Source organism: Spinacia oleracea, chromosome 4, assembly GCF_020520425.1.
Source record: "Spinacia oleracea cultivar Varoflay chromosome 4, BTI_SOV_V1, whole genome shotgun sequence".
NCBI classification, from domain to species: domain Eukaryota; kingdom Viridiplantae; phylum Streptophyta; class Magnoliopsida; order Caryophyllales; family Amaranthaceae; genus Spinacia; species Spinacia oleracea.
The window spans coordinates 136027817-136099905 of record NC_079490.1 but is presented as its reverse complement, the minus strand read 5'-3'; the positions used below and the strand labels follow the sequence as shown (position 1 = coordinate 136099905).

The following is a 72089-nucleotide window of genomic DNA, read 5'->3' as shown; positions in this document are numbered from 1 at the left end:
TTCTGGTTGTCCTTGATAATAGATAGCAAATTAATGAGTGCTTCTGGACGGCAGCTAGATTTGAAATCCCTACAAAAGAACAAAAGAAGTTAAAACAAAGAATAAATGAAACAGATGATATATGACTAGTTAATATGAAAACTTCACTAATTAGTTTCAGACTATAACTAAATACACTGAATGTTTAACTAAATACTTTAAAAGTGTAACTAATTGATGTCAAATCTTAACTAATTGGGTTGACAACTAAAAAATATTCAAATGAATGTTTTATTGGTTTAACTAAATATACTGAATGGTTAACTAAATACTTTAAAAGTGTAACTAATTGATGTCAAATTTTGCCTAATTGGGTTTACATCTTAAATAAGATTTAACTAGTGTAAAAGTAGTTTCAGTGCATGACTAATTGAACTAAAAGTATAACTAATTGAACTCAATGCTAAACTAATGTATTAAACTTTTGAACTAATTAGTTTCACTAATTTTATCACACATTAAAAACAAAAAAAACACAAAGAGAATAAGAATTATACCTATCCACCTCGACTGTTTTACCATCATCCTCCAAATACTCCAACTTCACTGTTGGTGTTTTCTTCGATAATTTTTTGGACGGAGCAACAGGTTGAGGCATCTCTTTCCCACCACGTTTTGTTGATGGTTTAGGAATCTCAGGATCAGGCTCCTGAGGTCTCTTGGCAGCCGCTGTTGCACGTGAATTCTGAACATGAGGATCATCCTCCGATGTCTTTGCTGCATTTTTTGTTCTCGCCATTATGATAACTGAAGAAAAAAAATACACGAGGTAAGTTAAAAGAAATTTCATTGTTAAGAAATATGTCAAGTTAAACAATGAGAGGGATTACAGAACAAAATAACTGTAAATAACTAGAATAACAAATCAAAATTCAAAAAACAAATCACTGAAATACTAGAAAGTTTATAACTATTTAGTGTGTATAGTTAACTAATGTATGTAAATGTGTAACTAATATGGTAAAATATGTAACTATTTCGTCTGTATAGATCACAAATTTGTAAATTTGTAACTAATTTGTGAAAACACATAACTATTTGAGTTGCATAGTTAACTAATTGGTTAAAATATGTAACTAACATGTTAAAATACATAACTGAAACATGAATGTTGTTAAGATATTCTTTGTTGAGGTTATTAAAAAAACAACTAAAACTACTGATATCATAACTAAATAACCAAAATTCTAAACTAAAACAACAAAAAATAAAAAACATAGCAAAGAATAAATGGAAAAAGGCATTTTGAAGCATTTCCAAACGAAAAACACAAAAAAATTATGAAATAAAATGATCTGACAACCTGAAATTCAAAGAAAAAGTACGAAAATGAAGTCCTAACAATAATAACACAAAAAAGAGAACAATCGCGCAGCTGTAGAAGAAGAATCGCAAAACGTAAGCACAAATCTCAGAAAAACACAACGAATAGAGGAAAATCTATAAAAATCGACGAAAACCCTAACATAAACGGAAAATGAAGAAGAATCATACAATCGATGAAAATAGCAAAAATGAAGAGCAAAACATGCATAAAAATGCGGCGACATTAAAGTAAAACCTAAAAATCGCAATAAACCCTAACATGAACACAAACCCTAACAATCTACTTGCATACCAAAATGTAGATTAAAAGCAAAATAAAACGAGTATACAGACTAAATTAAACTAGAAAAAAAGGAAAATCCAAAAATAACAAAAATTGAAAGTTAAATTGAAAGAAACACTTACAAAATCGAAGAGACGAAGAAGAATAACGGAGCTTGAGCCGATTTTAGAAGAACGAATAGCAGAATTGAAGCAAAAAACGACCAGAAGCGGAGCGTAATTTGGAAGAAGAAGGATTGGCGCAAAAAGTTGAGAAACCGTCACTTTCTCTCTCTTGAATGTGAAAGAGTGTGATTTGAAAATGAAAATGAGGAGAAAGAATAGAGAAACATTATTTTTTATAAGATCCGGATATTACGACCCGCGAGCAATAGGACACTATTTGACCCGCGAACAGAACCCAGTATAAGGTGGTCTCACAGAAAAGACCGCCTTATACAAAAGTTGGGACATTCTTAAATATCACCGTACATAGTTATAATATTACTCCATACACTATATAAGATTTAAGCTAGTATGCATATCTCCTTGTTTTGAAATTAATATTTCTTAAAAAGTATAAATGTTTTCTTGAAAAACTAAAATATATGCATTCACCATTATTAATTTTACTTATTAACCATTATTAAATTTACTTATTAACCTTGCTATATCTATTTAATATAAAAAGAAGAAAAATCGGACTCGAAGCTCAGACGGAACGAACCAAGAAAAAAGGGGCAAGTAATTCGCAAAATTGAGGTAACAGCTATTTTAGTACCCGCAGATCTCTTTTAAATGAGATTATGAAATTACAAAAGCTACAGTTGAATTTTAGTCATGTTTATCGTGTTTTATGCTTTGCGGGAAAGAAGTATGCTTTGAGTAAACTATTTCATATTTATATTTATGAGAACCATGAAAACAATTATGTTTTATTGATCACCTGATCTCAAGAGTTATTTTACTGAAGTAAAGAGGTTGAGAATTGTAAAATCAATTAAAAACATGATAAATAAAAGTGAAAGACCTAGTTCTGTTGGCAGTATCAGTTCACAGGTTACAGCTTCAGTCATGCATGTATCCAGGGGCACTGGCCCACAGTTGAGCACAGGCTCTTATGGGCACTGGTCCATCGTGGAAGACGTTCCACCAGTTCATACTTGCCAACGACTAGCATGTTAAGGAAAAGGTTCTTAATGAATTAATATGATGTTCTATTAAATGTTTTATGATATTCTATTCTCCTTGTTTTAGTAAATAAAACTAGTTTGTGGCCCGGGCGTTGCTCCGGGTTTTACTTTTATGAGTTTTACTTTTAAAAAAAATATGTGCGTAGGTGATGCCATTATCAGATTTCCATGCAAGATCAGAGACCTTTCAACAAACTTCCTTCCCATATCCGAAAATCAAAACAAAGTCGAGTTCTCTTCTTCGTGATTAGTTGATTATTATACCCTTGTCAATGTTTCCCTTTCTGCACTCGTATTTGCACTCATATTTTCACTCCATTACCCTAAGTTTTTATTTTTATTTTTTTAAGCTTAAGTTGAGGAGAGAAGAATAGTACATTTATAAGTTTAAGTAATTAATTCCCTTTTGTTTTTGTTTTTCTGTTATTTTCGTGAATTCATTATTATTCATTTTAAAAACGTTATATTTTATTATTTATAGAAAGATGTAACATCATTGTGGCTAGCTAAGATGGTAAGAATTGTAACTTTTAATTCAAGAAGTCTAGTGTTCAATCCTCACTATATGCTTTTTGGTTGTCAATGACATGCCATGATACTTAGTAGTGGTGATATGGCATAATAAGGAGAGCTCTACGCGACACATACACGTTCTTATAAACGCCTTTTAATATTTAGTATAGATGAGTTGAAATGATTTTACGTTGCTAGAATAGTACGTTACTGAGATTTCAGCTCACCGTTATGTTTTATGTTTTAGGTGCCGACCGGGACGACGGATGCGAATAGTGGCAAGGATTTCGTCTTATTAGGGCTCACCTAGTTTAAGCTTAATTTATACTAAGTTCAAGTAAGAATTTTTCTACTAAGTTATGTAAGCCACTTTTGTATAATAATATAAAACATAGTTATGTTAGTTTAATAAAAGTATTATGAGGACAAGGGCCTTGTAATTCCCAAGAGGGAGTTACGGCGTTAATGTCCCGACCGAATTAGGGGAATTTCGCTGTTTAATTACTTGAATTAGAGATCGGGGCGTTACATATAAGGTCTTAACACTTTTTTGTCATTCAATATTTTGTCATTTACCTCTTACCTTTTGCTTATTTTGTCTCGTTGAGGGGTTTTATGTTTTTGCAAAATATAATTGATATCCGCCTCTCCAACCTCAAATGTGACACCTCGAGTTACTTTTTTTCAATTTTTAGGACACATTTAGTTTTTTTTTTCAATGATAACATAAAACATGTCATATATTAGTGGTAAAAGATTTGGGGTTCAAACCTTATACAAATCATGTTCAATATATCATATGTACAATCAGGCCTCTGATGCTAGTCAACGCCGCTGAAGTAATACTAGGATTTCATAGTTTTCTCTTATCTACTCCTTAATGAACAAATTCACAATCTATCTATACTATTATTAAAACTCAATTATTAAAACTCAATGACATTTCATGTCATCCCGCCACATGTCGCCATCATTAGATGGCAAGTGACATGTCACCAAGTCATAGTCACATTGACATATAGTATTTTCTTACAAAAACATGAAGAAATGCAAATGTCAATTGCTTGAACCCATGACCTCGTGTTCATGAGCTAGAACCTTAACCAATAATCCAATGACACAACCTATGATATTTAAGCAATTCAAAACATATAAGTTATGTTTATTAATAACATGTATTAAAAATTTAATTCCTACCATAATTATACATTTTAATATTTTTTTTATGAAACTAAACTATACTTACATTTTTTTCATTTAGGTTCATTTACAATTACGTTTTTTTAGCATGCCAATTCATTTACATTTACTTAGAGCTATAAAAAAGAGTAATTGCAACTTACACATAGGAAACGATTACTCTATGTTTAATTTTAATTTAGTTCACTGAGATATTAACCAAATTTTATATTGAATCATCCTTACATGAATAAAATATAAAGATAAATTATGCACAAATATTTATCTCATATTATATGTAAGTATTTAAATATCAAACTATTGTAATTATTTTTATTAAATCAAATTTTATCAATATCAATTCTCAAATTACGTACAATCACCGGGACTATCGTCCGGGTGGCAATAACTAGTTAGAATTTGAAGTTCCCATTTCCATAATTGGAATTTAAAAAGCCTTAAACTCGTGGAGCTTGTTTTAACACACACAAAGAGGAGGGTAGGCGAAAAAAAAGAAAATCCAGCACTTTTCGCTGAATACTTCTCACGCCCCAGTAGATTTAGAACACATCTTTCTCTCTCCTAATTTTCTCTGCAATTTTCGCTGATGAGTTTGTTGGGTCACTGCAATGGTTTCACTGGGAATATCGTCAACTTTCCTAGCTATAAACTTCGACCTCAAACTTATAACGGTCAGCCCAATTCCTATGTCCTTCAACTGCAAATTTCTCATTTTGTTTTTGATAAATATATATTATTAGGCTTTGAATTTATAAACTTATGTAATCATAGAACTAATCAATTACCCTTCTATGTTACTTTTATTTTATTTCAGTCGGGATAAGGGTGCCCATAAAAATGTTAAGGAGGGATTCAGGGGCAAAGGAATATGATCAAGATGATGTTTTGATGTCAAAGAATGATTTGAAGAGGAAGGTGAATGCCATAGCAGTTGTGAATGCATTAACTGGTGAGCCTTCCTATTAATATTTCCACCCAGAACCCCATCAAAATTAGTTAGGCTATTAGTGTAACAATTAATTTGGAACGGAGGAGGGGCATTAATTTTTGCCATGAGAATTTGTTTTGGAATCAGACAATAGTTAACATGATTTGCTAAATTCTATTGAAGAAACTGTTTTTGATTCTTGCCTATGAATTAAGAGGGGCTCACCAAAGTAGGGAAAAGTAGTAGTGTTTTACCCAAATAGTCTTAGGGATTCAACATTTGTTTCATTCCTAACGTAGATCCTATTAGTTATCAAACCCGTGCATAACCCGTGCTATGCTCGGAATTTCTCAAATGTGAGTTCTTGTTGACTAGTAAGTTTGTATTCCAGATGGATTGTAATTTTAGTAAAATTCATCATTCATCATTCATCATTGTTATTTGAATGTTTGAATGTTCATTGGTGCTCAGATGCCTAACTGTTTTTGACAACTGCAGTAGTGAACTTGCTTGGGATAGAACCAGCAAATGCCATCCAAATGAAGGATATAATGTATGATTTCTCCTCTTTGTTATGTTTTCCTATATTATGGTTTCCATTTTCATACGTGGTGAAAATAGATTTGACAATTAAATGATCTTATTCATAGTCTTACGCCGTTTTCTAGACATTTGGCTTTAGAAATGCTAATCACCTGCATAGTGATTGTTAGCGTTATTTAAAATGCGACGCTTAGCACCATAGTGTTCTTCTAAATTCACATTTCTTATCATAAGATGTTGTATATGGGGTAGATCAATGTTTTTCCCCGCCTGTATGATATATATAACCTCAGGTATTCTTATTCAAGGCAGGATAAGGTTGCATCTATCTATGTGCTAGCTGATGGTGGTATCGGAGATTGGTTCGGAGGCGTTCTATATTCAGCTGGTCAACAAGCCAATGAAGCTGTTCTAGACCAGTTGTCCGCTCTTAGTTTGACAAGGTAATACTTCTGTTTTACGAGCTGCATATAATTGGTTTCAATATCATGCCATTGTTTTTCTGACATCTTTTGTTTTTGCTTACTCTACTACCAGTCTGGCTGTCATTTTTGGAGCTGGACTAGTAACCAGTCTTTCCCCTTGTACATTAAGTGTTTTGCCGTTAACACTTGGTTATATAGGTAAGCTCTTTTCTTTGTGACTGTCATGTCATTTCATGCTGCTTCAATGGAAGTGCTACTATGTATATTTCGTTTCAGATGCTGATAATAATCATTGATTTCATTTAGGTGCTTTTGGCTCTGGGAAAAGCAGAGGACAGGTAATTTATTTATTTTTTTAAAAGCATTCGTTTCTTTGATGGACACATTGTTTTAGCACGGTGCTTTTTCTTATGAAGTGATCTCAATTAGAAGGACAGTAGAGGCTGAAAGAAAAAAAGAACATTTATTTGTTCAGTTGTTTAAAATTGAAAAGAGAATAAACTAATGGACATTATCCTCTCCTAATTTCACATGAGGTATAGTAGTTATTGAGTTGAAAGTCCTGGATCTGTATGTTATTTTGCATAATCTTTTGAGGCCATGCTAATTTACCTTAAACATTGCACTGTGAAAAAAAAAAAAAATCATCTTTTCACCTTTGTATGTCCAGGTCGTCGGTGATTCTGTTGCTTTTGCATTAGGATTGGCTACTACGCTGGCACTCCTTGGTGTTGGAGCCTCTTTTGCTGGAAAAGCTTATGGACAAATAGGACAAGGATTGCCTATTGCTGCTTCTGGTCTTGCTGTAGTGATGGGGCTAAATCTTTTAGAGGTAATGAATAATGTTCAAGCGCTCTAATTGACTTCTTAGTTACTTGTTAACTCCTCTGACATTTATCTTCCCCTTTTCTGTTCGCAGATAATTGAGTTGCAGCTTCCATCATTTTTCAATGACTTTGATCCCCGTGCAGCTGCTGCAAACTTCCCCTCCAGTAAGCACTTAGAGATTTACAGTTTTTCACTGACCAGCTGAAGCTTAGCCCTGGAAATAGCTTGACAAGTAAAGCTTATGGAAAATAAAAATCATATTCCAGGTGTGCAAGCATATTTGGCTGGTCTTACATTTGCTTTGGCAGCATCACCTTGCAGCACACCTGTCCTAGCCACTCTACTTGGTTATGTGGCTTCGACCAAGGTATAACAAATCCTTTACTTTTAGTAAGAGTGCTATTGAATTGGCAAATGTTTTTGTAGAGTGCTGTTTAGTTACTAATGTTACTATTACCACGCGTCACCTCAATAATGGTGCATGCATTATGAAGACAACACTTTAATAATAAAATGTGTAGTGAATAATGTTTGAGGAGTAGGTGCAGCTTGATTCCTACTCTACTTCAACTTGCTTCTTTGATTTTATTGATTATATTTATGCTTCTTTAGTAAATAATAATTTGAGAACATTGTGACAGGATCCTCTAATTGGGGGCAGCTTACTGCTGAGTTACACTATAGGCTACGTTGCTCCTCTGCTGCTGGCTGCATCTTTTGCTGGAGCATTGCAGGTACAGCTTTCTTTCCTATTAATCAGATGCTAGTGAAGATAACCCTGTATTACGGTGTAATGAATTTATCTTATTCATGCTTATGACTACGAGTGGCGACTAGTAGCAGGTCAGTATTTTATTCAATGAATTGATCAATAGTTCAATACCCCCCCTGTATCTATCTTATTACACAATTTTGTCCTAGTTTACTTTTATCACAAGTCAAGAAAAGGGGAAAAATACCCCAATATGAATAGCATTTTACAGGGCAATTGTATCAAGTGTGCAGAGAGGACAATCATTGCAAAACTGAGTAAGGTCATTGAAAAAGCTGGAGTATTATAAATGCAAGATTAATCATAAAAACATAAATGAAATAGGTCAAATCATTGAGGCCCATTCAACTAGTAGGTGTCTCATTTCATAGTTGAAAACTTTGTATGTCGGTGCAATCTGCATGTCACGTTGATGAAAGTCCCTTCATTAGGATTCCATCAGGAACATACTATCATTTCAATCCAAAATGCGGTTACCCATTTAGATCAGCTTGGTATTATATTCTCGGTAAGATAGCACTAGGAGTGTTCAAGAATATAGTAGGAACTAGGATCATATAAGCTCATTAAGACTTTTATCTCTCTCTCCTACGTATCCCGCTCATTTATCTGTCACTCACTGAGATCTCTCTCTCGCTGAGATCTATTTTTGCTTCCAATTCTTTTCTCAATTTGATTGAGAAGTCTAAAATTCATTAGTCCTAAGAAATAGTTAAAATAGCAATAGTTGAACTTGGTAGAACCTAAAATGTGTTGAATGTTAAAAGGTAACCATACATATGTTTTGGACATCCTAGATTGGATTTCTTGCAAATAGTACTGGAAGGGAGAAGTGTATGGATGAAAAAATGAGTAAGATTGTAGAATTTTGATCGCATAACATATGAAGAACATGGTCCTAATATTAGTTGGGTTTTTCCTAGTACAAAAGTTGCTACAGTTTTTCCTTGTACCAATGTGGTGAAGGAGGTGCATCCTGAGTACTACCATTTAGCAGAGAGTGGTACATCTGAATTGTCGTGAAAGAGAGTGAGGAAGGTGAAGTAATGTCATATTGTCATGTCTTTTTTGAAGGGTAAGAGTTGTGTTGCCAACGGAGGTTGCTTGATAATGACTATCAGTCAATCACCATACAAACATATTCTTGTCACCATCTTGATCCACATAGCATGGTTGTCCCTGAATTTTATGAGCTATGAAGGGGAAGTGATTCGCCTAGAAACTTAGAAAGCTATGACAGCCTGTCATTCTATGTCACTTCCATATCGCTTCTTGAACCAAATAACCCATCTCCTGGTCATCTCTTTCCCACTTAAAAGGATAATATTAGCGACTACTAGAGTTGTATACTTGTACCACAAGTCAATATGAACTCTCACCAGTCACACTGTTTGTTTCCCAAATATGACCTGGATATCATGTATGTGTCCTGTACATTTTTCTTGGGATGGAAACAGGGTGGATGGGGAATCTGATGTATTCAAGAGAAAGGAACCCAGCCTTGATTGTGTCATCCTTAATTCCTGATGTCTGATACATAGGCTTTCCCTTGAGTTTCGGGGAGATTCCTCGAATTCCCCGAGTGTGTCCCCGTCTCAGAGAGTCTTGTCTAAGAACTATCCATTAGGTTTGTCTGGAATTCATTGGTTTTACCTCCTACTGGTAAACTACTGAGAAACAAGTAAATATGTTGATTTAACTAAGAGAAACTATCTCCTAACAGAGAATATCATTGATAATTTGGTCTTGAAATGATAAAACAATATATTATGAAGCAAAACAGGAGGTGAGATCCCTTAGCCTACAACCCTTGTTTTCCAGAAAAGAACCCTGTGGGAAACAGTCTATTAACATAAGAGAACTGACAAGAGCAGATACTTGGTGCAAAATCCATCCTAATCAACATGGGAAAGCAAGATCTATAGGCATGATGATAGCTTAATGAATTCTCGCTCAACTCTTGGCTTCCTTTCTGAAAGTCTACAAGAGTTTTTTGTTTTATTTACAACTTTTTTCTTTCAGTGTCACACTTACCAGCTCTTGGGCTTAATATGTTTTGCAGAGTCTGCTTTCATTTCGCAAGTTTTCAGCTTGGATCAACCCAATAAGGTACCTTCTGTTGGAAATAATGCAAAGAAAGAATTTTACCATTTGTGAAAATGTCCCACATTGATAGAAATTAAATGTATGGTTTTCAAGGGAAGTATTTAAAGTAAAGGGGATTGTCCCACATGGGAAGAAAATGAACTCTTCCTTTTGTTTAAATATAGGGAAGGAATGTTTATACTTTGAAGTACTTCCCCTAGTGGTTTGGGCTAGAAAGGGAATCCCCACACGCGCGCCACCGCCGTTCGGCCGGTCCGTGCGCGGTGTGGTGGGGCCTCATTTCTGGGCCGTGTCGTAACTAACGGTCCAGTTATTATGAGACCGTTCAGTTACGTAGCCCATTCTGTAACGGTCGCATTAATTCCGTTCCTTGATTTTTCGCTTCCGTTTTAATTCCCAAATCAATTCTGATTTTCAGTTTAATTGGCAGTTAATTGCATGATCAATTCTGATTGGCAGTTACAAGTGTTTAATTGCCCAATTTAATTCTAATTTCGGTTACAAACCCTTGCTTGCTTTATAATCAGTTTTGGGGAATCAGTTTTGAACACACGGAAAAATTCCAACTCTCTTCTCCTATTCTTCTGAGCATATTATGAGTTCCTAGTTCGTTTTATTCGAGTGCACGTTAAAACGAATTGTTGTGTAAAATCTTGGGGGGCAACGCCTATTACGATTGCACCATAGTCGGGGCGAATTTTGCTTCTAAGACAGTGTTTGCATAACACGTCACAGCTTTATATACATTTTTGGGCCGTGTCGTAACTGACGGTCCAGTTATTATGAGACCGTTCAGTTACGTAGCCCATTCCGTAACGGTCGCATTAATTTCGTTCCTTGATTTTCGCTTCCGTTTTAATTCCCAAATCAATTCTGATTTTCAGTTTAATTGGTAGTTAATTGCATGATCAATTCTGATTGGCAGTTACAAGTGTTTAATTGCCCAATTTAATTCTAATTTCGGTTACAAACCCTTGCTTGCTTTATAATCAGTTTTGGGGAATCAGTTTTGAACACACGGAAAAATTCCAACTCTCTTCTCCTATTCTTCTGAGCATATTATGAGTTCCTAGTTCGTTTTATTCGAGTGCACGTTAAAACGAATTGCTGTGTAAAATCTTGGGGGGCAACGCCTATTACGATTGCACCATAGTCGGGGCGAATTTTGCTTCTAAGACAGTGTTTGCATAACACGTCACAACTTTATATACATCAAATATTCGGCCCACATTTCATTTACATTTTCGGATTTTACAGTATTCTTTCCTACACCTTCATCATTTGAAACTTGGTTCTTTTTCACTTAATTTAAATTTCTTTCCTTTCTGGTTATTTTATGTCTGGGAACCTGATACATAATTTTCTTTCTCAGACCTTATAGTTTCAACCGAAATACCCTCTTTTTTATCCTTAGACTATCTCTCCCATAGAAAGATTATAAAGTAACGAACCGCAACTCCAATGTTCTCGAATATATGTATAAAGCTGTGTTTTCTTATTTGTTTGAATCTGATTGTGATTGCAGCGGCGCCCTCCTCTTGGGCGGAGGTTTGTACAGTGTACTGGACAGAGTTTTCCCTACAACAATGGTGATGTAGATATTTGGAGTTAAAATATATGTTTAGAAAACTACATGATAATATTTTCCTGTATAAAGGTTTCCCGGCTTCAAATTCAAGTTCCTGTACAATTTGTAGGACATAATTTTCAATTCTGAGTGTAAAACTCAGTGTACATCAGCTAACATATCTGAACCATGTATAATTGTAAATGATGAGTGTATTTCACACGAACCCTGCCAATATCCGGTAACATGATAGCTCGTACTTCACATGAATCCCAATAAGCAATAGACCTAGCCAAACATTTAAGATAATCAAAATTGATTTTATTTATACCCACATTAATGGACAACAAACTAAATATAACATGATATGAACTAAGCTCTGTTTAAATTATCAAATCTCCCATATATGATCCAGATTGAATTACATTTTGCTATATCCTTTTCTAATCTAAACTGAGTATGGGATAATCTTGGTGCGAAAATGACAAAGCCGTGTCACAATTATGATATGAACGTAATTCGAAACTAAAATATTTAACTTGTGTAATCTATCATTCATGTTATAGAAAAGGTAGGAAAATCTTAATATTCTAATTTATTATAAATATACTAACAAATATTTGTTTTTTTTTATCGACTACCTTATTTTGTATTGATAGTAAAAATATTTTGATGACGCATGACCTACGTGACGCCTATGTGTACCATTTAGAATCCGACACGTAGGATTGCGACAACTAAATGTTGTCGCAACTTGCGACCTTTATCATCACCCATCTTAACCAATAACTATTATTGATAAATACTACATATCACATGTCATAATCGTAAATAAACATACTTTTAAGATATTCATTTAAACTTAATTTTTATTCGTTTAAGGTCAAGTTCTTTTCATTTTATTCACTTTTTCGTTTTTTTTAGTTCATTTTTTTTCTTACCGATTTAATTACGGAAAAACAATACTATTGCATTTTATCACAAATTACAGTTTTTGGTTTTCGATTTCCCATAATCTTGTTCCTTATTAAATGGAGTAGTAGTCTGTAGTACACATAGATCTATGTACCGAAACATGTTACTCCCTCCGTCCCTTAATACTCGCACCGTTTTGACTGGACACGATTGCAAAGACACAACTTTGACCACCTATATCTTTAACTACATATTATAAAAACATATAAAAATATTAATATTTTGAAAATATATATTAAGATGAAGCCAACAATATATTATATACTAACATTTGTTTTCATATACTAAAAATAAAATAGGGTCAAAATGAATTATGTGAATGGTGCATAAAGTCAAAATAGTGCAAATATTAAAGGACAGATGGAGTACTATTTTAGTAGAAGCACTTGTAGGTTTTACCGGCTCCCTAGAGCTTATCTTTACTTAAATATTGTTCCATCCCATATTTTTAATTTAGAACGGTAGATTTGTTGTTTAATATTGTGGGATGGTAGATTTGCTATTACCTTTGCGATAGTATATACAGTAGAGAGAGTTGGTGTAGACCATATTAATAAAAGAAGAAATTGGATAGTCTTTTAAAAACGGTCTAAAAAAATTAGGGCAATCTTTTAACGATGGAAGCTATGAGTATAAGTTTTTTTTTTTTTTCTTACAGTGCATTTAAACAATACTCCTTACAGTATTAAGAGTATCACTTTATTTGTTTCTAGAACAACCAAATTATTCATATACAACTAATAAAATATTTTATTATTTATGACGTAGAGAAAGCTACAAGAACAACAACATAAACGAAATTCAATCTCATAATACATTACTTCTAAAATTCTAACCAACAAAGCAAGTTGAGGCTTGCTGCCCATATACTGAGAGTCTGAGACCTTGTCTAGAGTACAAGTAGAGTATAATGCAAGGACCATTTGCCTAGAATTTTCAAAACCCTTTTCTGCCGACAAAGACAAAGAAGCAAAGAACAATATAGACTCTTCTAATTGTGCAAACATAGATCCAAAATTTTGCTAAATTTGTGATCAATATTTCTCGGAGCCCATGCAACCGTTATGACCGACCACACTTGAATAAGCCTATTCGATGACCATAGATCACCACATGAATTTTGTTTATCTATACTCTTTTGGTTTTTGCTTGTTTATGAATACTCGTTAACATCAACCTCATAGGAGAAGCACATTCGATTTATGTTCGAGGGTTGGTACATCATGAAATTCATGCACGGTTATATATAACTTATATATCGTTGATCCTTCGTACGTTAGGATTCTCTTAATTTCTTTTGATGACATTCAACCTAGTAAAATAAGCAACGATATCTTTAAAAACACATTCGTTTATCTACATCATGCACATCTAACCGTTAATTGACAAACGACAACAAGCTCTCTTTTTCTTGGAAAAAACAAGGGTACAAAATTTATTCTAGACAAAATATATTGAATATGAAACATTAATGCAGAGCAAAGTTATTATACAGTCTGTGCATAGTTACAATCAAATTAATTCCTGTCTTTTACAATTCGATGACAATCCTTATTAAGATAACGCAAAAGTTTGATGACCAAGGAACAACACATGAATTTGTTTATCCGTACTATTAAAGAATATGCTTGTATATTAATTCTCGCTCTATATTTGGTTTAGCCATCAACATTTCATTTGTACTTTTACTCCGTTGGCTCATAAAGAAGTCACACTCTATTGATGTTCGAGGGTTGATACATATCCGTCCACAAGTCAATTCGGCTATGTACGTGTCAGATTTCTATTCATTGTCTTTTCTTCCTTACTTATCGTATGATTTTACATAATTACGATTTAAAAGAATGCCTATTTTCCGAGTTCGGATCCTCTAGAGTTTTAATAAAACTCTACAAGGTAGAGTTTTATCTAAACCATACATTTTAAAATCAATGGTTCATATTGATGAGAAAAAATATAGGAACTTTTGGAAAGATAATATATGAACCATTGATTTTTCATCCAATGATTAATATGCTCAAACTCTACCTTGTAGAGTTATTTTAAAACTCTAGAGGATCCAAAACCCTATTTTTCCATCTCCAATCGTCACTTGAAAAATGAACTTTCTTTTCCTTGATCTTGTTCCTTTAGACAAGCGTATGTAATTTTTTTTTTTTTTTTGGTTTTCTTTTACCATATATATATGCAGAATATGATTGGTTTACTTATAGTATGATTTTTGTACTATTTATGCTTTTATGGTATATTATGTTTTTTTAACTAAGTACTCCCTCCGTCTCTTAATACTCGTACCGCTTTTCTTTTTGGGTCGTCCTTTAATACTTGCACTGCTTTTATAAATGAATATTTATACCAATATTATATTATTTCTCACATTTACTTACTAACCCCACCTACACCCCTATTCCCTACAAAAAATCATTTAAAAATTCACACCCCGACTCACCACTCCCCACCTCTTACATATTTCCCACTAACTATATTAAAAAAAATACCCCACTATCAACTAACACTCATTAAATTAATAAGTCAATTCAAATGTCTTAAATTTCGCACCGGTCAAACCGCCGGTGCGAGTATTAAGGGACGGAGGGAGTAAGAAAAAAGATTATACTAAACCAACACCTACCATAGATTAATCAACCTCAGTTACGCATGTATTCGCTTGAGTCACTCTCAAACATTTCGCAGTTGATGAGGCTCAACCCTATGACCTCTAAGTCTCCAAGTAACAAAGTGCGTTTTAAACCAACTCCACCAACTTATGTTGGTTATGGTATATTCCATATATTTATACGATTTTATCAAACTACTCCCTCCGTTCCTAATAAGTGTCACTTATGGAGAGTGGTACGATAATTAATAAAAATGAAAAGTGTGTAAGAGGTAATACAAACTTTTAGGAAAGACCGTCTAACGGTTAGACCACTTGTTGTTATCTAATAAAATAGATTAGTTAAGCACTGAACCAATTAGTTAAACAATGAAACTGGTTAGTTAAGCAATGAGATCAATTAGTTAAGATTTTATGAGTTTTAGTTAATAATAAGTTTGTTAAAAAATAATAACTATTCGACTCCTAAATTTAACTATTTTGTTATTCAATTAGTTATGATTTTATTACTTTTAGTTATATTTTACATTATTTTAGTGAGTACCAAAAAAGTGATCTAACCGTTAGGCGGTCTTACACAAAAGCTTTTGAAGAGGTAATGCTTGGGAATGTTTTTTTTGGAAAAAGAAAAAGTAGATAATTGTTTATTGATAAATTACAAATAAAAGTGGATGTGCAGATTGAAAAGTAGGAAAATGGTAGAATATGTAAGAAAAAATAATCATGATTTATAAAAAAGTGGAAAAATTGTATGTTCAAAAATGGAAAGTGAACACTTATAAGGCCATTTATTAAAAAAAAAGTGACACTTATTTAGGAACAGAAGGAGTACTTGTTAGAACTTGAAGCTATGGAACAAGAGAAGGTGGAACAAAAATGAGAAAATAAAACAAAAAAGATAAAATAAACTTTTCGCATAGAAATCAATGAAGCAACTCATAGTATGCAAATATGATCAAATATTGAAAAATAATACTCATACTCAGTATTATTTCTGAGTATTATTTTTCAATATTTTATTTCACAACTAAGAAGATTTTGTAATTACAAATTGTGATAAGAGTTATGTAATACCGAAAATGAAATTAATAGACAATTAACTCCCAATAAATGTTTAAATAATTTTTGTTATCGAAGTTTCCTGGATAAATAAAATAAAATATTGTCTATAGAAGAACCAAAAATTGAGTTAATTACAGGGTTCCAACCAAATTGATTTCCTACCAGAAATGCAATTGAAAGCATTGCATTCACTAGCTCACATTTGAACTCTCTAACTCTCCCACCCTTCAAACAACACCCCCAGAGGGAGAAAAAAAAAAGATAATTATTTATCTTTTTACAGACATTTTTTCAAAGAATAGTACTCCGTAAAATGGGAATTTATTCTAGCGGGACACACGACCGACCATCTCTTTGTATTGGTTAAGCGAGTCTTGCCTTTGGAGCCGCATCTCCTCGTTAAACTTCTTGATAAACGCCTCGACACGGCGGTTCAACTCATCTTGACTCGGTGATGCCTCTCTCCTCAGCCTTGAACTCGCACTCGCCGGCGACGAATTACCGCTTCCGCCGCCGAAAGTGTCCGACTTCTTCATCACTCTCACCGGAGACGCCTCCGGTGAAACTCCTGTGAATGTGTCAGACTTCTTCAAGTGCCGTGTCAGCGGCATTGATCGACCGTCAGTTATGGTTCGCCACGTGGACTCCAGTGTCTCCTGTTTTTTTGGCCGTGATACTTTCAGCACTGTTTTTCCTGCAAAAGTGTCGTTTGTTACCGTTAGAATACCGAACCAATTCAAAAAGATCAATTTTTATTCATTTTGTTTTGTTGACGAGAAATTTATTCATCATTTTGCTTTTGAAATTCGAATTTGAACGCAAACATTTTGAAAAACTTAATCCACGGAAAAATAATGTGATGCAGAAATTTTGAACAAGAAAAATGACGAAATTTTTGAAATCAAGCAATTTGTGCAAAATATCAACTCCAAATTAGTGGTTTATTATAAAAATTAAAAACAACTACTGAATAAAACATACTTCGTATTTGTGTACAATGGAGGGAGAAGGGTCGAATATGGTTTACATCATCTCGCAATGAAAACAATACATTAATGAAGCTTTTGTACAAAGAGAGTTGAGAGATTTACCTTCAGGACTGGCTTTGACGGCTCTCCGGTGGCCGAACCTCGCCGAAAAAGGCGGTTTCTCCGCCGAAGACAGCGGCGATGACTCAACCACCGGTGGCTTAGTTGTTTTCTCCGGCGAATTCCACACCGGCTTAGATAACACAAACTCATCACCATCATCAAACCTTTCTCTGTCCACCACCTCACCATTTCCTACACAAGTCTCCATCCTAAACGGCGGCGAAACCACGTGATGATCATCTTTATTCACCTTAACAACAACCGGACTATCCACATAACCAAACACCACCACATCCTCCTCCTTATCCACCTCCATCACAGCCACATGCACATTTTCTCTCTCCACCACAACGAATTTATCCGGCGCCGGAGTTACGGATTCTGCCTCGAGACTTAGCTGAAGCTTAGAGGACGCGACAATGGTGATGATGATGCAGTTGATGAGGAGGTACAGATACGGCGGCTGCAGCCACGAGAGTACGAAAGACCAGAAGAGAGGAAGCTCGGAGGTGAGGAAGTCTAGGACGACTGGCAGTGAAAGTTTTAGTATCACCGCCGTTGAAAGGACGCCGGTTGATAACAACACTGCTTTCAACGGTAACATTTTGAACTTTTTTGGTTGGTTTTTCTCTTTCTTTGTTAACGATCCAAACAGGGCTTTTTTAAATGAAGAAAAAATTAGAAAGTGGGAATGAGAAGTGAGTGGGGATTTATAAGGGAGGAGAAATGGAGCGTGTTATTTGGGTGACTGGTTTCACGCCGGTTCGCCATTTATAATATAGACGTGGATGGGGGAGAGGAGTGACATGTGGATGTTGCTCATTTATCTACGGAGTACTTGTTAAATGAGAATACAAATATACCCTTGTACGTATAAGAGGTGGTGATCAGATTGCTCGAATTGTTTTTAAATTGCCGGGTCAATTAGAGTTAGAAAATACCGGAATGCTTAGCAAGTGATTGATTCATTGAGTTCATTTAGAGTTTAAGTTAGCCTGATTTGAGATAATTTATACGGAGTATTTGGTTCAATTACCAATAGGCTTATTCGACTTGAATGGATTTATCTCTAGTACGTCATTAGATTTCAGATTTTGGAGTGGTTGGTCATATGGGTTGCTTTATTTAATTTTTTGTGGCAAGCAAGTAAGGGGATTTTATTGATAAACAACCAACAATTTTACAAACATTAAGGGATAATCCGTGAGAAACATAGAGACGTGAACACTAAGCCACAACTAGGAATTACAAAGAGAAAAACCAAACTCTATCAAGGTTGTTGACCTTCTTGCTGATGAGGTTCTGGATTCTGCACTTGACATCAATCTTCACTCCCTGAACCAACTGAGCAATTGTGGGAACACAATTATTCCAACCACTGGAATTTCTGGCTTTCCATATGTGATAGACTAGATCAGCCACCACAGTGTAAGTCATCTTCCTTCTAAAATCACCTTTTGAACATCTTTCTTCAAGAGAGTAATAGGTCTGCCAGTTCTATGATGGATACTGTTGTGGGAACTTTGTTGGTGATGATGTGTCACCCTTTCCACGGAGGTATCAGGTATGCGCTGGCACAATCTTCCAGCAACCTGCAAAATAGGAATATTCTCGTAGAAATATTTCCTCCGATGCCTAAGTAAGTATTTGCTAGAGAAAGAAGTAATTTCTAGAGAGAAGGTAGAACAGAATATTTTAAGGTAGGTAGGAATGAATAAATTTCCCTTTACCTTGAGATCTGAACTATTTATAGGGCTAGGGTTTTGGGAATTGTTCCCAAACACTAGCTATATGATTGGCTGACCTCATAGATGGGGACATGTGTCCTCATCAGGTATAAAGGGCTTAATGTGACTTTTCATATTAGGACTTTTATAAGTAATTGGGCCTCTTTTGTTTCTCTTCAGGCAGAGTCCGTTAAATGTTTGTACATCTGCCTAGTTAGCACGAGAGTGCCATGTGTCATTATGTGATAGGTCCAAGGTGGACTTCCAATTATGGCCACATAATTTTCCCCTCAAGAAGGGTGCTCCTATATCAGTTGGGCTTTTTTCTTGACATAGTTGTGTGTCACATGTTGACATCTGCTGTCTCTCAGCTTCTCTTTATAAACCAAGGTAGGAATTTATTTTTCTCTTTTATTTTTCTTGTGACAATTTACCGATTTCTGAGATCTAGAAAGAGAAAGAAGTGTCTTGAGTTCTTGCTTTAAGTGTGAAGTGTTTCTTCGTTGCTCCTGCTTTTCCTTTGCACTTGCTTTGGGGATCAAGATTTCAACAGAAGCTTGTTCTTTTGATTTATCACACGTATGCTTCTTTGCTATTTCTTTGTTTTTAGCCATGTTAGTTTTCTTCACCTTATTTTTATCCACTTATGGGGAGACGTATTACAATGGTCGTGCTCCTCAACTGTTGTATTGGACGACGTCGTTGCCTCTTTTCTTCCTTTTTTTTAAAGTCGGACGTCCCGTTCCTTATGCAGGAAGACATGACATGTATTAGGAAGACGATTAATGTGGGTGCATGGGAGGCAACCCGAGAGAGATGTGCTCCGTTCTCGAACCCTCCTCGTGTGGCAAGGAGGGAAGATAACTCTTCACGACATTCTGAGGGAGGAAGTTCCAGGGCGGCCCGTCCTCAGAGGAGACATAAGAGCGTGGCCCGTCGTCCTCCAGTCTCGAGAGAGGACTTTGAGGACGATTCTTTCAGTTCCTTAGACAGTGAGGTGACTAGACAGCCGCCTCCAATGGTGTCTGGGAAAGAAGACTTGGATCTGTTCCCGTATGATATTTCCCCCAATAGGAAATGGCTCCACTATTTAAATGAGCAGGGACGTGGCTCCTAGCGTTTCCTTCTTTTGGCTCATGGCTTCATATTTAAATATCCCAGCACCCATAGTACCATAGACCACTTTTCCGTGGGTGAGGTCGTTGTTTATACGGCCGCCTTTAGGCTAGGACTTAGGTTTCATTTACATCCATTCGTTCTTGATGTTTTGGAGGGGTTTGACATTGGCCTGGCCCAACTGACTCCTAACTCCTGGGCGAATATCTTTGTCTTTATAGCCAAGTGTGCTTTAAGTGATGTCGCCCCTTCTTTTTCGTCTTTTGTTAGATTAATGAATATTGCACCTTGCTCTCTCTCACCACAAGGATGGTTCACCCTCTACAGCCGGAAAGGCTTTAAGACAGTGGTTGGAAAGTCGTCCAGTTTGGTATGATGGAGGATTAATTGGTCCATTATTCAGATGGAGGACGTATCGCTTTCAAGACGTCTTTCTCAGTGGAATTTTAGGCCACACTTTACTTCAATCACAGAGGCTCGTTCTCGGCTCCTTTCGAGGGAATGGAGACTTGTGCAGCCTCTGTTTCAGGCAGAGATGTACAGGATGTATTCCAACAGTCATGCATGGGTGCCCAATAGTTAGCTTCCTCACGTAGCTCAATTTACTAATAGAATATTTCTTTTGGTCGTTGGCCTGTGTCCGTATATGTATAGAGGTAGCTTGGGCACTAAAAAAATTATTTGGGTATTTGCGAGTCTTCATTCTTTCTTTTCTCACTGCTCGCCTTGGGTTGTGCAGAGTCTGCTATGAGTCGTTTGTCCCCAAAAGACAAGGGGGTAGTGAAGATGCATGTGTGGCTAACTCAAGTATATGCTGATGAGGTTCTTAAGGCCATAGAGGCCAAGAAGAAAGAGTCCTCGAAGAAGAAGGTCGACGCTGCCCCCAGTGACCTCCCCAAGGTACGTCCGATTTACCAGATGTAAACCATTTCTTCTTACGAACTTAAAGTTGTACTGATTTATGTGTTTCTCTTTTTGTAGGGGTCTGCCACGTCTGCTTCTGGGAAGCGTCCGGGTTCTACCTTGGCGGTGCCTCAGCCTAAGCGGCCTTCGCTCATGAAGAAAGGGCGTTCAGCCAAGGTAGTGTCGTCTGGGCCTCTGCCAACGGCTCTTCCAGTAGTGGACTTGGGGGGTTCTTCCCCCCAACATGGGGGATTCTTCTGCTGTCAACGCGGCTGGTGATACCGGTCCCGTCGTGGTAGAGGGTAAGGCGTCTAAGACAAGTGTCATAGATGCTAAGGAGACGTCGACCAAGGCGGCGGAGGATGTTGGGTTGGCTGTGCTGCTGACGCCGTGAGAGAAGAGGCGATTGAGAAGGCGCTGGTCCTTCTCATTTAGCGGTTAGGTCATTGCCCCGGTCCCCACCTACATCTCAGGCGGCTGCCCCAAGTAAAAATGAGTGAGACGTCTTTTATATATCTGGTGAATGCCTGCTAATTTTTAGTTTTGGATGTTTAATATAAGGGGATTCGATCCTCAACGGATGAGGAAGGCTGAGGTTGCGAAAATTCCTCCTCCGGGCGGTTTTAGCTCGGAGGAGAAAGACAAAATCCTTTCCTCCGTCTATGCCTCAATCCCCAAATAGTATGTGGAGTCTCTTCCAGGGGTTGAAGACGGCTTCTTCGGAGTCATGCAGTCTCTTGTGCTGGACGTGAGTCTTCAAGCGCCCTTTTTCAATTGCTCTTTTGAGTAGTCCCCTTGTTTTGTATATGAGGCTTAACAACTTTTCGTTGTACAGTTGTTTATCAGGTTAGCGGAAGCTCGACGGTACCGTGTCAATATGCACCATGAGATGCTTGATTATAAGGATAAAATAGAGAATCACGAGGCATATGCTGAGAAGAAGGCTAAGGAGATCCATGCTGATATGCAAGTGGTCATCAATTCGCAAACCTCCGCTCTTCGGCTGGCTAAGGAGAACACTAAGGAATACGAGTAGAAGCTTAAGGAGCATGAGGAGAAGCTGGTCGGTCTTAGGTCTGGATATGATGCTGTCTCCGAGCGGGTTGCCAATTTTGCCAAGAAGGTGGACGTGCTTGAAAAGAATCTCTAGGCTACTCAAGATGAGGTGAGCGTTATTCGCGGGGAGGTGGCTAGTTCCATCAAACTGGGAGAGGAGGCCGTCATGGAGGGTGCCCGGCTAGCTTGGGACCAGGAGATGGAAGGTAAGGACATCCAATGGTTCCAAGCTCGGATTACTCATCAAATGGCTGTCGCGGTAGCCCAACGCCTTGAGCTAGAGCCTCCTGAGTTTCACTAAGATGGAGAAGAGGAGGAAGAAGAGGTGAACTCCCCTGCTAAACAAGACGTCCAGGATGGAAACTCGACCGCTCCTCATACTTAATTGCCTTGATGTTGATTTTTCTGCGCCTCGAGCGCTTGTATGAACATTGGTGCCTTCTGAGCACCTTTTATTTGGTTTTTCTGCGCCATGAGCGCATGTAAGAATATTTGTGCCTTCTGAGCACTCCTTTGATGCATCTCTGTAGTATTTTCAGGGTGTGCTTGTCTTTTTAATGTTTGACTTTGATTTTGTTTTCTTTAAGAGGCCTTTTGAGGGCCTTATTAGGATGCTTCGCCCTTTGGGGGAGCTTTAGTTTGAGAAAGGCCTATTGGGTCGAGTTTGGACGGTAACCCCTGTGTTTTAGGTGATCAGCCTAATAGGGGGTGCTAATCTAGGCCACTTCTCAGGCCGTCAACCAATTAGTCTTTCCTGACGTCAGTCAGTGAGTTGGCGCCAATGTTTAATTGACCATTTTAGTGAGGAGTCATTCTTTGACGTTTTTTTAGCAGGTTAGAGTCATTTTTTGACGTCTTATTGTGAGTAAGAGTCAAATTTTATTGACGTCTTGCTGCAATTTTAGTGACTAGTAAGGTGTTGAACTTAAATTGATGACAAAAATATAAATATTTAGTTCAAACATTAGGCCATCTGGCTTTTACGAAATATCGATCGTTTTGTTGGTGCCTTATAAATATTGACCGTTTAGTTGGCTCTTACAAATATTGGTCGTTTAGTAGGCGCTTACATATATTGACCATTTAGTTGGCTCTTACATAATAGTCTACTGGAGATGATTTTTAGCCACTTTTTTCAATCTTCACGGAGATGCCTTCCACGGGAATCACAGGGTTCTCTTCTTCATGCTTCCTCTTAACTCCAGTTTCAGCTTGCTCCTTCTTCCATGCGGCCGGGTTGAGGGTGGTTAAGTAGCAGTCTCGTGCTTGTTGCTAATCGCCATGGATAGTCCCTATCGCTCCGTCGTCGCATACATACTTTAAGAGCATCAGATGGGTGACTACCACAACTTTGATCTTGTTCAAGATAGGACGTCCCAGGATAACATTGTCTGCTGTTAGGTCTTTGACAATCAGGAAGTTCACATTCATCTTTCTTCCATCAGTGCGTCCTCCTATTCTCATGGATAACGGAATGACGCCCACCGGACGTATGATGCTTCCCCCAAAGCCAATGATGGGATCATGAATTTTTTCAATAGTGTTAGGATCATGGGCCAGACGATTTAGGCATTCCACACTCATAATTTCGGACGAGCTTCCGGTGTCCACAAGTATGCGTCTTAATCTCATGTTAGAGATCTTGATCTCTATGACCAGTGGGTCATCGCGTGGAGTGGCTATCCGGCCACCATCTGACTCACAGATTTCAATTCTTGGGAAAGGATCCATAGGTGATTTTCCTGAAAGCATTACTTGTCCCAGCCTCCTAACGTAGTCTCGTTGTCCCTCATGGTAGGTCCTCCAGAAGCTGGGCCTCCTGATATAACGACTATAAATCCTTCGTCCGTTTGCTTTCCTTCTCCAGTTGAGACAAGGGATTTGTTCTTTTTGTAAAGACTCTTCCCTGTACCATGGGTATTCTTCTGCAAGTAATTTTTCAGATGTCCTTTGGCTACTAGTCCATCCAAGGCTCTTTTCAGACTCCTACAATCTTTGGTGTCATGACCTATGTCTCCGTGGAACTGGAAGTATAACTTTGGATCTCGACTTTCAGCGGGAGATTTCCTCGGGAATGGTCGCTCTAGATCAAACCTAGTTCCTATATCTACTAGGATTGTGAGAATGTCTGTATTATAATCGAAGAACTCTTTCTCTTGTGGACATCCCCGTTTTTTCCCTATAGAAGCAGGGTCTTGTTCCTTGGATATTTCCCAAGTGCCATTGGGTCTTATAGTTTTTCGATCATTTCTTTCTTCCTAGAGGATTCCGCTGCCTCTCCTGTCTTGCCATCTTTGGACACACTACATATTTTAGTTGCGTGTATGAATGCTTCGGCCTCGTCCAGTACTTCAGCCATGGTACACACACTCTTCTTGACTAAATCAAACTTGAACGACCCTTTCTTTAAGACTCTGATGAAGTTGTAGAAGAAGACTCCATCTGGCAAGTCCGGGATCTGTCCGGCCTCCAGATTATAGCGTTTGACATAACTTCTCAGAGACTCGTCATTTCCTTATTGAATGCGGCCTAGATGCATACTTGTCTTTCTCTCTTTGTTGTAAGCCATGAACCTCGTGGAGAAAAACTCTTCCAGCTCGGCAAAGGAGGCAATAGAGCCCGCAGCCAGCCTTTCGAACCATTTGGACGCTACGCCTTTGAGAGTGGCTGGAAAATATTTGCACCATGTGGCTTCATTGGTTCCCTGCACATACATGTGGTGATGGTATGCGACCAGATGCATGGCTGGTCAGAGGTACCGTCATATGCCTCTATTGTAGGATTATTCACTTTGGGCTCTTTTGGAGTGTTCATTCTAGATTCACGGAAAGGGGTACTCATGTGCCTTCACGTCAGATTGTTCAACCCTTGTTGGATGTGATATGTGGGTTCACGACGGGTGAATGCTATTATGTGACGTATGCCCATTCTGGGAGAGGTCATTTGAGTTTGTCCTCAAGCGGAGTGGTAGAATGGATGGTCTTCCATAATGGGAGTTGATCCAGTTTCTGATAATTCGGAATCGGCCTCATAGTGTTCTTGTCGTCCTGTTAACGGGTACGGGGCGGCAGACGGATTTACTCGGGAATCGGCTGTGACATTTGTACTCGTCGAGCATGGAGAGCCCGATTATCTCGTTCCTCAGCGGGCCTCTCTTCAAATGGACTAGCACCTCTGTCGGCTATTGGCCGAGAGCTTTCTCCAGCCCTCTAAACATTTGACCTAAGCGGCATTCTGCTTATCCGATTGAAGCCGAGATTGAAGGGTCCTCGGGGGACTGTCCTCTCAGTATTGGCATTATATATCAGCATGTTTCTCCGTATTTCTTCTTGCAGAGTGGTGCTCATTTTTCGTTGGAAAGTTTGATTCATCTGTTGCTGGAATCCAGCTAAGATCTCTCGCAGCGTCCCCACTAAGACGGGAAGGTCCAGGTTTTCGTCCAGCACAGTATCCTTTACACTGGGACTGAGGTGTCCGCCAGGAGGAGGCAGCCCAGCATCCAGATCTTCTTCGCTGACTACTTCGATCTCATGGGTGCGTCACGGTGTACTCCCAACATTGGCAAATCGATTGGCTTCTTCTATATGACGATGGCTTCTCTCATGGGGACGCCTTTATCTTGAGTTGTCCTCATGTCCCTCACCTTCAGATTGCAGATGTACCATGATACTGTACCTCCGATAGACGGCGCCAAATGTTGTGGGAACTTGTTGGTGATGATGTGTCACCCTTTCCACGGAGGTATCAGGTATGCGTTGGCACGATCTTCCTGCAACCTGCAAAACAAGTATATTCCCGTAGGAATATTCCCTCCGATGCCTAAGTAAGTATTGGCTAGAGAGATAAGTAATTTCTAGAGAGAAGACAGAGCAGAATAGTTTAAGGTAGGTAGGAATAAATTAATTGCCCTTTACCTTAGGATCTGAAGTATATATAGGACTAGGGTTTTGGGAATTGTTCCAAGCCTTAGCTATATGATTGGCTGACCTCAGAGATGGGGACATGTGCCCTCATCAGGTATAGAGGGCTTAATGTGCCTTTTCATATTGGGCATTTTATAAGTAATTGGACCTCTTTTGTTTCTCTTCAGGGAGAGTCCGTTAAATGTTTGTACATCTGCCTAGTTAGCACGAGAGTGCCATGTGTCATTCTGTGGTAGGTCCAAAGAAGACTTCCAATTATGGCCACATCAGAACAAATTCAATTCAGAGTTTCCCTACAACATTCATAACTGTAGTGACAGTCATAGAAGAGGTGATCTATGATTTCAGGAGTAGAGCCACATATAGCACAAGAGCTTTCAGTGCCTATGCCATATAGGAGCAATCTTGCTCTAGTTTTGAGCTTATCCTATAGAGTCAACCACAATATGAATATGTTTTGGGACTGTGAGTCTATTCCAAACATAACTATGTCATTGCACCTTGTCACCTGCCTTACCAAGCTTGGAATACATGTCCTTGATGGAATACTTGAGGGAGCCTAACCACTGACTTGATAACTTCTCAATACACCAGTTCTTAACCTTGCACATATACTTCACCACCCAACTTGCGGCGGAGGTAGGGGTGAACATGACCCTGTCTTTTCTTTTCACATAGACAATATGGATCCATTTGACCAATAAGTTGTCTTGTTTTTGAGCTACAGCCCAAGCTAGCTTTCCCACTGCTGCTTGATTCCAAATCAGAAGGTCCCTAAACCCCAGTCCTCCTTGAGTTTTAGGGCAACAAAGTTTATCCCAGGCAATAGCACCAGGTATGTGATCATCATAATTGTCATGCCATAGGTAAGATCTACAAATAGAGTTGATCTTTTTCAAAACAACAGGGAAAATGAAAATATGTGCCCAGTAGTGGGGTTGCTTTTACCAAACTTAAATCTAACAATTTTTTACCTTCTGGATAACTTTTTTTTTGTTATTAGGGTGTTCACAAGAAATCTTCTTGTCACTTAAGTAGAAACTTAACCTACTCATGTCATGTAAACTCCCTTCACTAATTTTAACCAGAAATTAGTTGTGAATACAGACGACTCTTTAAGAAGGATCTACTGTACTGAAAAACACATTAATAAGAGGTAACTGTGACGACTCTCCTTTGCGGTCATTCCTAGCAAATAATATATGCATGGTTTTCATGCTCATAGTCGTATCCCATTAACCACAAAAATGACAATAGTTTGCCTATAACATGTTATGAGTAAGATTTTAGCAAAGCACACTGACTTGAATGACAACATGGCAAGGTATGCCTCACAGTTCAATGATGTCGGTTTACTAAAAACAAAAAGAAAAGGAATCAGAGGAACATGAAATCATCTTTTTTTTTTTTGATAAAAACATGAAATCATCTTTGATCTGTTCTTGGGAATCTGAATGGCCTACCAATCGGTTATTAAGCAAATAGTCTAATCATATTCTTACAAACACAATAACCCTGAATAATTCCATCAAATACGAAGGAAAAACAATAAACATATAATCCATAATACTTAACCCCAATTTTCAATGTGAGATCCGTCTAAATTACTATTCTTTGTTCAACATCACTAGCTATTTCATAATCAAAACAAACAATATTAGGAAAATAGAACCAAAGACACTATTGCATCACAAATTAGACAACTCAATCAAGATCAAGAAAAATACTACGAATAAATAATCTCTAAAAAAATAAATTCAATTAAAAAAAGCAATAAATCCTAATGTTCAACTAATAATATCAAAAATCTATAACTAACACGAATGATGAACATCTAACAACCTAATATTGTAAAAGGTGTCTTAAGATTGATTCAATTATAACAGAAAAGGCATATGAATAGATACATGAACCTTGAAGATAAATTTAACAATGGGGTTAACCAGATGAGGACGATAATTGAATAAGATATCAAAAATATACTAACCATATTGGCTTCGTAGCTCAAATGTGGTTGGAGCTTGATATCAGCAAGGCTCTAGTTCAACTATATTAACCACCATTAGACCCAAATTAAAAGTTAGCCACATAAAATTGAAGCTCGGAAACATAATACAGTAAAAAGACACATATGGAAAAAGGGGAAATTACTTGTTAAATTTGAGCAATGGCGCCATAGAAGAAGATACATAGGTGTTATAGAGGCATTCAACTGCTTATTCTCTCACTAATTTCAGATGTCTTGGAATCGTGACAGCGCCTTCTCAACGATTTTCACTCTCTTCAGCAGAAATTGGACCTGGTGTCTGAAACCCTAGATTTGCCGACGAATTAGGCTTTCGATTTGAAAAAATCGGGGGTAAATTTCAAGCATAGCCCTAGAAAATCCTAAAAAGTCGGAAATTAGGGGAAGATAAGGAACCTAAAACCCCCCAAAAGAAACATAATTTTGAATACATAACCCTATAAAATTGTAAAAAATCAGAAATTAAGGGATGATAAGGAGAACATACCTGAAAGCCTTTGGATTAAGTCGAACAATTGAGAATCAGAATTGTCAAAGAGGAGAGATGAGACCCAGGTGCGAAAATGAAAAGGGGTGAGCAAGTTGTCGAAGAGAAGTAGGAGGCTTGAGAAGAGGTAGCCATGGAAATGGGGGCTCGAGTAGAAGGGGGGAAGTAAAGAAAAAGAAGGAAGGGTTCAAATGAACGGCCGGGGTGGAAATTCTCAGAGAAAGGAGCAGAAACGTGGAAGTGGTAAATGATCAGTGGGTAAGATGGTCTGTGCACTATTAGTAAGAATAAGACAACAATTAAAACAAAGCATAAAATGGGGCAAGAAAGGAAAACAACTATTAGGTGAATAGTAAATAAAGTTCAAGGCTTTAAGGTGTTAAGATTATTCATGATTTAAATATCAATGCATGTAACTAATCATTTGGACATATAATACTTATACGGTTATCAGTGGCGGACCCAGGATTTTGGGCCAGGGGTGGCACAAAAGTAGACAAGTATTTCGTAGTTTTAGAATATATACAAAAAAAAAATGTTGTACGTTTTGGAATAGAGTGTAGTTACGAAGAGACGGTGTAGACACCTACTTGTGTCCCCATTCCCGAAAGGGAAGGTTCGATGATGAGAACGTAAATCTCCACTTGGCAACGCATCTCCTATAAAATAACGAATCTCAATCACCCTTTCATTTCAGCCAAAACGGCTATTTATAGAAACCTGCTAAGAATAGTAACTGCCGTAAAAGGTACTTGTTAAAAGTGGCAAAGTCATAAAAGATAGAAACCTGTCAGAATTAGGTGTTGCACTCCAACATAAATCCTAAAAGAGATAGAATTTTCATTCCTGGTACAATTCGAAAATAAGAGTTACGTATTAACTAAATTCCTAACGAACCTAGAGTTCGTAACGGGCCCAGACGAATCCCGTCATAAAGTTAATACGCACTAAAAGACTCGGATAAATCTCAAAAGCTCTGTATTCTAAGAGTCCAAATCTGACAAAGAAACTCGGCCCAGATCCCGTTTTCAACGCCTGGATCTGGGCGCCGAAATCATCGGCGCCCAGCCCTGGGCGCTGAAAATGCCTGGGGCCGTTTTATTTCCGGATTCTTTTTGGATCCGTATCTTAAAATCTATCTTTCCACACACCCTTTTCCTATAAATACAGCCTCAAAACTGACGTGAAAACGACACACACAATTGCATAAACCTGAGTATTGACTCTAGCCTTAAGCCTAAGCCTAAGCCTCACGCTGCGAAATTGATCTAGAGTTCTGTCGCAATCGACCCAAAAGTCGAACAGAACGCATCCTGCCCCTTGTAGCTTGATGAATTAAGCCTAAATACTGGAACATTGCTTAGAAACCCGAGATTCGTTAAATAAAAGGAGAAATAGCAAAGCCAAGTGGTTAGTTTTCTGAGAACCACAACGCACCTCTCAAGGGTGCGTTGTAATGTGTCCCTCGTATGATTTAATCGCTTTCATCACCCTTTTATAAAATTGTCAAACTATTAATTTGATTGATCTATCACGCCTAATAAGATAATACCTTGGACAATTGAATTATCATGCTAGGTACCTTAAATCAATCTAAATAAGATAATCACGATCGATTTAGTATTATGTGTTGCATATTGCTAAAATCAATTCAGAATAGTTTAATAGTTTAACGCATGCCCCTTCAATTATTTATGTTGAGCTAGTAAGGATAACCTGCCTCTGGAGTATTATCGATGAGCACTCCTCTCGGTAGCTACAGTCCCCCGAACTCTCAATCTCTGCCCTGCGGGTGTACGTTGAGCGATCCCCACACCAGGGATCACAAGGGAACCTATGGCCGTCGTGGTCGAACATAATTGCACTCCCTTTATGTCACGATAACCGGGTTTTGTCAGTTTTTTCTCATTGTCGTTAAAAACTGAATGGCGACTCCTATATTACTAGTCGATTGGGTGTAAACTCATAGGAAATCCAACTACACTTGATCCGACGACGTCACGCCCACGAGGGACGAGGTCATGCATTAGCCTCGTGCTTTTTCGACCCCCTCACAGAGGGTAACTTGTAGCTACAAGTCGAAGATATTTTTTACGATGTTAATTTTGTATCAATATATAGATGGTAGATCGCTCAAAGTTCAAATTAATTGAGAATTTTTTTTAAAATATTTCGCTATAAGTTTAAAAAAAGTAAAAGAATCATAAATAATTTTTTTTAGGGATTATTATTATCATAGAATAGTAACTCATTGATTTTATTTTGTTATGGTCGAAACAAAATTTTCTTTAAGTGTAGTCCAACTGAATATGAAGGACTGAAAAAAATGCTTTAATTTGTGTAGAAATTTAAGAAGATAAAAAAATATTAAAGATACAAACAATGAATTTATTAGAAACAATTAGAAGAATCCATCAAAAAAAACGATTAATAAAAAAAGAAAAAAAAGACAAATACAATGTGCAAATGGAGGAGAAACAAAATTGGAAAATACAAACAATGATTTGATTAGAAACGATTAAAAGAATTAGTAAAAAAAGAGACAAATAAAATGTGCAATGGAGGAGAAACAAAAATTGCATTTGAAGGGAATCGAACCCCAGATCTCGCGGCATCCAAGATACTCTCTTTGTGACTCACTATACTAACCACTACAACAGGACCTGTTTATGAGTTATATTCGCGAGGTTTATGTATATATTGTTGTTTTAATTGTTTTTATAACATTTTAAGTTTTTTTTTTTCTTTTTCGGGGGTGGCACGTGCCCCCCGGCCCCAACGTGGGTCCGCCACTGATTGTTATACCCATGAGGTATCAATGATATTTTGGATTGCATGAAAGTTTAAATCCTCTTTCCCATTTGTAATATGCATTGTATTTGTGGCTCATTTGTACTCAAAACATGTACACTAATAGAGATGTTGACAGGTTATAGCTTCAAGTTTGCTTTCGTTGTGAGATTATAGAGCTTATCATGTACCGTTTGGTTAATGGTTCTCCTTTATATATTCACTTAGTATTCTTGAAACTAAAGTTGTGGCAGCTCGAGGGTATAGTATAGTTTATCTGTACTATGTAGTCTCTTTAATTTCACTTTGTCTCGAGTAATATATTTTATATAAAAGGATGTTTAGGCAATTCACCCAGGTTTTCTTTCCTAATAAAAAAAAGTGAGAAGTTGACCGAGTAGCAAAGACCGATAGCTCATATCACAAGTACTCCCTCCATCCCGGAATACTCGACCCGGTTTGACCGGCACAGAGTTTAAGGGACTTGAATTGACTTATTTAATTTAATAGGTAGTAGTTGATAGTGGGGTATTATTTTAATGTAGTTAGTGGGAGGTGGGTTAAGAGGTGGGGTAGAGTAGGGGTTGAATTTTTAATTATTTTTTGTATGGAGTAGGGGGTAGGTGGGTTAATAGGGGTGGAGTGAGAAATAATATAATATTGTTAGAATATTTCCATTTTTAGAAACAGGTCAAGTATTAAGGGACGACCCGATAAGGAAAACAGGTCAAGTATTCCGGGACGGAGGGAGTATATCACAAGTATCCGTACGAAACTGAAGTTGATAGTAGATTGGTAGGTGAAAGACACATCTTTTTTTTCTTTCTTCTCTTGTTGATTCTTGTTATTCATGATCTGATATGATTGTCAGAATGAAGTAAATGCTTTTAAATTTTAATACTCCTACATAAGTTGAATAAAAAAAAAGAATATGTAGGGATTGTGTTGTACTATATCTTTGACTAAGGTCTTGAGTTGAGTGAGTACTCTGAATTAGTCGGCCAGCCTGTTATTTGTCTTCATCTGTTTTAATATTATTATTATTAATGAATTTCTCATCTCTGAATTAGTCGACCGTTATACTTTCACCCTTCACCTACTTTACTTTTGGATAGTATCACTCTCATGTGCTATCCTAAATGTATTTTCGCCTCAACATCAAGAATCTAACTATTGAAAGTGACAATCTAAAGATTATTAACTTAGTAAAAGAAATTTGGAGTATTTCATGAAAATTGGGAAATAAAACACATCTATCGAGAAGCTAATCAAGCATCAAGCACAAGTGTTGGCCACTTAATTAGCAACACAATGTGTATTAAAGTTTGTAATAGTCTCCAGTTACTTTCCATTTTGGGCAGTAATTACTTAAGAGTAACACTCGTGCGGAGGGATTCCTAATGTATTATTCTTCCTATCTAAAAAACTAAAAAATAAAATGTGCTATCCTAATAGAAGTACGGAGTACTTACTCCGTCTGGGATTAATAGTCAAGAAAGCTGATTGTGATGTAACCATACGAAAATTTGTGGAAGTGATGATTGTGTGGTTATTAGAGATACCTTGTATAGCTAAAATGCCTAAGTAATGTTGTTAGCAGTCTTTATCACTTGTAATGATATCCTCATTCCTGTACTTAGTTGCAACACCAACTGAATTACGTACTGAAATTTTAACTACCAGAGACTTACACAGTGGTGGACGGTGGCTATTCGAGTAATGCTATGGATCACTAGTTCATTACGTGTGTACTACGGTTTTACTCAAGGACGGCAGTACACAAATAACGTACATGTTAAAGAATTACTAAACGAAATGCAATCCAATGGAAGTATGAAATTGAACGATAAATAAGGTAAAAGAATCAGAATCACCTCTTGTATTATAAGGTACAAATGAAATTTGGTCTGTCAAAACTCGTCTTTATTGATCCCCCCCCCTCAAAAAATAAAATTACATTTCAAGCACAAATCATACAACAAACAGTTGAAAACTTCCCTACGTATAGTTTTTACACCAACAAATGGAGGAAATGCTCTCAAGCTTGCATCTCCCAGTAACTTCTTCTGGTCCTAATTAGGACGACTTCAAACACAAACTTGTTCCAAGGGTATTTTACTCATCGCTTTGAAAACAACCCTTGGGTTAGTGCCGAAAAGTCGTAATCGTTTGTCTTTTGTGTTAAACTCCCTGTAGAAACTGCTGAACTTTTACTTGTTTCAACACCAGCTGCACCATTCACAGGCATAGCTTGACCCATAGGGTAGAAACTGCATCCAACAAAAGGCATTAGAAAACAAAAATTATGAAAGAATAGATAATATAATCCATCTTTCTTCATATTGTGAACACTCAAACATTCAAGTCCCCTTTGTCCGGATCAGGTTTGGTTCAGGTCAACTGCGTTAGGGTCATTAACAGGTTATATTTGCCATATAAACGTACGGGTTGAGTAGTCAAGATAATATCCAGTCATGTAATTTTTGGTACAGCCGGGGTCTGGGTTGTCCAATAACTCTTTACGTTTCGTGCATACATATGTTTAACACACAAATAAAAAGTTCAGCATGGATATTAATATATTATATAGACTCTGGAACAATCTCCCAAAATAGATAGACAAAGATTCGCCAAGCTGGGCTCTGCCATTAGAGAACTACATACCTTTTCATGTATATTAAAACAATTGGTGAGTATAGAAAGTATAAACACACGACCCTTTCCTTAAAACATAATCCCTCTGTTTCAGAATACAAGGAAAGTAATTTCTTTTTTGTTACATGATGATACAGAAAGTTAAACTTATGTCTCAATTTTACCAGTATCTTCTCTAGTCAACACCACGTAATGCAAGGGTAAACAGCTAATTGATCTTATATATTTCTGAATCTAAAATCTCAACCTATGCATTTAAACCTTAAGCGTCCTACATTACGGAATGAAGAGTGTATACAAGAGTAGTTGCATGCAATTTCTCTATATTTTCCTCTTTTGGATGAAAATATTCATTCCGGAGTCAGCCTGTCAGGATTATCTGAAGTGAGCTAACACTTCAATTTTTACTGAGCCGAAGAGTTACAAGGAATCAAGAAAAAAAAGCTTGTGAAAAAGGAGTTTGAACATTGAAATTGTGGGAACAGAAGTTGGCTGAGTCAAGCTAGGTATCCTTTGTCTCAATCACCGTCACAAAGACCATGGAAACGCTAAGTTTTGTGTAGCGATCGGGCAAGAACGTAGAGTTCAAGAGTTAAATTTGTTGCCTAGTAATATCTGCTATGCAGTTTGGAAATGCTCTCAACTCGCCACTTAAGATAATAAGAGTCCTTCCACAAAATCTTAAACAGTGAATCGTGCACTACTTTTCAGAGAGAGTTCAACACTTCAACCTTTAATTTCAGAGATTTGAGTAAAGGCTTTGTTCACCTAACTCTGCTAGAGGCCCAAAGAACAAATTTTGGTTCCCTTTTCTTTATCTTAAGTATTACTCTTTATTTACTCTGTTCTAAACTCAGTTGAGCATTGAATGATAGACAACAAGCTAATCAGCTCTTTATACTTACCCCATTGCTGGGAAAGAGGGAGGATTCCCTGCTGGGTGCATTGGAGAGTTTCCAACCTGCTTAAAAAAAATAATGAACTGTTAAGTCCTCTGTAAAAATGAAGCATTAAAAGCTCCTGAGTGTACAAGGAATCTTCACCTGAACTAATTTTGGCAGTTCATTCTGCCCCGCTAATGGCATAGTTAATCCAGGAATTTGATACCCAAGACCTGTCCAGTTTTGAGTCGGCAAATTGGAGCCATTTAATCCGGGTTGTTGCATATTGGCAGGTGATTTTGAAGCCCCATTAGCTGCTTGAGCAGCTGCAGCCATAAGAAGATTCTGTTGCTGTGCCAACATAGCAAGTTGCTGTTGATGAGCAGCAAATGGTGATACCATGTTGGACTGCATGACAATATATTGAGGTTGTTAAATTGGAGCATCAACTTACGACAAAAAAATATGTTGGAGTATCAGAAATGTATGAGTAGCTACACTGACTAGCTGCTAAGAAAGAGCCCAGCCAAGAGTACACGAAGAAGAAGGCATAAAATACTAATACAGCACGATTCTAAATTTGAATATGCAAAAGCAAGCAGCACAGCCCAATCACATCGTGGAAGATGAAGATCCAAAACATGAGCAACTAACAATTTTGAACCGGACAAGGATGGAACAAACAAGGCAATCTCCATTCATACACAACTATAATGGTTGTCCATAATCTCCACGGCAGAGTTAATAACAAGCCATAGTGGATCCAGTAAAAACAGGCCCCAGGGGAAGTGGGAAAACTCATCCATGTGAAATCATTTACCAACGGACAAAAAGGATAAATATGAATACCACACCACTCCAAGAAAAATGACAATGAGAAGCAAGGGAATCATGAATAGTTGAACATCACTAAGAGATCAAAATCCTAAATCTCCGAAGCTAAACAGTAACCTACTTCTGATGTGGTTACTTGGGTTCATCACCCGTCATTCCGTAAACTATCCTATAAAAGCTAAATCTGTGCTCTTCTGTTCTTGGGTTCTTTCGCTTTGAGACTTAGGGCCTTGTTTGGGTTATGCTGGGTCCAGCCTTTGTGAAAGATATTCTTATAACTCACGAAAGAAGGATGAAGAAAGATTAGCTAGAGGGTATGACCAATATTCAAGATCCTTTTTTTGAGGCTTTTGTATAGATGGGGGCATATTTAGCCTCCGAGTGATACTTGCATTTCTAAACTTTGTAGATAAATACTTCATGACAGCTGGAGGGCTCACTTTTTTGTACTTAGCCTCCTTTTGTATATGGTGACAACTCTCTAAGGTGATCTTTGGTTCGCGGATTCTAGGTATGAGATAATGGATTTAGAATGATCTAAACCCACATGTGTTTGGTTGTTTAAGAGTTTCAAACCCATACCTCAAACCCCCAAGGTATGGGGTTTAGAAACCTAAGGGGGGAGGTTGGCTTGGCTCATACCTACACTCCAGGTATCAAATAAAAGGAAAAAACTCATCTCCAAACTGAACCAAATACAATGGTATAAGAATCTAAATTAAATTAAAAACAGAAGCTAAATCTTCTGCATACTATAGAGAGATCCTAAATTAACCATGCTAACTGTATGACGAAAAATAAAAATATAGAAAGTGAGATATACTGTCAAGCACAAGGGAAAAAAATATCAGCGGGCAAATGAACAGATGTTAGCAAGTGATAAGGTGCAAACCTTCTCAAAAAGACTCATAATATCTGATTTCAAATCTTTCTGTGGCTGCTGCATAATTGAAGCTGTAGATGCAGGAGAATCACCAAATAGATCTTCAATTCCAGAAGTAGATCTCTTGTCACTGTCAACATCCTTCTTTGCTTCAGCTTTCTCAGAAGTCGACGCTTGTCCAGCAGCTGCAGACATTAGAATTAGAGCTTTTTCAAAAATAAAGTGTTGCCTTACACAGATCCATCAACCAAATCATCAAAAGCACACAGGGGCACAAAAGGCAAACTTTGTACATACACTGGAATCCTGCCCATGCATTATCATCATTATTGGCATTTTCAGTAGGACTTTCACTAGAATCATCCATCGAAAGCATGTTGAAAAGATCAGTAGCAAAATCAACTTTAGGAGGAGGGGCAGCTGAAGAAGTACTAGCCGCCTGCTTAGCCACTTCTGATTCTTGAACAGTTGCTTCAGGTTTCTGGATCTCATGTTGAGGCTGGCGAACGGGAGTAGTCTGTTAGAAAACCATACAAGATCCGATGAAATGAGCAGAGAAGTCACTGGATAAATAGTGCAGAGTGGAAGATAAATTGGAATTTACTTTCAGTCCATTGATATAAATAGAAAGAATAAATCGCAATCGAAGTAAAGCAACATAATTAAAATATTGAGAAATTAACATACGCAAATGTAACAATTTTAACTTTGTGCAGTGAGTTTCACATACGAACATCAATTTAAGGAATTTGTTGCATTTCATAGTCTAGCGACAGGGATCTTCAATGCTTAATACTTTATATCCTAATCATGCTTCCAGCCTATATATATTTTAATATTTGTATTTGTTTTTCTTCTATCCTTACATATGTCTCCCCATCAGAAAGGGAATTCCACTCAATAGTCATGTCCAACAACAGCAACCAACATTTTGAACACCAGCCCTAGAATCAGATCTCATGTACTGTCAAAATAGACATAAAATTCAACCTAAAATTTTATAAAGCCCTATAGTAGCAAGGAGTTAGTCTATAACTTTTTTAAGCAAAAAAGATTAGAAAAAACCTATAACGCCCACATATTTGTCACAACAAGCCAATATCCAATGAGAGACAACCAAAGACAGGACACAAATGCTGAGCACACTGTTCCCAAGTCATCCAGTCCTTTCAGCATCAAAGAAAACTCTTTTGTCTATGTTGGTCTCTTGGAGGACATTTATGAAGCAACAAAATGATGCTTAATAGAATGAAGTTGCCCACCATTTCGGGTAAGATTTATTCCTAGGCACACAATTTCTTGCAGTTCATCTGAAACTACAAAAGGAGAGGGAAGGCAACAGAACTTAAAACAAGTACCAGACGTAAAATGCATATCAAAACAAGCGTAACTAAGGCACCTCGCTTTTTTTTATATTATTTCTCTGTTTTCAGAAATTTAAAAACAAAAACTATGGAAATCACAAAAAGTAGTTTCCAATTGTTGTCAGTTTTCCAAACCAATATGATTTATATAGGTATAACTGTTTTCTAGTTCATGCTTCAAACTAAATTGTATGACTCTCAAAATCATTAAACCAAAAACTGACAGTGAAAACGAACGAGCCCTAATATATCGGGTAGTGATCCAAAGAGGAAGGTACCTAAAAAGAAATAAACTCAATGTCCATATACTTCTTCCCGCTAGAAAGACCAGAGTGTCAGCACACGTTTCATAAGAGGTTCACTGCTAATAAAATAGAAAGAAATCCTTTCACACTAAAGGTTCTGACCCTTAAGAAAAGATTGAACAACAGGAAATACTTCCATGCCGAAAAACAATGTTGCTTCTGCAAATCTGACAAAATGAAGGCAATTCTCTCAAGAGAAAAACTCATAAACAATGAACTTCCAGATATAATCATTTACATGCAAAACTACAACATGAAGCTCAAATATATAAATTCAAGAATCAAGGGAATTATTCAAATGAATTTAGAGGAAATGAATTTCAAGAATTATTCAAATAAAAACTGTCATCCAGCTGCTATGTACAAAGTATATCAAGATTAAGATAAGGTAAAAACTAGCAGAGAGGAGCTTTTTTAAAAAAAAAAAAATCATTCTACAAAACAAATGTATATGAAGCAAAACACCCTAATTGAAAGAGGACCAGCTCATAAAACATGTGACGTTCAATCTGCAGGAACATTCTTACCTGCTCGGCTCCTTTTGGAGGGGATGGAATGCTAATTCTGCCCGCTGATCTAGTCTCCCTAGCACTAGACGCAAGAGTGCTTTTTCTCTCCTCGGTCACTTTTACAGGTTTATTAACATATACATGCCCGTTCCTCTCCTCCACTCTTGATTGATGTGTCGACAGGTATTCTTCCCCTCCACTGCTCGGTGACAATTGACTCCCATCTTTTGGAACCCACCTCTTTTCTTCATACCTGAACATTGCAATAGCCAATGAATTTAACCCTGAATATGAAGATCCAAAGGAAAGCAAAAGGCATCACACCAAGCATAACTCAGTTTCATGGGAATCACACTACATACTTTGCGCGGATAAAGTTCTCAATTCCAACTCGATCATAATTCGGAGGCAACTCCGCTTCCCAAAAACTGTTAGCTCTTTCGTTTCCCATGGCTGTATACACAAGGACAGAGATGCAATAGAATAATTCGAGTGAAGCAAAAGGCCACAAGAAAGTGTTCAACTTCCAAAGTACAATGAACACTTACACTGAATGAATGCAATCTGCTCCGGAAGCCATGTGTCAAGCGTGGCTGATCTCACCTGCAAAATGTTCATATAAATGACAATGTCCCTTTCAGTAAATGTCTATCGTGCACAAGCTAAGGACAGGCCAAAATGGGACCATAAAGAGATTCATGGAACGAAACAAGAGCATTTCATTGTACAACCATAGCCAGGGAAGAATGAGAAAACCTTAACATGGAAAAGTTTAGGAGCCTGATTGACAGCATACTAGAATTTCAACAAATGATTGACTTTAAGGAGTTGTCAGAAAATCCAGTTCAAGGCTTCTGGCTTTAGGCCTCGCTGACAATCTCCAAAAGACAGATGAAAAAGTTGTTGATTTCTAGTAGGCCAAATATAATCATAAGACACAAACACTTCAATTCTTTAGAGCTCTCACTAGAGATCTTTGTACTTAGCACACAACTCTCACTTACACATATACAGACCTTCTTACACTCACTTATTACTCAAATGTTTGAGTCCCCAGCCCACAGTCCCCAGCCCACCTATAGCATAACACTTCACATGTGACTCGCACATGAAACATCTAAGTCCCTATATATACATGATCAACTTTGGCTAATATGCTTCTAATAATGTCAGCGCTAAACTCAAACATTTTTCAACAAATGCTTCTGGTTACTTCCTTAATTCCTTTTGTGTGTTGACTGTTTTCATTGGCCACATATTCAAGCGGTGAAGCCCTTCAACCAGAAAACAAATAATACCATAATCTTGAACATTCTAGTATGTCAGTGCCCAACTAAATACTCATGTCTAGATTCCTCTTATTTTTCTTTTCAATTGATAACTATAGATTTCGAATAAAAGTGATATCATAATAAATCTAAGTAACACAGACTCCCTCTTGCATTCTAAAACTGGCTTATGGCTTAGTTCACCAAAAAATGCTCCAAACTGAATGCACATCCTCCCTTGCATTATGAAGCCTTGTCTTATCTTATAATGCAATAATAAGGGGATTCTACTTCTCATATCAATTTACACTATTTCAATAATAACATTAGCAATCCCATTTGGCCTCTGAATGTACAACTATAACTAATAGCAACTTTTTCAGGCTGCAGTCCAAAAGGCTTAAAACCCATGTTGTTTGATTTAATTAGTCAATTGTTATTTAACGCCCTAAGATTAAACAAGAACGCCCTAGTTTATATTAAACTTCCCATTATACCCTTACTAAACTATTTCTCAATTACCTCTCCTTCATCTTTTTACTGAATCTCTCTCTTCACTTTGAGTTTTTTTTCTTCTCATTTCACTCTCCCTCTTCACCTTAATCACACTCCGGCACCACCGTTTTGTCGGCCGTCTACCATCTTCGCTGCCTTTCAAAGCTCCCAGTTCATTGCTCATGTTCTCTCCTCTTCAAATTAAGATCTCAAAAACACTGTCATATATTTTATTGAAGCAGTTTCCCGTCGATTAAGGAATAATCCGGTTGTTGCCACCACCGTCGGCCACCTCTCCAGCCCAACGCTACCCATCAAGCCGCCGACGTCCCGTCCCCTCCTCTTCAAAAGTTTATTTTTGTTTTTGTTTTGGTTTTGGTTTTTTGTATTTCAATTCAATATAGATCCTGAAATTGTGAGATTGGATATTTAGAAGGGTCCTTTCGTGAGTGTTAGGGAGGAATCAAATCTTCGTAGTAGGCGCTGGAATATTGTGGTTGTCAAAGCCCGAATTTATGGTTCTGGCGCTGGAATATTGTGGCTGTCAAAGCCGGAATATTAGCAATGGTGAAGAACTGTGTTCGAGTGAGTTTGACAGTTTGTTGTAGGCACTAGCTTGTTTTTGGTTAGATTCAAGATGCCCCTGATATGCCCTAGGCGAAATCCAGTCTTACCTATGGATTGCACTCATTCTATGCGAGTCCTTCCCGTCATATGCACCAAGTCAAATTCAATCTAGCCTATGGGGAAGACTAAGATAAATTCACTCTACCCCATGGGCTACACTCACTTAGATGTGGTCTCGCCCTATTTTTCGAAAACATACAAAATTTCACAATTGAACATTACTCCGGCGCAATTGTTGTTGTACGACCTTCATCTTCATCCATGTAAGTCACCTGCTTATATCCGACGAGTAAGTGTTTTTGGGGTAAAAGGGGTTGGCATTGTGGTTGTTCTCTTACATATGGTAGGGATTGTGGATGATGAGATTAAAGAAGTTTAAACTGAAATTATGAAGAATCAAGCATGCCCAAGAGAGAGAAAGGGATAACTTACTGTAATGGGGTTGTAGATGAGTGAAGAACAGTTTACCGGAGGAAGGAGGTCGAAAAAAATATGTGAAAGGCACATAACTTCGTCGGACTACAGGTGGGACTCTATGAACCATGGTGGTGCTCCGGTGAAGTAGTGGTGGGTTGTATGGAAGGGTTGGAGTCTGAGATATGGTAAAAGAATATAGTCCAGATAAGAAAAAAATGTAAAAAAGTACGGTAAATGGGTAAGGGTAAAACAGGAAAGAGATGTGTAAAATAGAGCGTTTTTTGTATTAGTAGGGCGTCAAATAACAACCCCCTTTAATTAAATAAGAGCTCGCTCTGTCCAGAATCAATAATCACATAGTCCTAAGTCCTAACCTACCATCTCAAATTTACACATATTTGGCCAAAATACCATAGAGCTTTAATTAAGAGGCAATTCTTTTTTTTCTCTCCCTCTAGTTTCTAAATACTTCTGCACTTTTATAGTTGATTTAATTTGCACGCTCTGGATGATGATATGTCCCTGACACTACCAGGCGGTAATAGATAATGAAACACATCTGGCACTAGATCCTGTTAGTTCGTTTTTTACAAATACCTTAGCTAAGATGTAAACACCAATTGGTAGACTGTCTGGTGGAAAAGATGTTATTCTTGTGAGTTTTTGACAAAAAAGTTCCTTTCCTTGAGGCTTCTTCCCCATTTGAAAGGCATAAGTAAATCAGGGGCATTCTGGTGCTACATCTAAAATTCATTTCTAAACTAGAAAGTGACCATTTTTCCTTTGATATCCAAAAGTAGATACAAGACTATAATTCTGAATAGAGGGAGTAAATTTTTATACAAATAATATTTATTACTTCTTTTTTGAGGGAAATACATAATTTTTCACTTAAGTCTGTGTAAAAGACTAAAGGTAATACAGCAAGAAGGTCTCCTATAACACCAGAATTTGACTGTGGAGTGTGGACACCTAAGGTGGCCATAAAAAGCCTAAAAGTGCCCCGGCAAATAAAAATCATCTACAACAATTCAGAAAAGGCAGGAAACTAAAAGTTTCACTTCCAGATTAAAACACAGAAATTACGGGTCAATCAGTTCATAACCAAAGAGAGGGGCCAGGTGAACTGGAGATAGTTCTATGAGTCATTTGACTAAGTTCTTCAAGAGTAAGAAGAGTAAGAGTGATTAAAAGCTGTGAAGGACAATGCACTAACCCAATTGAAGCAAACACTTATATACACAACCCTAATTCGGTAGAAATTAAATTCTACTCCCTCCGTCCCTGAATACACGATGAGGGCAAGTACCTTCATCCACAATGGATGAGTGAATTGTTGGGTTGAGCTGGATTTTGACCTAGTGTAGACATATTGCTAATGAATCATCCATCCCAATCAACTGTTCGGTTATCGACCCAAGAAAAGCATATCAATGTAAGGCTCGTTGATAATTTATGATCAACTCCCTTTAAGCATACCCTACTCCATAGAGAAAGTCAAATCCCCACTTCTTCCTTGAAAAAGAGGTGCCCTGACTCACTAGACAATGGAAGAACAAGTGCCCAAGCGCCATCATTGTACGTCAACAGTATGAAAAGTATTAGAAACTGTCAATATAATCTAATATTAGATCCAAAATACACTCCATCTGTTCTACTTCTTGGGATTACTAGTAAGTGAAAGGATGATGATTCTGACACTGCCCAGCTTTATGATGTCACTCGTGCTAATAAAGAAAACACAACGAGCTGGGATGTTGTTACAAAATTGAGAGCCAAAATGAGCACCCACCATTCGACCAAGACTGGTGAACTTATGCATCTCAGCAGTAACACTTGGAGATAATATTGAGCAAATGAGGACTATGAGAAGCCCCAAACAAAAAATGCATTCATGACATTGAGTACGACTCACTTGGTAGGAATGTAGGATAGTCAACTGAGAAAACCAAGTCGAGTTGACAATTGTTCTACCATTCAATACAATTTTTCAAACAAGTCAACCAGTATTATTCCAAACCACAATTCCAAAATCATTATATCTAAGTGCCTTTTGTAATCCAAGGCACTCTACTGGAAAGTAAAAGGAATGCCTCAAGAAAAGAATAGAAACAACTACTACACAAATAAATAAAAATTCCATCCATCAAATGTTCGTTTTGTCTTAACATTAACAAGGCCTTATCTATCTTGAAAAAATAAAATAAAAATCTTAACCATAAAATCAGTAAAAGCATACTATCACCACACGTATTAATATTTGATGGGCAAGAAGACAACAACAGCTTTGGCAATAACAACAAATAGATACACCATGTTTACAGAGCCATCTACAATGAATACTAGGACATACCTTCGAGATATGCACCCCAAGACTTCTGTGGATTCCAGAACACTGCATGCATATAAAGATGCCCAAATTCACACTTGCCCATCTTGGACCTCTGTGAGTCAGCCATATTTTGGTTAGTGGTTCAGATAAACATAAAGATGAATATGAAAAGACTCGTGTCATCAGAAGGATTAAGCATTATTGTCTCTGCATCAAGAGAAATGCTAGGAAGCAAATAAGCTCAACATTAACACAAATAGGCCTTGTGTTTCCAGGGGACCTACTTCGTTTTGCAGTCAGCACATTCCCTGTTCTCTGGAAACTTAAGAAGCCCTTCCAAAACCTGTACATAGAGAGGAAAAAAAGAACTAGTGTTAATTCAGATAGCGCCAACAGCATATAAGCCTTCTTTACTAAGAATTTTTGCATAACAACTGATAAGTGGAAAAGATCAAACCAAATACAAAGATAATTTCTTAATAGCCTATTTAGCAAATTCAACAACCACTTTTAGAGTCCAAAGAAGCTTTGGACTGACCTCCAAGAGACCCTTTTACATTTTATCAAGGACACTTGTATAGCAGAAGGAAGGTTTAGCAAACAATTCTACCAAAAACCTGTGCACCTGGATCTAGCTATGAAATGCTTTCTGATATTATTGCTTCTCTAGTATCTAGGACTCGTAAGGATACAGGATATCTGTAAGTACAACTTCTCACATGAAGACCTTTATCCAAAGCCACTTTTCTTGTGAATTTCCCTCATTGGAGGCTAAGGGAAAACTTACACAAGGAGGAAACCCTAGACTGCTGACGAACCATTCACTGTCACCCCAATCACTTGCATACCATTACTGTTAGAAAGCCAACATGGTAAGCAAACCCCCTACCACCAAACCCCGTAATGACACCATCACTCAGAAGTCTGCACTAGTCATCTTCCCTTTCATAAATGCATCGGTCAATCAAATCTATCAACATCCTATAACAATCCAGACGAGCTGTACCGGGTATTGGGCCTCAAAGCTGTGCCATGTCAAACCAAGATAGCATGTGACGGACTTCAGACATGGCCATGAGGGATTACATGATTTACATCTTAAAGAAAGGATACAGCCGGAAAGTAGTGGCAGCAATGGTTGTTACGATGAAACTTTAATGGCAAGGGTATGGATGGAAATCACTAAAAAAGTAGTGCTTTTGGATTATAATGACAGCATTTGGGATAGGATAAATCCTGGAGCCAAAGAGTCAAAACAGAATTAAACTTTTTGGTAAGCAAAGTGCATATGTAGAAACAATAGCATCATAATTTGGGGAAGCATGGTGTGAATTGAAAACCTCAAAGAATACAACTTCAAAAGCAACATAGAAGTTCCAAATACTTTTCTTAAACTATTTTTTAGATAAAAAAATAAAACCTTTCTAGACTTATGTTATTTCAAAAAGAAATAGTCATCTGAATGTTTCTGACAGCCAAATTAGGAAGCAGGGAATTCCGGTATATGCATAACGCAGTAGCACCAATAGATGGCACAAGGGATTTACTAATGAACTGAAATTGCTGATTGTCTAACATACAAGGCCCACAATAAATGTTGCGCTGCAAATTCAGAAACCTATTACATTATGGCAGATTGGCAGTCAAAAAATAGTGAGCAAAGATTGCTTGATTGACATTCTGTAGCACATGGTGGTTAGATGCACAATCTTGCTACCACCACCACCCACTGCTCTAGCCTGCTTATGGGGGCAGTGATGGAGGTCGGAGGGTGCAATGGCAAGCTGGAGGGGATGACTGATGAGGGAAGACTGGAAACCGAGGTGTCAATAAAGGACAGGGTAACAGTAAGAGGGGGCCGGGGGGGAAGGGGCTAAAGATGGCTCACAGAAATGGTGTCCATAGAAGTGATGGACTGAAGTGGAGGCAGAAGATGGAAGAAGTGTGTAAAAATGAGAGGTCGAAACATAGTGGTTGGAAATGATAACAGGAAAGGGGGAAATACTTTTAAAAAGGATATATAGTCAATTCACTATATTTCTTTAGTTAAGTGGAAATACTTTTTAAAAGGATATATAGTGATTGGAAATGTAAGGCGGATGGCGTAAAAGATTTAGCGGGAGTGAAATAACAGGAAAAGGGGAAATACTTTTTAAAAGGAGATATAGTCAATTCACTTTTTTTCTTTAGTTATGTGGAAATATTATGGAATTGAAGCGAATATTAGTTTTCCTCACTAAGAAATTCCTAATAGTGCATTAACAGATTTATCACAATTCAAAATCCCCATTATATACATGAGGTACCAAGATAAAACTGTTCAACAAGCTAACAGCCCAACACTGAAACATGTCAAAGCTATTGAACCCAGACGAAGTTACTGGAGGTCAATACAAAATGTAACTGGTATTTTTCTACTGCAATAAACTGCATAATCCAAGTGTTGGGCTGAATTTTGGAACACTAAAATTTGATTAGTCTGTACACCAGCATGGAACACAACTAGTTAATCAAATCAATGGTGTAAAACCTCTCGAAGGCTAGATATATAGAAAGTAGAGGAATCATCAGCTTATCTAAATTTGGAAGGGAAAATGGGGAGAGGTTTATGGAAATGGATACATAGAAAATAGAGACAGGCTTATGAAAAATCGGAGATATAGAAATTGGAGAGATGGTCATCTTGTCTAAATTTAGGAATAGAGCGATTGCCATCCTATCTAAGTCGAAAAGGCAAGTCCATGTTCTTCTACACACCCTAAAGAGTCACTAGAAGACAGTGACTAAATCAAACCCATCATGTAATTACCTTTCATCTAATTCGTAGCAAATTAGCAAGCTAGTTAATGCTCTTTCAATCAAGTATATAAACCACACTTCGCTAAGATAATTATAAAAAGTAACAAAAAACCTTGATCACAGTATTACATACACTAATATACATATGTCTCGCACCCCCAACCAACGTCGCCCTATGTGGATTATAGAAGCCTTGCAAGAAGGTTCAGGTAATGGCATTGCTACATTTTCAGACTGAATTTATAACTTGAAACTCAGTTCCACTCAGACACAAACAGCTGTAGATGGGTCATGAGAGACAACTACATAAATAGCCCATCGATGTAGGATGGTTTGGGACAGCTATTGATGCTCTCTCAAAGTCTCGCGAACCATCCATGACTAGCTTACATACACTCTAGGCAAAAGTGGGAAACATCTACTTGCTCAATCAACATCTAGACTTTTCAGATATGATCAAATCAATTAAGAAAAATAATCCCCAAAAGCTCAATTGTTGGTATTGCTTACAACCAGATCCAATTATCCAAACCATATTCAAATGGGAACCTAGAATTTTCCCCAAAAAGACCAACCAAACTAACAAAAATATCACACAATTACCCAGAGAACCCCACAAACGTTCCAATTCAAACCATCGTGTAATCATAAGTAGAACTTCAATTAATCATCATTTCCACAAATTCCCACTAGTACAAAATCAAGATCAAATCAAGGAAACCCAAATCAAAATTAAACATGGGTAATCAATAAAACAAACTTGTAGATCGAAATTCAAATGAAAAAAGCAATTAAATCGATAGAAGAGAGAAAGGGGACCTTGCGGTGTCTGGCGTTGAGCTCCTTGGTGACGTGGGCCTTCTCGTTCATTTTAGAATTTCAGATGAAAACGAAAGATTGATGATGAGAAGAAGAAGAAGATGGGTGCCGAATCGAGATTTTGGGCTGACTTGGGGGGCAAATCAAATCAACAAACCTCCCCAACAAAGAAATTCTAATATTTATTGATATTCAACTTTTTATTATTGGAATATTTTTTTACAAAATTTACAATAAACCGCTATCTGAAACAGCGGTTTAAAGGGGTAAACCGCTATCTGAAATAGCGGCTTATGTATTCAATGAATCCCCATTTCAGGTAGCAGTTAACCCCTTATAAAATCGCGCGGTTTTGCTATAAAACCGCGTGGATTTGTTTTAAAGCAAACCGCTACCATTGAACCGCCATATGAGATAGCGGTTTGCTTTAAAACAAAACCGTCATCTCAGATAGCGGTTCAATGGTGAACCGGAAAAAAAATACTTTTCTTTCTTCCTTGCTGATGTGGACGGTATGGTAGGAATTAAGTTAGAAAGTAACGTATTTTGGGAATTATTGGATCTTTATGCAATATTGAAGGAAATCACTCCAAACTATCTATAAATTATTTACCAAGATGACTATTTTCATTTTGTGGCAAAAATAATTAAACTAGTTTGGTTTGGTTCATTTTTTTAATATAGTTAACCATTTTTTTTTTTGGGTTTTTATATTTATCTTTTATTTTTGTCTATGTTATACTCCGAATTAATTTTTCTTTCGAAATTTCCCACAAATAATTTAAAATGTTTGCTCGTGATGGTTTTATTTCGATACATACACGATACATGCACCATAGTAATAACTTAAGTTGTTTTTTTTTATCCATTTTAATTACGTTTACGTTTGACAACCTAAATTCCAATGGGGAAAATTTTGTATTATGCATGCTTGTTATGACGCATCATCTTCTCAAGTTACACCATTGCTAACTATTTCTTGCTCCAATTATAAGTTAATTATTAATTAATTATTTAATTAATTTTAATTCAATTTATAGTTTCATACTTAATAATGAGAAATTACAATAATTTAAAAAAATAAAAAATACAATTGGCTATAGTAAGATAGTGGTCCGACTTGTAGGAATAATAGACACAAAATTTGCATTGTTAGGCGCCTTTATTGCACGCGCTACTCTTCTCCTTCACGTCACTTTCACGCACACGGTTTAAGAGTATGTTAAATTCTTGGTTTATCGAGTTTGCCAAACAAAATCGTTTGACACAACGAATTCGCGTATCTAAGAGATCGAATTAACATATCCGCGACAACAATTCAACTAATTTCTTTATATTTGTAATATTTGTGAGCAAGTCCCTATAAAAAACTTTAGAAGTTGCTAAGATGCTAAAAGTATAAGTAAATCATCAATCGGCTCACTATTAAAATAATTCAATCCGGTTCACTATGTAAAAAAAAAAAATCCGGTTCATTAGTTTTAGGAAATCCCAAACCGGTTTATTAGTTTTTAATTTAAAGTCAAAAGAGTAGCTTCTTTTTTTTTTAAACTAAAGAGTAGCTACTTTGGGAAATACAATTTTAAACTAGCCATTTTGGTAAATAAAATTTTGAAAGTAGCTAGTTTGGTAAAAGATCCATATTTTTGTTGGGAACTTATTATTGGGATTTTTTGTCCATTTAACCCTTAAAAAAACACTTTTTATAATTTAAGGCTCGTTCAGTGTCAAAAACACTTTTTATAATTTAAGGCTCGTTCAGTGTCGTTTTTTGTTTCCAATTTTCTAAATTTTACAAAACTAAAAACCAACATATGAAAACCATACTAAGTAGTTTCCAGTTTTTTTTGTCAGTTTTCAAAATTAACATATTACAATAGGTATGGCTATTTTTTATTTAATAATTTAATCTAAATCATATGACTTATAAAACCAAAAATCCAAACAATTTAATTAATTTTTACTATATTTAAACACCTTAAAAAAATAAAAAATAAAAATCGACATCGTTTAACATTTTCCGTTAAGAAAAATCGTTTAACATTTTCCGTTAAGAAAAACGTTGGTAGGCCATAGTCAACGGCTCAACGGCTACTTATGTTTCCTCTTCCATCTCTTCCATATTCTCATCCTCCACCATAAATTCCACTCTTCCTAGTTACTGAAGGAAATAATGCCCTTGGTCCAAGTATGCATTCAATGTTAAGTCTAATAAATGCGGTTCAGTATTAATTAACAAGTTAATAATTCAGTGAGATCAAGTGAGCTGAATGCCTAGCTAGAGGCCGCTTCAGTTCAAGTGGAATTAATGATATTAATCCACAGCTTACTCTTGACTGAACCCGTAGGGTCACACAAATAGTACGTAAACGGATCAAGTACTTAATGGCATTAAATACTCCATCTATGGATATTCGGAATCGACGGATCTTGGTTTCAGTGGGAGCTGAGATCGTCACAGGCAAGAAATGAATACTCCGGAAACGATGATATTGCCGGAAACGGAAATATGGATCGTATCGGAAATATAAATATTATCCAAGTCGTAGATGTTGCCGGAAACGGAAACATGGTACGTATCGGAAAATATTATCGGAAATGGAAATATTGCCGGAATCGGAAATATTGCCGGAAACGGAAATATTGTCAGAATCGGAAATATTATCGGAATCGGAAAATAATTCCGGAAACGGAAATATTAAATATTTGTTCGAAACGGAAATTGATTCCGGAATCGGAAATATTAAATATTGTTCGGAAATGAATTCCGGAACCGGGAATTTAATCGGAAGCGTAGCGTACGAATAAACATCGTACGAGCTTGCTAGACGCAAGGCCTAGCACGAAGCTAGGCCCAACGCCTAGCAAAGCCCGCGCGCGACCAAAGCAAGCAAAGCCCAAACGCGAGAGCAAGGCCAGCAGGCGCGCGCCCCTCGTGGGCTGCGAGCACTTGCTGGGCCTGGGCTCAGCGCGCGCGCGCGCATGGCGCCCCTCGTGGGCTGCTGCGCCTGCGTGTGTGTTTGTGCTTGCGTACGAAACCTTGATCGGTTAGGATTCGTATAAGATTGATTCCTAAGTCTACTAGATAAATTAAGTGATTGAATTTTAGATTAATTCAGATTCACTAAATCGTTTCCTAGTAGGATTCTAATATCCGATACCCATGCCCTATAAATAGGTGATCAATGCTCACAATTTATATCGAGTATTCAAGTATTCAAAGTGATTTTTTGAGAGCAAAATTCATTCATACAATTGCCTATAAGTGCCGAAAATTCTAAGTACCTTAAGGGCGATCCTAGTTGGTCAAGCTTAAGGCGGATCCGGACGTGCTGTGGACTATCTACGGAGGGACGACACTTGGAGTCCTAAAGACTTGTTCTTGTTCGGTTCGGGCGCAGCTAGGGAAGGCACGCAACAAAGAGTATGCATCTAAACTATGCTAAATGATTATGTGTAAATAATATGCTTTCCTGGCTTTATGGTTTTTCCGCATGATTTATGAATTGTCATATGTATCATAACCTAACAGTGGTATCACGAGCCTCTTATTATTTTCATAATCTAAATTGCATGAACATGGTTAAATATTACAAATTTGCAAGAATTAAAAGGGGTGATTAATTTTCGTAATTGTTAATTAATTGCAAATTGCATTTATTTAATTATACGTACGCAGTTTTTCGGCAGTTTCTTCGTTACTCATCCAAATCGAGTGATTTTTGTGTCAATTCCGCATGTAAAAGGCATTCTAAAATTTTGACAAAAACAATATTTTTCTGCCGAACCCAGAATTCTCAAATTCGAAGCATAGCTATGACTTTTCGAAGGTTTTAGTTTTTCGAATGCAAAATTTCGTAAATTTAAGATGTTAAATTAAATATTTGCGATTCTTGTTGATAAATCTTGAATTTTTGATTGACCTACTGTATATGTTTAACAAGTTTGAATGCCTAGCCTTGTTAATTATGCAATCTAATTTGTAATTATGATTAATTTGTTGAAAATTGGAATAATTTAGAATTAATTTGATTTTCATAATTAGTTATAATTTAATTAGATACCTATGATTAAAAACCACCATAAAAATTGTAAATTTATGTTAAATTTTAAATTTTTATGACCTAGACTTGAATCCATGTTAATCGGAAATCAATTGAATAATAAATTTTCGATTTTTCGCCCTATAAGTGTGAGTACGCCACACCATCAAGTTGATGGTGTGGATGGTCACACATAAGACTGACATGTATTATTACTGATGTCTATTATAGTAAAACAAATGATAATTATGTTGGGGTTGGTTTTAGTACTCCGATAAGTTATAAATTATTTAGGAAAACAACTATTTCAAAGATAAATTATTTACGAATAATAAAACAAAATAATAATTAACCTGAATATTTTTCAGAGTTTAGTAGTAAATTATATGAAATAAATTACATAAAAGCATTTTACTTGTTTAATAATTGTAATTGTAACAAGCATCGTAGTTTTGAGACTCCTTAAATTCATTTTCATAATGATGGGTATTTCATTTTGAAATTCAGTAAGATGGAGGGGAAAAAATGAAATTTTGTCTTCAGGACCTTACACTATCTCCAAAAGATATGTTGTTGTTAAGTCTTGGAGCTCAGAGTTCAATTTTCACGAGGAGATTTTAAAAGTGGTTCCCTTGTGGGTACAACTACCAAATCTCCCTTTGGATTGTTGGGGTATTAACTCTCTGAGCAGAATAGGTATTACGCTAGGCTCTCCTTTATTTGTGGATGACAAGCGATTTTCGCGTCGTTGACGAACACCACTAAATCAAACAAAATTTATAAACTCCTAAACGAAACAACTATTGACTATAGCAACAAACATAGGGATCGTGCCAAGGGAATGAACACTTTTGACTTTTCAAGCTAATTGTATTCACAAGCTAGCACATACGAAAAACGTATGTATGTATGTATGTATGTATGTATGTATGTATGTATGTATGTATGTATAAAGCTATTGAAATCAAAATATAGTAAATATGCACAAGTAAAGAAACTCTAGAGATTTCGAGAATTAGCAATCGAATTCGAATTGGGAGTTCCAAAGATCCTAAATGCTCATGACATGCAACGACTAAATGAATAAATGCAATGACCAATATATGGCTTCGAATACCTTTTGATTTCAAGCACAACTCAACAAATCCTAATCTAGCTTTCGCTACAATCAACACTTGAAGAGGAATTCAAGAACAAGCAAGCCAAATTAATGCAAGCCACGAATCACACTTTTGTGCCAATTCGAAACTAAACACTCCAACATTATAACAATTTAGGTTAGTGTAGACGCCTACATTTGTCCCTAGGCCCGACACGGTGTGTTCGATAATGAAACCAAACACCGCTTGACTAAGCTTTCCTAAGTACGCGACGAACGATCCATGGCTGACTGATAATCCCGTAAGCCATATTTCCATTTTTAGAAACTGCTATTTATAGTAACTACTATGCTTGGACGCTGCCCGGAATAACAACCATGTAAGATACAATATCTAAGTGTTTGAATCGCGTTACGATTCATCATTAGGTAAGGACTAAGAGTTGCATTCCAACTCGTGTTCCTAAAGGATAGAAAACGTGATAAGACTCGGCAAAAACCGATAAAGACTGGAAAAGTAGACTAAAAACACCAGCGCTGGAAAACACCAGCGCTGGAAAATTCCAGCACTGGCATTACAAGCACTACTATTTTCTCGCTCTCAAACCTTGTGCGCTTTTATATTCCAGCGCTACAATTTGTGTCTTACAAAATCACACAAAAGATAGAATTGATCCAGCTGTCACCAGAATAATTTCTGGCGCACAAAATATAAAAGCGCTAGAAATAACCAGCGCTCCTGATTCAAGCGTTGGAATTTTCTAGCGCTCGACAGATTTCAGTTGGAAAATTCCCATTTCAAAATTTATCTTTTTCTGGCCTATTTTACTATAAATAGGGCCCCTGAAAGCCGGAAAATAACACACAATTCCAACCCTAAACCCTTAAGCTTGAGTATTGACCGAAGCTTGTCTCTGTCTCGTATTCGTGCGTCTTCCGTTTTAACACACTGTTAAGCAGACCCTGCCTGCACGACCGCCTGCTCACTGAATACTGTCAAAGTGCTGCTGAAACCTAAACACAGTCCTTAAGACTAAAATACTCAAAACTCTGGAAGAATCCCGTCCCATAGTCATTCAGTCATCGAAAAGTTCTAAAACCAAACGGGAATCTAGCAAAGTCAAGTGGTAGGTGTTCTCGAGAACCGCAGTAAAGCCTACGCTTTTCTGTAACGTGAATCTATATTTTTATTGCTTTCCCCACCATATAAATTTGCTAACTTTAATCTGTTATATTGCTCACGCCTAAATCAGATAAATTTTGGACAAATCGGTATTATTAAGCTCCTTTAATCAACCTAAATCAACATTTTGACATCTGTTTAGTAATATATGTGCATTAAAATCAATCAAGATTAGTAATGTAGCATAACGCATGTCCCATCATCGTAACAATTGAACTAGTAAGGACCGCGCAACATGGGCTAATGCTGCTCCCCGTATTAGTAAACGTCCCCTGAATCCTCAATCTCTGCTCCGCTGGATGTACGTTGAGGGATCTCCACACCAGGGATCACAAGGGAATCTATGGCCATTGTGAATCACATATGTTTGCACTCCAGGCATATCACAACAACCGGATTTTGTTAGTTTTCTTAAACTGAATGGCGACTCCAAAAGACTAGTAAAAAGAGGCTAACGCCCACAGTTAGTCCCTGTTTACTTAATATGCTTGCCACATCTAGAGGGGAAAAGTCGTGTGGGCCGTACACTCTTCCTAAGAGGCGCCCCGTTGTGTTATTTCAACCCCCTCACAGTGGCGACTCAACTGGGGACAATATTGAAATAATCTGTGCAAGTAGTGCGTCGGTGAGGAAGCCGTATAGAAGAAATCGAACTCTACGCCACAATTATTTCCATATTAAGTTGGGATGAACTAAATATTCAATGTGACGAATGATCCGCGATAGAACCGCATAAACGAATCTCGGCTTCCTTGGCATGTTACATCTCGGAAATCCAGACTAAGGACACCTATCAGCCCATGGGTGCACGCGCTTCGGATGTTATCCACTCGATGCATTCGCAATGTAACACATCCACCAAAACTAAATCTCTTATCTCCTAGGTCCATTCACGGTATATGCCATTCCAGCACGTACCGGATAGGCCTTGATAAAATTCGTCATGAACCTGGCTACTCTGACAAGGGCCTGTTGGGGATTTGATGATAGGTTTGGTACACTTTAACACCCAAGCCTTTTTGAACCTTAGAGACTAGCATAAACTAAGTGTGCATTATACCTGAAATCATGCTCGTTGTTAATTTGATGTAAATTTTTATGTGTTATGTGAAACTAATCAACCAAACGCTTAGTTTAAGGTCAACAATGCTTATCAAATTCCTAAAACATACTCTAAAGATTAAATAATATTAAAGCTACGAATCAGAAACGAAATTCCGCAGTCAGGTGCCCAGCGCCAGAAAAAAGTAGCGCAACCCTGACCTGCGCTAGAAATTTCCAGCACTCAGAAACTGAGCGCAAGAAAATTCTAGCGCACGCGACGATGAAAAGAAAAGTAATCACAATGGCCATCGCACCAAAATACCACGCTGTCCAGGCCTGCGCTGGAAAATTCTATCGCTGCCCTTTCGTGCGCTGGAATATTCCAGCGCACACTCACTTTTCCTCGCATTTGAATTATTTACCAGAACTCGAAAATTTAGAACCCAATCTATCGTGCAACCAATTCTAAAGACCAAAATACACATTTTCCTTAAAGCACTACGTAGGTCTGGCTGAAAATACCCATTCCAAAATGCATATTCAAAACTGTGCCGAAGGTATTTCCACGGAATTGAAGTCCCCTTAAGTTAAAATTAAACGAAAATCCGCATTAGCTTTTACCAATCCAACCCAAAGGCCAGTACGCGCAAATTACTTATCACTTGCGTCGGAATGCTGAACGTTTGAGCGCATGAACGCTCTAACGAAGGGTCCAGTTTGGTAAAATTCAAGCCACGGAGTAAAACTAACTGAAAGGAAAAATGTACACAAATGCCTGCAAGCGTTGGAATTTTCCAGCGCTCCACAGGCCAGCGCTAGAAAATTTCAACGCTGCAAATTTGAGTGCTTAAATATTCTAGCGCAGCTGGCTTCATCTTTGACAATTTTTGCGTACTCTGGCCTAACTTTAAATAAATGATTCATAAAGTAATCGTTGGCTCACCAACGATACTTATGAGTGACAAACACCACTCAAGCTAAAAAATAAATAATCTGATGTTAACCTGAGTTAAATCTTCGTAAGAAACTACCCATACCCAAGAAATTGAGCCATTCCGAGTCAGTATTAAGTTTGTATCCTATAGTAAACCAATCCGTCATCCTAAATAACTGTCTTGTAACGTAGGGCTGGTTCCGCTACTTGGCGCCGAACTGAAGATCAGAGATTAGCACGTCTTGAGTCTGTAACCCCAATTACCAGTCCGATTGCATAAATATTAACTGGCTTGTCTCCACCCGTCGTCCCCCTTTTCCAGGATGTCCAGTCTTCCAACCCCAGTTCTCCTCTGCATCAGCTAGCAACGTTGGCACTGAAAAAGATCTTTGGTTGTCTGTCATTGGTAGAGGGGGTAGGTGGTTGGAGTGCAGTGGAAAAACATGGCATGTTCTCTATAAATCTTATGTATTAGAAGCTTTGTGGCCTGCATACTAAAGTTCCCTGGAGGAGGGTGATCTGTAACAATGTTGCTACTCCTAAGAGCTTGTTCATCCTCTGGTTGGTTATTTGGAAAAGGATCCCTACACTTGAAAGGTTAATCAAATGGAACATTGTTTCTTCTGACATTGCTTACTCTACAGTTCAGGCTCGGAGTCAGTTGAGCACCTATTTATTGGGTCTGGGTTTACTTCCCAGATATGGCAGAAAGTGTTGGATTTGTTACATTTTAGCAGACTTGCTGCTTGTTTTAACACTGAACTGGAATGGATGATTAAATACAGCAAAAGAGGTGGGGATATACAGAAGCCATTGGTGATGTTCTTTGCTGAAGCTGTGTACTCTATTTGGCTCAACAAAAATGATAAACTCCATAACCAGCACAGTAAAACCCCTAATTTGAAGGAAATAATGCCCTTGGTCCAAGTATGCATATAATATTAAGTATAATAAATGCGGTTCAGTATTAATTAACAAGTTAATAATTCAGTGAGATCAAGTGAGCTGAATGCCTAGCTAGAGGCCGCTTCAGTTCAAGTGATATTAATCCACAGCTTACTCTTGACTGAACCCGTAGGGTCACACAAATAGTACGTAAACGGATCAAGTATTTAATGGCATTAAATACTCCATCTATGGATATTCGGAATCGACGGATCTTGGTTTCAGTGGGAGCTGAGATCGTCACAAGCAAGAAATGAATACTCCGGAAACGATGATATTGCCGGAAACGGAAATATGGATCGTATCGGAAATATAAATATTATCCAAGTCGTAGATGTTGCCGGAAACGGAAACATGGTACGTATCGGAAAATATTATCGGAAATGGAAATATTGTCGGAATCGGAAATATTGCCGGAAACGGAAATATTGTCAGAATCGGAAATATTATCGGAATCGGAAAATAATTCCGGAAACGGAAATATTAAATATTTGTTCGAAACGAAAATTAATTCCGGAATCGGAAATATTAAATATTGTTCGTATCGGAAATGAATTCCGGAACCGGGAATTTAATCGGAAGCGCATCGTACGAATTAGCATCGGACGAGGCTTGCTAGACGAAGGCCCGGCACGAAGCCAGGCCCACGCCCAGCAAGCCGAGCGCCCAACATGGAGCTGCCACGCCTCGCCAGGCCCAGCGCAAGGCCAGGCCCAGCAAGGCCTTGGCGCGCGCACGCTGGGCGTGCTGTTGGGCTGCGAGCAACGGCTGCTCGTGTGGGCCGCAAGGCCTGCGCGGGTGGTGCGATGCTCGTGGCCTTACGATGCTCATGTTCGTAACGAATCCTAATCCTATCGGAATTCGTGTATTGATTAAATCCTAATCCTAATAAGATTATATTTATTATTTAGAGTTCAAGTTGGATTCTAATTAATAAATCCAAATCCTAGTAGGATTATAATTCCTTTTCCATACCTCTATAAATAGGAGCCTAGGGTCATAATTTATAGAAACAATTGAAGTATTCTAAAGGTAAGATTTTGAAGAAAAATCAGCCATACACTTGCACCTAATAGCCGAAATTCCTAAGCTACCTTAAGGGTGATTATAGTTGGTCAAGCTTAAGGCGGATCCGGACGTGCTGTGGACTATCTACGGAAGGACGACACTTGGAGTCCTAAAGACTTGTTCTTGTTCGGTTCGGGCGCAGCTAGGGAGGGCACGCAACAAAGTGTATGCATCTAAACTATGCTAAATGATTATGTGTAAATAATATGCTTTCCTGGCTTTATGGTTTTTCCTCATGATTTATGTTTTGTCATATGAATCATAACCTAACAGTGGTATCACGAGCCTCTTATTATTTTCATAATCTAAATTGCATGAACATGGTTAAATATTACAAATTTGCAAGAATTAAAAGGGGTGATTAATTTTCGTAATTGTTAATTAATTGCAAATTGCGTTTATTTAATTATACGTACGCAGTTTTTCGGCAGTTTCTTCGTTACTCATCCAAATCGAGTGATTTTTGTGTCAATTCCGCATGTAAAAGGCATTCTAAAATTTTGACAAAAACAATATTTTTCGGCCGAACCCAGAATTCTCAAATTCGAAGCATAGCTATGACTTTTCGAAGGTTTTAGTTTTTCGAATGCAAAATTTCGTAAATTTAAGATGTTAAATTAAATATTTGCGATTCTTGTTGATAAATCTTGAATTTTTGATTGACCTACTGTATATGTTTAACAAGTTTGAATGCCTAGCCTTGTTAATTATGCAATCTAATTTGTAATTATGATTAATTTATTGAAAATTGGAATAATTTAGAATTAATTTGATTTTCATAATTAGTTATAATTTAATTAGATACCTATGATTAAAAACCACCATAAAAATTGTAAATTTATGTTAAATTTTAAATTTTTATGACCTAGACTTGAATCCATGTTAATCGGAAATCAATTGAATAATAAATTTTCGATTTTTCGCCCTAAAATTATGAAATTAATATTATTTATTAATTTGTCATTAATTTTGAATATAAATTTTAAATTTTTATGCGATTCGCTCATATAACTTGCACGCACAAAGCAATGGACGCTACGTGTTACCCTTAAGGGGTGTTGTATAGTGCGGGCATGTGACGACGAGCAAGGGAGCTCGTCGCCCATGCGGTACGAATGCAATGAGCAAGGCCATGGTGCACGAGCACAAGGCAGCAGCCCTGCCTTGTGTCGTGGGCTGTGTGCAATGGGCGAATGGGCGAGGGCGAGAGCAAGGCACGAGCAGTCGCGTGTGGGCAGCAAGCGAGCTGCGCCACAGCGCGCACTGCCTCGCGCAAGCGTGCGGAGCCTCGCGCGCAGCGAGCGTAAGCTCGCGTGCCACGAGTGCTGCGCCAAGCATCGATCGCTCGCGCGCAGCGAGCGCTATTGTGCGTGCGACGAGCGTTGCGCCTAGCGATGGCGTGCGAGTGCTTGTTGTGCATGCGACGAGCGCTGCGCCCAGCGATGGCGTGCGAGTGCTTGTTGTGCGTGCGACGAGCGCTGCGCCCAGCGATGGCGTGCGAGTGCGTGTTGCGACGTGCAACGAGCGCTGCGCCCAGCGATGGGCTGCGGCAGCATGCTCGTGCGTCGAGCGCTGGCGCGCGCAGCGAGCACCAGCTCGCGTGATGCCTTGCGATGGTGAGCAGCAGCGATGCGAGGCAGCGCATGGGCTGCGCGCACATGGCCAGCGATGGCTGTGTGCGTGTGGCCCATGGGCGTGCGATGCGTGGGGTTGTTGCGTTGCGATTAGATCGTTTTGAAATTTTAATTTGAAATTTTCAGTTTACGTAATTTTGATTAATTTTAAAATTGATAATTTAAATTATTTTCTTGGATTTTAATTTTGAATATTGTAATTATAATAAATTTTATTTATTCTAATTATTTTACTAAAATTAAAATCATGAATTAATTTAAATACGACTGAAATTAAATTAAACTTTTGGATTCAATTATAAATTTATATGAGCTTTAAATTTTAATTAAATTTGTATGTTTCCGGTTAGACTAGAAATACATTTTTATGTTTAAAATTAGTAAAGCATATGAATTTATTGGTTTAAGTGGGAGCCCCTTTTAGTCATAAACTCTTGATTAGGTCTACAAATCCTTAAGGTTAAAACAACTCGATTAGAATTAATAAGGACTGAATAATTTGTAGATTATTGGTGCCCTTGATTAATTGCTGCAAATGTTTATGTGATGCATAATGTGTTTTACTAACCAGCTATGTGGGCCATTCATGATAATGAATGGGTGAATGGTATATATTGTATATGTACTGTTTTGCAGGTTATGAAGTGACTAGTATGGCCCAAATAGGATAGAAAATATGGTCTGCGTACCATTAATTTGAATGTAATTGGTCTAAAGTACCAAAGTTGTTTTTCAATTCAAATATGGTCTGCGTACCATCAAATAGTTGTAATTAGTTTTTTAATTATAGCTTATCCTATTTGAAGAAAATGGTGCCTCCCACGGAGATTTTCAAGACGAACTTTGAAGTTAAAGCTTCAAGATGAAGTCGGGCCATACTAGATCACATTTATCTTATGCATGATTTAAGTTATTTATTGATTTAAATATGTCTTAATTATGCATGAGATTGTGGCTTGATTATGTTGCATGATTAAGGATTTTAGTTCACTTAAAATCTAACCAACATAGTAAGAGCCTTAAGTTCCAAACTTAAAAATTGAGTTAAAAGGTGCCATGCCAAAATATACACTTGCTTGGATATCCTTTACATCAATCTAGTAATAGTTTTCGCTCAGCGAGGTGTTACTTATTGGTCCTAAAGGGGCAAGGTACACAAATAATTGTGAGTACATGTTAGTTTTGGTGAAACTCAACGATATAAGTAAGGAGTCCTTTTATGTCGTGGCAAAATCGATAGGTTTACCTAATAAGTTCTTAGACGTACCTATCAACCAAGAATAGTTTCTAGACTATTAGCAAAAGGCTTTTGCTTACCTAAAATGTTTTAGAATTGAGTCGACAAATTGTGCTTAATTCTTCAATGGTTTTAGGATCTTGGAATCATTTTATTCACACCTGCCGGAACAATAAATTCGAATAAAATGCTAATAACTTGTTTAAATTGCATGATTGCTTTTCAAGTTATTACTCATGATAAATGTTTAGACTTTGCATGCTTCAATGTATGTTTTAATTATTGTTTATAATTAAATATCTTGCACTGCAGTAAATCCTTTTAGAAAGGTAACAGTAAATTTCCTCGATTGGTAGTGAATCCAAGAACCGTCCTTAGATAGCTCACTGGAACAAAGAAGCGATTCACGGAAATGAGAGAAAATGAGCAATTTAAAATGTACGTTTCTTTTAGCGACTTTTATGGTTGTTTTCGAATATCAAAATCGAATGGCAAACCAATTGGTGCTTGTGAATTCAAAATACAATGTAGTTTTGAGATCATAAAGCATTGAGTTTAAACGCTCAGCTTTACCAATGGTTAACAACCTAAAATATTTTTTTTCCATTTAATTCTCGAATGAGTCTAGTCCCTAGACATTCGAGTAGATCGATGCTTAGAGAACTTTAGAAGCTTCTAGTAAGATCATCTAGTTGAAACAAAATATTCAACATAAATTAAAATGGTAAAGAACCTTGTTGGTGACATTGGACATGTCTAACAAAGTATAAAAGTCAACACTAAAGAATTCAATTCTTAAGACTATAAGAAAGGGTACAAGAAATAGGAAAACAAAGGAACAAATGAAAGGAATTTACGATTCCGTTTCTACCTATAAGTTTATGTTTAAAGAGAAGTGACCTAGCAATCAAACTTCCTTGGTATCATATACCGCTTGAGGTTCTTACTTCGGTAATAACTCAAACAATGGAAGCTAGGATACACTAATGACCTACAAGTGGGAAATGAAGCATGGAAATGCTACATTAGTTGTAGGGTCATCTAGTTTGTTTTAAGTCCTTTCAAAGGCTGGAACTTAATGGCTATTTTGTTCCATAATCAACATACCTAAATTTCTGTTTTCAAACACAGAAAGACTCACATTCAAGAAAAACAAAAACAATGTTTGTTTGTTTATTTGAATGAAATGGTCAATTACAGGTTGAGTCAATATGCTTGATTAAAACAAACAACTCTTTAAAAGAACTTTACTAGGTTCAAATCAAACCCTTCATTTGAGTTCCACTAATCTTTGGCATTGTTGCTTAGACCATGTCAACAAGTTAACATTCACAAGCTCTATTTTAATGGACTTTTGAAAGTTGGTTGATTTCTAGATCAACTTAAGACAAGCTAGTCTTACTTGTTGAAAGTAACAAAGAATATGAACTATTGTTAGAACGCCTAGACGATAGAGTTCAAAGCTAAAGAAAGGTTTTATGACTTTATTATTTCACATGGATTTGAGTGAATATAGGTTTATTTACTCAAATGTGATATAAGTTGAATCTGTTTGGCTAGTTCAAAGATTCAGAAGTATAAAATCCACTTGGCAAGAAATCATAAAGATCTAGGTTAGATCATGTTGATGATTACTTGAGACCAAATATGATCATCAATGATTGTGTGTTGTAATTTCACAATCTAGGTCCATAAGATATGGCATATCTTAGTTGGAATAATCGAAGTCAATTAGTACTTGATTCGATCAATGATGGATCATAAAGACTTTTCCTATAATTTCTAAAACAAAATGCTCAACTACCACCAAACTAAACCAAATTCGTCAAAGCTATTGAAAAGTAATTTCAGAATAACTTTTCGTAAAATACATCTAGAGAGTTCCTAAACTCAGTGGGAACTTAGTGTTTGTTATTCAACAAACTAAGGCCCAAGTATAGATATATGTTTCATTGTGATTTATTCAAATGAAACACAAGGGTATTGTTTCTACCACGAATTTTTGAGAACATAATGTTTGTTTGCTCGAAATAATGTCCTTTTGGAGATTCGTTTCCAAAATGACAAGTGGGAGAAAATAGACCTCGAAAGTCTTTGAGGCGAACAACAAACATAAACGGACATTCCGGAGGCTTTTCGAAGTGCTTCAGAAAATCCGAACTTATTCTTTAAAGACTTTAGAAGTGGCTTTAAAGAATAGACATCTCTTAGAAGACTTTACAAGTTCTTTAAGGAGAACAGAATATTCAAAGGACTTTCAAGTGGCTATTGATATTCTATTGTTTGATGTTCTATACCAAAGTAGGCATAGGGTTCAAATCACTGAAACTATGAGATTCTTCTATTAGATAGTGAAGAAACATGGATTTCAGGTCACTGAAGCTATGCGATTCTTCAATTAGATAGTGAAGAAACCTACAACTTGCAGTCAAACTATTATCATGAGTTTGTGACCTGTGAGAAAGCTATGACGAAACCCAGATTCCCTAAAATGGTTAGAGGCCATATATAGACTCAAATGTTTTAAATGGTTAGAGGCCATAAAACATACTCAAGGTTTTGATGACAAAATTGAAATTTTGTTGATTTGCAAGAATAGTTTCACACCTATTGGTTGCAAGTTTGTTTTAAGGATAAAAACCATCAAACATGAAAGTGTGTTCACACACAAAGCTAGATTAGTTGCTAAAGGTTACAAGCAAATTCACGGTGTGGATTGTGTTGAAACCTCATGCAAAATCGTAATGCTTAAGTCTATAATTCAAGCAATGATTGCATATGGCAATTGGATGACAAAACATCTTCCTCAGTCAAATGTTGGAAGAAACTATGTACATGGTATGTCATAGTATTTGTGGATCCAAATAAATGCTTGAAAAGAAAAGCTAGTTTATAAAATCTAAGTACAAATTTAAGCAAGCAATTGGGAATTGGAATTGTATTTTAGTGAAGCTAATAAGTATTTTAGTTTCATAAAATATACATGATTCTTATAGATATATAAGAAGTTTAGTGGGAGTACATAAAAACTTAATTGGTCCTATGTGTATCACACACATATCTCTCTATTGTAAAATAACATTCAAATGCTAATGACTTAGATTTGAGATTATTCATCAATGATGGACCATGGCGAAACTTAGTACACACTGGGTATTAAGATCTATTTACAAAGATCTTATGATATTGTTTTGGATTAAGTAATGGCATTTACTAAATCAAACACGAAAGTCTCCATTGGAGATATTCGACCCATGTGAATAAATCTAAGTAAAGGATGTTTGAACTATGTATAAGCATTTACTAAGTTAAACATCAAAGAGTCTAAATGAGATTCTTAACCTATATTATATGTCAAAGAATTTAGCTGAATTTAATATCTACTGAAACTAGATAAGCTAAAGTTACATGAATAGAATTCAATTGGGAATTATTCTGCAAAAGAATTTATCATGTATGATATAATATGAGGATCGCCAAAAACGTATCGTATGACTTTAGGCATGACGAACATATACCAATCTCTATTGATCTAAGTGAAGATCAACTAGATTGAGATCAAGAATACTTATGGTACTTGAAAAGGTACATAGGAATAGTTCTTGATTCAAGGAAATAAAGATATGCTAAATATTGATGCTACACGCATAAACACTGGCAAAGGATCAAGCAAGACCCTTTGGAGTTAACCATTGATAAGGACGAGCTATAGAGCATCGTGTTTTGAAATGGAAACATGGATTAGAGACCATGAGTTGTTGCGTGGGATATTAAAATATTAATTTCTATGTTCTAAGATACAGCTGGAAAGTATTCCACATATCTGTGAACTGCTTGGATAAGTAATTCCAAACAAAGCATCACTAGCAACCTATAAAGTTGAAGTAAAAGTACTTATTGCCTAAGGAGCAATAAAACAGGGTTGTTTATGTTAAAGAGTTCTTCACTGAACTTGGGTAGATCACATGTCTGCTGGCTTGATGGTTCTTCATTGAAAAAATGCGTAGAACCACTCTTGAAGCAAGAAAAGACTAGATCACAAAATAAACATACTCAAAAGATCTTATCATCTATCTCGAAGAACATTCGATGAAAAGGATATTAATATTGGCAAAGCATGATAACTAAACCTATGCAACAAGTGAGAAACAACACTCACATTGTAGCACTGGAAATCAAGCATAGCTTTGAATTCCATGAACTGTTTTAGAAGATGGGTTTGAGGCCCATGGTGGTAAAACATTGGGGTTGAACATTTATCATATATGAAATGAATTTTCATATTCCATTTAATCTTGGTTTAGTATTAAATGATGAGTCCCTTCAATTTGACGATATATTCAAGATAGACTGTCAGGACCAGTCCTGTGACTAAGAAATGTCTATCAAGTGAACTTGAATGTCAAAGGTTGAAAATGGTCCCTAGTCAGAGTTTTCTATAAAATTGGATGCATAGAAAACGTTAGACGACTAGAATGCAAGATGACTAGTAGTTCTGTTTCTTGAACTATGTGGACATGGCAATGTCATAATCATTTGCATAGATACTTACTTTGGGAAGACTAGTATCGGACAAGACCTATGAAACTTTACTGTAAGAGATGAAAATCTGTCATAAGTAAATTTCATTAAAATTATTAGACACTAAATCCTCAATACCTGAGTGATTTGAGATTACTTGTTTGAGAACTGGTTGCTTTGACGTTGACCAACCGTCGCACCGTAAAAGGAGGTTATAAAGGCAACGCTCAGATAATCACCTATCAAACGAAGTCTAATCTCAAGATCGCAAGATTGGGATTGTCCTCCCATAAATCGGGATGAGATGCTTAAAAGTTGTACAAGGCCACTCGGAGAGCTAGAAACTGTGAAATGCATGGCCGTGCTCGGATGAATCATAGGCTATGATTATCTGTTTATTTGATCAGTTGAACTCTGAAACCGAGGAACACCTCTGGACATAATAAGGATGACAACTCTTACCTTATGTTCAAGAGCAAGCATCGAGCGACAAAGAAATTAGGAAATGCACACTTGTCCCTAAGGACAAGTGGGAGACTGAAGGAAATAATGCCCTTGGTCCAAGTATGCATTCAATGTTAAGTCTAATAAATGCGGTTCAGTATTAATTAACAAGTTAATAATTCAGTGAGATCAAGTGAGCTGAATGCCTAGCTAGAGGCCGCTTCAGTTCAAGTGGAATTAATGATATTAATCCACAGCTTACTCTTGACTGAACCCGTAGGGTCACACAAATAGTACGTAAACGGATCAAGTATTTAATGGCATTAAATACTCCATCTATGGATATTCGGAATCGACGGATCTTGGTTTCAGTGGGAGCTGAGATCGTCACAGGCAAGAAATGAATACTCCGGAAACGATGATATTGCCGGAAACGGAAATATGGATCGTATCGGAAATATAAATATTATCCAAGTCGTAGATGTTGCCGGAAACGGAAACATGGTACGTATCGGAAAATATTATCGGAAATGGAAATATTGCCGGAATCGGAAATATTGCCGGAAACAGAAATATTGTCAGAATCGGAAATATTATCGGAATCGGAAAATAATTCCGGAAACGGAAATATTAAATATTTGTTCGAAACGGAAATTGATTCCGGAATCGGAAATATTAAATATTGTTCGGAAATGAATTCCGGAACCGGGAATTTAATCGGAAGCGTAGCGTACGAATAAACATCGGACGAGCTTGCTAGACGCAAGGCCTTGCACGAAGCTAGGCCCAACGCCTAGCAAAGCCCGCGCGCGACCAAAGCAAGCAAAGCCCAAACGCGAGAGCAAGGCCAGCAGGCGCGCGCCCCTCGTGGGCTGCGAGCACTTGCTGGGCCTGGGCTCAGCGCGCGCGCGCGCATGGCGCCCCTCGTGGGCTGCTGCGCCTGCGAGTGTGTTTGTGCTTGCGTACGAAACCTTGATCGGTTAGGATTCGTATAAGATTGATTCCTAAGTCTACTAGATAAATTAAGTGATTGAATTTTAGATTAATTCAGATTCACTAAATCGTTTCCTAGTAGGATTCTAATATCCGATACCCATGCCCTATAAATAGGTGATCAATGCTCACAATTTATATCGAGTATTCAAGTATTCAAAGTGATTTTTTGAGAGCAAAAATTCAGTCATACAATTGCCTATAAGTGCCGAAAATTCTAAGTACCTTAAGGGCGATCCTAGTTGGTCAAGCTTAAGGCGGATCCGGACGTGCTGTGGACCATCTACGGAGGGACGACACTTGGAGTCCTAAAGACTTGTTCTTGTTCGGTTCGGGCGCAGCTAGGGAAGGCACGCAACAAAGAGTATGCATCTAAACTATGCTAAATGATTATGTGTAAATAATATGCTTTCCTGGCTTTATGGTTTTTCCGCATGATTTATGAATTGTCATATGTATCATAACCTAACAGTTACAGTTTCCGATATTGAAATAATTTTATTCAACTTGCAATCAATCAAGGGTGTAAAAAAAATCATCAAGTATAATTTAAGAGTATTTAGTCATTAATTTCTTACTGGTGTCGATTAATCAAGCTACAAACTATTTTCCTAAAGGAAAACATTAAATGGTACCGATTTCTATATATATATATAAATATATATATATATATATATATATATATATATATATATATATATATATATATATATATATATATATATATATATATATATATATATATTATCAGGATCTGGTGAGAACCACCCCTTAAGATGAGAACTGAGAACTAATCTGAGCTCTCTATCAATTCAATCCAACGATCCACATCTTACCCGAACAAATCCAAAAAGTAAGGGTAATAGGGTAATATCGCTTTGTTGAATGACCTCCTCTCCCTCAACCGGATTTTCAGTTTTTGTTTCTCTCTCTTCCCCCATTTTCTCTCTCCTCCTGCAAATCCCCTCTCCTCTTTGATTCACGTTCACCCAGTTCTTAGCTTTGTACTTCTTACATTCGCATCTTCTCTCATTACCTTCTTTTCGATTTCTCCTCTTTCAATTAGCCAGGAACGTATTTAATTCGATTTTTTTAGTTTTTGATATTTTGATTGTTAAAATCAGGGATCTCCAAAAAAATTGTTCGATTTGTTCAAGTATTTGCGACTTTAATTGTTGAAGTTAGGGTTTTAAAATTCTTTGTTTCAGTGTTTTAATTTGCGATTTTTATTACTAAAATTAGGGATTTTCAAATTTGTTAGCCTAATATTTTGATTGCTAATGATTTCTTGTCGGTGTTGAATGGGTTGCTATTCATTTTTGTCGTGGTTGCTAATTATTGATGCTTTTTGACCTGTTTAGGTATGTAAAGAAGAAGATACCCTTAGCTTAACAAAATGAGAAGTCGGTAACATCCTCCTGTGCTGGGTTTACAGGTAGCAGTACTGCTAACACAAGTTTGCCCATCTCAGTCAATGGTGTCTGGCATTGCCCCTTTGTTACCTGAGAATTAATGTTACAGTCTGACTGAGTGACTGACCTCTTTTCTGGTACTATTATTTTCAGAAAAAAGATGTTATTTTCATTTTAGTCATTGCATATTTGTATATACTGTTGTTGTTTGTCAATTTATTGAAAAAAAAGTATGTGCACTTTCAAGAATCATAGCTACATAATTGTTGATTTATTGATCATACAATGTGTGTTAGACTATGTCAGAATATGGAATACATTAGACACTAATGAAGCTAGCATTTTTGTGCCGAAAATTCTACACACAGTTTGGATTCTTATTTAGCATCTTTATTTTGGTGTAAGCATTAATTTTGGTAGTAGTTGCTGCTGCTATATTTTCTCATAATCAGACATTAGTGCATTCACAGCTTGTGTTCTATATCTCTTTTCCATCCTACCAAATTCCTAATAGCAGACTGCAGACCACCATAAAGAAAACCACAGAATTGAAGAGTTGCACAACGACTCAAAACGAACAAGGGGTACTGTAACACCCTAATAATTCCTTGCTTTTATAAAACCATTTTCCAACTTAAAATAAAGGAATTACTAAAGCATTACCGCCACCGTGATAACGGTTAAGGCTATTACCAGAATTACGCAGCGGAATTTAATGTCAACTAACTTTTGAAAACATAATTAATAAATATCGAGGCCTCCTACAATTTGGAACCATGACGGCCCAAAAACCAAAGTATAAAAAGTTCAACAATTTCAAACATAATTAAAGTATAGATAAAATAGTTTCAAAGAACGAAAGCATGCAACTCTCTCAATCATCCCAAGCCACATGATTTCGATCGTACTTGATCTACCAGCCTGCTATATTATTCTACTCCCCAACAATGCAAGTGCAAATGATGGATCATTATAGGGTCATTAAGGCAAAGGCCATGACCAGAAACACACAAAGCGCGTAGTCAGCAAAAGCTGAGTACTTACAAGCATAGAGTAAATGAAACTAAAACATGCATCACTCACTAAGTAGTAAGTACTAATCAACATGCAAAAGCCATATAATACTTAACAAACAATCATGAGACACAAGACTCGACTCTTGACTCACAATTTAATTAGAATAAGCTTCGAACGGGCCAAAAGAATAATCCACGAAGGGAAAAGGTGATAGGAGCCAACCAACACCAAATATAATAATAATAAAATCGGGCCAAACTTAGTGTCGGGCCATACCGACGGAATTCCTGCGCATAATATAAATGAAACAACGTCTTGTATCATTAGTAGGAGTACGAGCTTTCCGGCAAGACTCCCCCCCATTGTTCATACTCAAGGTATATACGTTCCAAGAGTTTTGAAGCTTGTTCCGGTTGCACTTTACGTTTATTAATATTTTAATAAAGGCGAACTCAAGACTCGACAACATGCATACATACAATTAATAAACAACAACCAAAACAATCTTATTTTAATGCTTTAAGACTTGTGATCAACCAAGCAAGACACTTGTGATATTACTACCATGTTCCTCCTCACCAAAGTGAGACTCCACATCATGCACATTAACATGAGGGTTGTGCCCTTGCACGACAAATCCTAATTCATTTCATACATAATATTCCCAACTGGACCCTACATGTGCGGTGGCTTACGTGAGCTAACCCTTCACATGTGGTGAAATAAATAGTACAACGAGGTACAAATTAATGGCTCAAAGTATGCTAGACATCCCGTACAATAGCATACAAATAAATAATCCATCCCTTGCATGTGAAATAAACCATACATGCATAAATATTGAACAACATGATTGACAATGAAATCCATACTCATAATAATTTCAACATGCTTGTTCAACAATTAATCCAATAAATCCAACATCACAAATCACATGCTCGTTCACCAAAATAAACATGATTCCACATAATGTAATTCACATCATCAACAATCATGTAATGTCATTGACAAAAGGTGTGGTCGCCCTAGACTTGTACGTACCTTGAATACCTAAGCGTAGGGGCCACTTTGCAATAACGAGCACTCAACTAGAAATCACCTCCTATCATCAAAATAATGAAACTTAAATTATTTCCATGTTCATTAAATTTCCAGCAACTTTATAAAAATTAAAACCTCCTTTAGACTTTAGAATTCAATCGTTTTTCAATAATAAAATCGTCTCAATTTGCAAAATCAATCCCTAGTACGAAAACATACTTTTTCTACCTTTAAAATCAATAAAAATCGACACTTTAAACCTTTATTCAAATCTGAAAATATAATTGACTATCATAATTAAAATCATCACCTAATTATGCTAATCAATTGACTCATTAGGTCTAGGTTAAAACCCTAACTTGAAAATCCCAATAGCACTAGTTTAATATCATAAAAATCAATGCTTTATTCAATAAACAAATCTGAAAATTCATCCTTTGATAATTAAAACAAACCTAATGAATCACAACACACAAATCCTCAAACCACGGTATTCATAACCGGTTCCCAGCATTTTAATTACTCAAAACAATATTAATATAGTAATTTAAAATACGGAATTTAAATAGAATAGGTAAGGAAGAAGAGAATTATACCAATCCGGCCTATAGCACGGAACAACCACGAATTAATGTGATTGGGCGAAAAGAATTGAACGAACGAACAACACACACACACACACACTCGACGTGCGTGCGCGCGGGCGAGGGGCAGGCTCAGCAGCGCGCTGGGGCGCGCGGGACGGATGGGCGAGGGCGCGAGCGCTGGGCGCTGTGCGCGAGAGGGAGAGAGAGAGCAGGGGTGTGCGATGCACACGAGCAACAACAACTCAGCAGCACAGCACCAGCAGCTATGCATGCTGGCTGGGCGGGCTGCGAGAGAAAGAGCGAGAGACAAGGGGGTGTGGGCGATGGGCGCGCGCGAAGAGGGAGCGAGCTAGGGCGAGAGGGAGTGCAGCCCGGGGAGCGACACACTCGAAGGCACAGGGAAGCGCGCGGGGTGTGAGGTCGAGCACGCGAGGGCACGAGCACGGTTTGCGTGCGTGCGGACGAGAGAAAAGAGGGAGAGGAGTGTTGGGCAAGCAAGGCAAAAATAGGGTTTATGAATTTTAGGGGCTCATTTAATGATGGGGGAGTCTATTTATAGGCTCCCTAATCCCTTGATGAGCTAGGCTTAGGATATTTGAGTTGGGCTTAGGAATTAAATGAATTGGGCTAGCTTAGGATTTAAATTAAACTGTTTGGATTGGGCTCGATTAATAAAACGAATTGGACTTTTTATTTAAAATCTGAAGCTTTAAAAATCATTTGCAACTCATTTAATTTCCCGACTCAAGAATTAAATTCGTTTCATAATTAATTAAAATAATAAATATTCTAATTAATTAAAATACATTAAATGCAATGCATTTAAATATTATTTAAATGATAATAAATCGAAAAATGCTTTATAAATATAATAAAATATACTTATAAATATTATAAAAATACGAGGTATTATAGGTACCCAGACTGACTTGAACCATACACTACTGTTCTGAGTAGTAACCTAAGCTGAACAGACCTGCCGTAACTAATTCATCTCTTCAAGGAATAGAAGTTGCAACCTGCCTACCCCATAGCCTACCTAAGCGGGTCTAACTGTCTAAGACAACTTCCTCGCCGATGTTGAGTAGGAAGCCACCATCTTAAGGGTCTTTCTAAAGCAGGTGTCCTGATTCCGGCACACCTCTTTGTTATAGTGCATATCATATATTCTCCTTTTTTATGATCTTTACTTTTTGATCGATTCTATTTACTTTTACCGGTTCTT

The 72089-nt window shown here is 37.2% G+C and overlaps 3 protein-coding genes and 1 long non-coding RNA gene across 8 annotated transcripts in view; 1 reads left to right on the top strand and 3 right to left on the bottom strand.

Moving 5' to 3' along the window:
- Window positions 1-4983: 4983 nt before the first annotated feature.
- LOC110793056 (cytochrome c-type biogenesis ccda-like chloroplastic protein) lies at window positions 4984-11936 on the top strand. The gene is made up of 12 exons (XM_021997892.2): window positions 4984-5203; window positions 5347-5481; window positions 5959-6013; window positions 6312-6446; window positions 6541-6626; window positions 6735-6766; window positions 7099-7260; window positions 7348-7420; window positions 7523-7623; window positions 7898-7990; window positions 10091-10137; window positions 11660-11936. Exons 1-12 carry the CDS (start codon window positions 5119-5121, stop codon window positions 11730-11732), a joined length of 1077 nt encoding a protein of 358 aa, XP_021853584.1. The 5' UTR covers window positions 4984-5118; the 3' UTR covers window positions 11733-11936.
- A 4501-nt stretch (window positions 11937-16437) lies between these two features.
- Window positions 16438-18187, bottom strand: LOC110793057 (uncharacterized). Its single transcript, XM_021997894.2, has 2 exons — window positions 17447-18187; window positions 16438-17049 (listed from the first exon to the last, which is right to left on the bottom strand). The coding sequence occupies exons 1-2, from the start codon at window positions 18048-18050 to the stop codon at window positions 16682-16684; spliced, it is 972 nt and encodes a 323-aa protein (XP_021853586.1). The 5' UTR covers window positions 18051-18187; the 3' UTR covers window positions 16438-16681.
- Window positions 18188-33290: 15103 nt separating this feature from the next.
- Window positions 33291-47834, bottom strand: LOC110793058 (ADP-ribosylation factor GTPase-activating protein AGD5). Of its 4 annotated transcripts, none has more exons than XM_021997895.2 (11): window positions 47663-47834; window positions 44329-44387; window positions 44066-44156; window positions 39454-39508; window positions 39268-39358; window positions 38924-39158; window positions 37025-37244; window positions 36737-36912; window positions 35173-35418; window positions 35035-35090; window positions 33291-33744 (listed from the first exon to the last, which is right to left on the bottom strand). In XM_021997895.2, exons 1-11 carry the CDS (start codon window positions 47711-47713, stop codon window positions 33594-33596), a joined length of 1431 nt encoding a protein of 476 aa, XP_021853587.1. In that variant the 5' UTR covers window positions 47714-47834; the 3' UTR covers window positions 33291-33593. The 4 variants fall into 4 exon arrangements, with proteins under 4 accessions (XP_021853587.1, XP_056682317.1, XP_056682318.1 ...); XM_056826339.1 differs by having other exon boundaries at window positions 35035-35093; window positions 47663-47822; XM_056826340.1 differs by having other exon boundaries at window positions 35035-35093; window positions 37025-37226; window positions 47663-47822.
- A 20970-nt stretch (window positions 47835-68804) lies between these two features.
- LOC110793671 (uncharacterized) overlaps window positions 68805-72089 on the bottom strand; it is a 6722-nt gene continuing 3437 nt past the window's right edge. For both annotated transcript variants that reach the window (XR_008919066.1, XR_008919065.1), the window contains 2 exons: window positions 70278-70338; window positions 68805-69153 (listed from right to left, as the gene is read on the bottom strand). This is a non-coding gene — a long non-coding RNA (uncharacterized lncRNA). The remainder of the gene's footprint in view (window positions 69154-70277; window positions 70339-72089) is intronic.

Excerpts from the sequence above, each read along its gene's own strand:
- LOC110793056 (XM_021997892.2), top strand. The coding sequence starts at position 5,119 with ATGAGTTTGTTGGGTCACTGCAATGGTTTCACTGGGAATATCGTCAAC. Across the intron at positions 7,421-7,522 it reads TGCTGCAAACTTCCCCTCCA|GTGTGCAAGCATATTTGGCT; the intron begins GTAAGCACTTAG and ends ATCATATTCCAG. Across the intron at positions 7,991-10,090 it reads CTTTTGCTGGAGCATTGCAG|AGTCTGCTTTCATTTCGCAA; the intron begins GTACAGCTTTCT and ends TATGTTTTGCAG.
- LOC110793057 (XM_021997894.2), bottom strand. The coding sequence starts at position 18,050 with ATGTTACCGTTGAAAGCAGTGTTGTTATCAACCGGCGTCCTTTCAACG. Across the intron at positions 17,050-17,446 it reads CGTCAAAGCCAGTCCTGAAG|GAAAAACAGTGCTGAAAGTA; the intron begins GTAAATCTCTCA and ends ACACTTTTGCAG.
- LOC110793058 (XM_056826339.1), bottom strand. The coding sequence starts at position 47,713 with ATGAACGAGAAGGCCCACGTCACCAAGGAGCTCAACGCCAGACACCGC. Across the intron at positions 36,913-37,024 it reads TGCATGGGCAGGATTCCAGT|CTGCTGGACAAGCGTCGACT; the intron begins GTATGTACAAAG and ends TAATGTCTGCAG. Across the intron at positions 35,419-36,736 it reads TTATGAGTCTTTTTGAGAAG|TCCAACATGGTATCACCATT; the intron begins GTTTGCACCTTA and ends ATTGTCATGCAG.